The sequence below is a fragment of the Primulina eburnea genome, chromosome 13 (genome assembly GCF_022965805.1).
Source record: "Primulina eburnea isolate SZY01 chromosome 13, ASM2296580v1, whole genome shotgun sequence".
Classification (NCBI taxonomy): domain Eukaryota; kingdom Viridiplantae; phylum Streptophyta; class Magnoliopsida; order Lamiales; family Gesneriaceae; genus Primulina; species Primulina eburnea.
In genome coordinates, this window is record NC_133113.1 from 23,961,671 (window position 1) to 24,033,759 (window position 72,089).

The 72,089-nt window shown below is 34.6% G+C and overlaps 2 protein-coding genes across 4 annotated transcripts; one reads left to right on the forward strand and one right to left on the reverse strand.

Annotated features, from left to right (window-relative positions):
• Positions 1-15,517: 15,517 nt before the first annotated feature.
• Positions 15,518-29,518, forward strand: LOC140809241 (protein CHROMATIN REMODELING 24). Of its 2 annotated transcripts, XM_073166795.1 has the most exons (24): positions 15,518-15,746; positions 15,815-15,925; positions 16,043-16,129; positions 17,721-17,822; positions 18,076-18,953; positions 19,037-19,167; positions 19,254-19,308; positions 19,898-20,026; positions 20,164-20,271; positions 20,394-20,449; positions 20,537-20,627; positions 21,345-21,467; positions 21,558-21,635; positions 22,759-22,965; positions 23,047-23,118; positions 25,164-25,244; positions 25,319-25,437; positions 25,627-25,738; positions 26,091-26,159; positions 26,544-26,638; positions 26,759-26,887; positions 28,818-28,883; positions 28,973-29,102; positions 29,195-29,517. In XM_073166795.1, the coding sequence occupies exons 1-24, from the start codon at positions 15,626-15,628 to the stop codon at positions 29,306-29,308; spliced, it is 3,264 nt and encodes a 1,087-aa protein (XP_073022896.1). In that variant the 5' UTR covers positions 15,518-15,625; the 3' UTR covers positions 29,309-29,517. The 2 variants fall into 2 exon arrangements, with proteins under 2 accessions (XP_073022896.1, XP_073022897.1); XM_073166796.1 differs by lacking the exon at positions 17,721-17,822 and having other exon boundaries at positions 29,195-29,518.
• Positions 29,519-52,338: 22,820 nt separating this feature from the next.
• Positions 52,339-58,485, reverse strand: LOC140810839 (uncharacterized). 2 transcript variants are annotated; one of them, XM_073168738.1, is made up of 9 exons: positions 58,282-58,484; positions 55,325-58,119; positions 55,163-55,234; positions 54,593-54,745; positions 54,272-54,435; positions 53,934-54,081; positions 53,642-53,764; positions 53,368-53,455; positions 52,339-52,803 (listed from the first exon to the last, which is right to left on the reverse strand). In XM_073168738.1, exons 2-9 carry the CDS (start codon positions 58,028-58,030, stop codon positions 52,625-52,627), a joined length of 3,633 nt encoding a protein of 1,210 aa, XP_073024839.1. In that variant the 5' UTR covers positions 58,031-58,119; positions 58,282-58,484; the 3' UTR covers positions 52,339-52,624. The 2 variants fall into 2 exon arrangements, 1 of the variants encoding a protein (XP_073024839.1); XR_012113315.1 differs by lacking the exons at positions 52,339-52,803; positions 53,368-53,455; positions 53,642-53,764 and having other exon boundaries at positions 54,272-54,452; positions 58,282-58,485.
• Between the last annotated feature and the right edge of the window lie 13,604 nt (positions 58,486-72,089).

Below are 72,089 nucleotides of genomic sequence, written 5' to 3' on the forward strand. Positions count from 1 at the left end.
AACGCAAAAAGCGGTTCGTCATTTGGACACTCGAGCTAAGAGATATGCCATTTTTCCCACGGTCGCTGCAAGCTGCGCGAAAATTCAGTTTTGCATATATATGTGTAAAAAATCTGAAATTTCGAATTTGAAACATCAAAATCAGTTTCAATGTTCTTTCAAGAACGACCCGCTCTGATACCACTTGTTGAGATCGATTAGGGGGTAATCGTTGAGCTACAATAGCTCGGTTCTTGAAATATTAAACACCGATGAATTAAATCGAGTTTGATATGAAATCAAGCGGAAAACACTCGAAATAATCCTTCGTAGAAACCGAATAAATATTTTATAAACCATTTAAGATATATGCAAGTTGAATGAGTAAAAAGATTTTCGGTTGAAGCATTTTATCAAACACTTGGTATGCAATATTTTGGTATTTGAAGAACACATAAAATGCTTCAACAATGCATCTTTAAAACTAATGGAAATGATAAGTAAATACAATAAACAAATAGACACGAATTTGTTTATGGATGTTCGGAGATTTCAAACACTCCTACGTCACCCCTTCTTCCCCTTGGGAAGGATTCACTAGAAGACTTTGATTCATACAACTCTCTGTACAAACCCGATCCGGAAGGGCATCACCCAACTAGAACTCCTAGCACTCAAGATTGTAGGCAGCACCTCACAATCAGTATATTGTTTAATGTCTCATATGCAAAGACTACATACACAAGTTTTACGTCTTTGTGCAAGACTCACTCAACTAAACTTGTAAACTCAACTCTCTCATATATGTGTGAGTGATTGTGTGTGTGTGAGGAATTTATCTTTTACAGTGCACATCTCAAATGTATCCTCACACAAGGGCTTGTGCTCTCAACTAGCTGATTTCTTCATGCTAACTGCCCATGCTTTGAATCCCCTTCCAAAGCTCTTGTTTGATCTTCAAGATGTTGTATTTATAGGCTCCAACACTGATATATACGTTATACACAAGAATATGACCGTTGGAAAGTTTATGTACTGTTTCCGAGATTGCAACGGTCAAATTCAGCTTGCTGGGCATTTTCCCGACTGGTCAACTCTAGTCAACTGGTCAACTCTGGTCAACTCAACTGGTCATTCAGTCGGACTGGTTCAGTTGGTCTGGTTCAGTTGGACTGGTTCAACTGGTCTTCAGCTGGTTCAGTTTCAGCTGGTGTGCTGAAATCAGCCTAGCTGATTTCAGCTTGTGCAGAACCAGTAATTTCATCGTCATTTATCAGCATCATAAGCTTCGATTCAGACTTTGACTTATATAGTTATTTGTAGATCTTTGTCTTAGCTTTCCAAAGCATACTGAATCGCTTCGTTTCGATAACCGAGCTGAGAGATATGACCAAAATACGGCAGCTGCTCAAACACAACTGATTGCTGTTTTCGTGTGATCAGTTCGGTAATTGAGCGATCAGTTAGACCATGATAACGTCCGATTTTGCCCAACTAACGTGAAATATGATTTGTTCCAAATTGAGTTTTCTAATCAGTCCAGTTGGCGGATTGTCATTTGGATAATCCAGTTGAGAGATATCATCAAAATACCGAAGCTCGCCAGAAATTCAGTAGCTTCTTGTGTTTGCAACTTCACACTTGAGTAAATATGTTAGAAACACAATAACGAGTTTTGTAAACATCAAAATCAAGATTGCGAACTTGAAAAGTTCCAACATCTATATTGAAGATCTGCAATAGGAGTCGGTCTTCTCCTTAGTCTATCAATATATATCCAAAAGTCCAGTGACTTGGTGGTTCTGCCATGGCGGTTCTGCGAAGACTAGGCGGATCTGCCCAACTCTAACTCATGCTTTGTTATAAATCAATAGAGTAAGCATATCAATATCAAACATTGCAAATATCAAATGCAATAATCATTCAGTATGTGATTTTGGGAAACTCAAGTCAAATCTAACTCGAGTTGTGCAATCCCGAATCAACATTTATTTATACCTTTCGTTCTGTATATCTGACTCTGTTGAAATCTCGGATTCAAAGCCTGTCAATCTCAATCTGGCAATGATAATATCGAAGGTAACATATCAATATACAACTCAGATCAATACTGGATATAATCAGAACTGAATCAAATTCTGTTTCAACAGCATAACTATACAATAACGATATACCCAGCAATACCATATCAATCATATATCAATTCTCACAACTCAAAATCAATAACGATACAAATCTGATATCAAATCAATTCTGAAAATCATAACAATTCTATACGGTATCCGTTCTTCAATCCAATCTCGATTATACGATGTTTAACATACCAGAAACACCATATATGAATCATATCCGATTCTGACAATATCATAATTTCAAAACATGTCAAAACATAACAAAACTTACGTCCAGTTTTAGCCTGCGCCCCATCTCCGCGCATATGCGCGAGGTTCTCTGGAATTGATTCTTGCTTCTCGCACAGCTCGCGCATATGCGCGCACCTCCTTCACGCATATGCGCGAGGTTCTATGCCCACTTCGCGTATATGTGCGCATCAGTTTCGCGCATGTGCACGAGGGGTACTGTTCCTCGCACACATTTCATGTATTTTCTCGTCTTTCCCGGTACGATCCTTTCCGTCCATAATTACCGAAAATTATAAATCAATAATCGCAATTTATCAAATAAAATCCCGGGCATTACAATAGGTATGCATATTTTCATAAAGCTACTCGGCTGGTGGAAATCTATGCGCGAATAGAATGAATTCAATTGAATTTTGAGAGTAAACGACTGAGATTTGGTATTTGGTTTCAACTAAAAAAACTTAGATAATTATGTTAGCTTTCATCAATTGACAAAACTCATTTTTAATAAGAAATGAATGAGATATGATTTTTTTTCTATTAAGTGCCAAACCCAAAATCTGTATCAAAACCTTTTGTTCATGGGTTATGTTGCAGCCAGTATTGCCTAACTAAATCTATAGAATCTCATTTTGATGTCTCCTGATGAAATGTCAAAAATTATTTTAAAATTCCAACCATGTATTATAAGTATATTTTGGATAAGTATGTGATGAATTATGGTCTTAAAACCGAGACTAGGTACAAGCTGAAAATAGTGAAATATTAACTTTTGATGAAAATTTGATCATACGGAATTTCTTCTACTTTAAATATGATTATCGAGTTATAAAAACAATCTTAAGTATAAAGTTAAAGATTTTGATTAATAATGCATCGAGTTTGGATTTTAGGAAAAATTACTCAACTATACGTATTTCTGAAATAATAGTTGAATTATTGGAAATATTATCGATGAATTGGAAATTTACTCAACTTGTTATATCATCTTATTTATTAGGCCGATAAGATCAAAGTTGAGCTTGTTGTGGTTTAAATCAGTTTAATTATGTTATATTTAGTAACAAATGACGATAAATTACAAATTTATTTAAGTTGTAAATGTGATTTACGTGAATTAAATGCCTTGTTTAATTATGTGTTCAATTATTTGACATATTTTATAGCATTTCATATAGGGTATGATATTATGACATTCATGTGGAGCCATATCATTCTTGTTACCCATTTTGTTTGTTGTATTGTATTCCTGGCACACGTGGTTATTTCGGAATCAGCTGACGGATTTTGAGTCGGGTAATCCCTGATACTGAAATTATGGCTGTATATTTCTTGATGCATTTTCTGTGTGATATGTACTTGAAATATTGACATCATATGTTGTTCGTTATTGCATCTTTCTGTATCATTATCAGATGTGTGGAGGCCGAGTCGTGGGTGCTTATTTGACACAAAATGGCATACTTGGTAAGACAGTTTAGCTGCATGGCGATGTAGATCCCCTATGTGTTGTTGCTCGAGCATTGCTCCTGTTGTTATCATACCATTTATTGGCTCTTATTCTCCTATTGTTATTGAGCCTTGTTCATGCATTCCACATTTTATTTTATTATATGTTTATGCAAAATTTATAATAATCGTTATAGTTGTTTAATTGTTTAATACCAAAATCCTAACGTCGGTATTTTATAATGAGAGGGGGCTACTATGGTTGCTGTTGGGCACCATGGTAGGTCACCTAAGTAGTTTTGTAGTACCAGATGGAGATTCTAGCTGTGGAGCTTATGATTGAGATAGAATTACTCGTTGTCAGAGTTGAATTCTCCCAGTTAGTCCACTTTTATTATTTTGGAGTCTGGTCCGTTTTATGTCAGAGTTATTTGACCGAGGAGATGCCTCGTGTATTTGTAAGCTCGGTTGAGATCTCAAAAGTCCATGAACATCTTCCATTTACCTGAAGACTTGGATACTAAAACCACATTAGACAACCAATGAAATTGTATCTTGGTAATGTGACCATCTTTAAGCAATTACTACACTTGTTCCCGTATGACAGAGTCCTTTTTGACCCAAAGCGTCTTTTCTTTTGTATTAAGATCCGAACATCGCTCAGAACATTTAGCCGATGCTCCATAATTTCTGTTCGGATCCCCTTGAGGTCGGATCCCGACCATGCAAAAATGTCACTCTTTTTCTTCAAGCATTCGAGCAATCGTCCCCTCACTAGCTCAGTCAGGGTTTTGGCTATCTAAACTTCACCAGAGGAGGCATATCTAATCAATTACTCACATTCCTCTTCTGTAGTTACCTGAGCGTCATCCTCAATCAAATTCAAGTTATCATGTGCTCGTGGGTTTTGTGAGCTCGGCCACTCAGTCCTGGCCGCTTACTGATCCACTCGAACTTCTTCCACATAACATTTCCGGGTTATTATCTGATCACCTCGGATTTCCTCGACTGTATTTCCAACTAGAAATTTTATCTTCCGATGCAATGTGGATGCCGCCAACAAGAATGTGGCCATAGCCGATCTCCCAAATATAACATTATATGAAACGACCTAGATTTATTTTTTCTAATATTAAACCATAAATTTTAAATTACTAAATAAAATAATTTAACATAATCATGAATCATAATAATGTAACAATTTAAATCTCAAGTGCATAAAATAAAATCCTAAATCATCGACTAACCAAAATTCCTAAATCGACCTTCAAAAAGATCGGCTAACAATAAAATTAAGCATAAAAATATCTTTAATAAATATCATTACCATCATTTTTAAATCCTTAATATATCTAGCTAGTGCGGAAACATAAAGGCCCTCAGGTGTGTACTGCTGCATTCGATCCACTCGAGCGTCGGCACCTCCCATAAATCATCTAAACATGCATCATACAAACCTAGTGAGTTATTGCTAGGTGTCCTTTTATAGCAACTGTTTTTACCATCAAAATTTGTAGGATATAAGTAATCTTTCTCTTTTGGGATAGTGACTTCAATGCAGATCAATATTGAAACTTGTGCATATCATGGTTGACTTGTAGTGGTGCAAACCTTTTTGAGATTTCTGAACTGGTTAGAGAATGTCTTTCATTAAGTGAGCAATAAACTGCTTTTTAATGACTTCGACATAAGATTCTTCGAATAGCCGGTTGAGAAGATTGAACTTCTTCTTCTTTAAATGGTTGAGCTGATATGCGGTCTGAATGCTACAATTGGTTGAACCGTTACCTGTTATGTATAAAACTTTGCAGCTGTTTCCTGAAATAGTCATGTGCTATTTTGATTTTGTCGATCACCAAAACTTTTGGATAATAATAATAATTTCTTAACAGCCCATCATTTTATGTAGAAAATGCAACTGAATTAGAAAGAGAGGCTCCTAGACATTTTTTTTATAAACCACTTAATAAGACATTAAAATGGATTAAACATTCATTACCAAATAAAAAAGATTTATTAAACATATTATATAAAGGAAAAATATTTTTATCCTTCGATTTAAAATCAGGTTTTTATCAAATTCTTCTAAAAGAAAAAGATAAATTTAAAACAATTTTTATAATTCCATTTGGTCATTAATTATGAATAAAATGTTTTGTCATTTGGATTAAAAAATGCTTCAATGGAGTTTCAAAATATTATGAATGATATCTATAATCCATATATAGATTATATCATAATTTATATAGATGATGTTCTTATTTATTCTGATAATATGGATCAACATTTCAAACATCTTAATATATTTATTCAAGCCACTAAAAGAGACGGTTTAGCAGTCAAAAAATAAAAAAGTAAAACTTTTTCAAACTAAGATAAGATTCTTAGGTCATTATATTGAAAATGAAATAATGATTCCTATATAGAGAGAAATTGTGTTTTACTGATAAATTTCCTGATAAAATCACTGACTTAAATCAATTACAAAGATTTCTTGGCAGTATTAATTATGTAGGAGATTTTTATAAAGATCTTGCTCAATACTGTAAATTATTATTTCAAATGTTGAAAAAAATCCTCAATCATGGACTAATAGTCATTACTTTAGCAATTTGTTTCGCTATTGCTAATCCTGAATCATTTAAAATAGTTGAAACAAACGCTTCTGAAATTAAATATGAAGGAATTTTAAAACAAAAAATGAATAATAAATCTAAAGAGATTTTTGTTAGATATACAATATGGAATAATACTCAAAAGAATTATTCCACAATTCAAAAAGAAATTATTTCTATTGTTAAATGTATCACTAAATTTAAAAGTGGTCTTTTAAATAAAAAATTTCTATTACGATTAAAAAATTTCTATTACGAGTTGATTGTGTAGAACCCGTAATTAGACTACGTATAAGCCATGCATAATTCTAGTATTTAAATTAAATTGACTTCATTGCATGAATATTTAAATGCTTTCTTTGATTGTGCTACCGATGCCAGAATTTGATATCATCCTAGGGATGGACTGGCTATTGAGGAACAGAGTGTTGATAGACTTCCAGCGGAGATCTGTTCTTGTCCGACCGCCTGGAATGGAGCAGTTCTTATTTGAGCCGAACAGGTACTTTCCTTTACCGCGCATTATTCCTTATGTTCAGGCCAGGAAGCTCATGCATAGAGGGTGTCGGGCATTTCTAGCAACCTTTATATCTGTCCCCGAGGAACCCGGCCAGTCAGCCTCAGATGTTCCGATTGTCAGAGATTTCTTAGATGTTTTTCTCGAAGACGTCTCTGGTATGCCACCCGAGAGAGAGGTGGAGTTTTCCATCGAGCTTATGCCAGGTACGACTCCGATATCTAAAGCGCCGAACCGGTTAGCGCCGACAGAGATGGCAGAGCTTAAGAAGCAGATTCAGGAAATTCTGGAAAAGGAGTTCATTCGCCCGAGTTTCTCACCATGGGGCGCGCCAGTCTTATTTGTGAAGAAGAAGGATGGCACGATGAGGCTTTGCATTGACTACCGGGAGTTGAATGGGGTTACAGTGAAGAATAAATACCCACTTCCGAGGATAAAGGATCTGTTTGACCAGTTGCAGGGTGCTTCGATTTTCTCCAAGATTGATCTGCATTCCGGTTATCACCAGTTGAGGGTGAGAGATGCTGATGTTTCCAAGACCGCTTTCAGGACTCGTTATGGCCACTACGAGTTCCTTGTGATGCCGTTCGGCCTGACGAATGCGCCAGCGATCTTCATGGATCTCATAAATCGCGTATTTCAGCCGTATCTTGATCAGTTTGTGATAGTGTTCATAGACGACATTCTTGTCTACTCTAAGAATAAGGAGGATCACAGCAGACATCTGACCACAGTTTTGCAGACCTTGCAAAAGAACAAGTTATTCGCAAAGTTCAGTAAGTGCGAATTCTGGTCAGAGAAGGTGCCGTTCTTAGGCCTCATCGTTTCTAGCAGTGGTATTGAGGTTGAACCAGCGAAAGTCGCTGCAGTCAGAGATTGGGTTGTGCCGCAGAATGCATCTGAGATCCGTAGTTTTCTTGGGCTAGCAGGATATTACAGGAAGTTCATTCAGGGATCCTCCTCTATCGCAGTTCCACTCACTTCGTTGACCAAGAAGAATGCTAAATATGTGTGAAGCGATGAGTGCCAGAAGAGCTTTGATACTTTGAAGCAAGCTCTTATCTCAGCACCAGTTTTGGCCATGCCGTCAGGGCCCGGTGAGTTTGTCCTTTATACCGATGCTTCGAAGCTCGGTTTAGGCGCAGTTTTGATGCAACATGGGAAGGTGATAGCATATGCTTCTCGACAGCTGAAAATCCACGAGAAGAATTACCCTACCCATGATCTAGAGTTGGCCGCCGTAGTTTTTGCATTGAAGATTTGGAGGCACTATTTGTATGGATAGAAGTGCCAGATCTTTACCGACCACAAGAGCCTCAAGTATTTCTTTACGCAGAAGGAGCTGAATATGCGTCAGAGGCGTTGGTTGGAGCTTGTGAAAGACTACGACTGTGACATTAGCTACCGCCCGGGTAAAGCTAATGTAGTTGCAGATGCATTGAGCAGAAAAGTCGCAGTGATGGCTCATTTGACGATTCAGAAACCTCTTCATCTTGAGATGCAGAAGTTCGATCTAGAGTCATATCCTCAAGGTAGAGTTCCCCTTCTATCTACCTTGACGATTCAGTCTTCTCTTATTGACCGTATTCGCAGTAGTCAGCCAGCAGATGAGCAGTTGGCACAGTGGAAGAAGAGAGATGAAGCCAAGGGTAGTGTCTTGTATTCAGTCAGCGACGGTATAGTGCGATACCGAGACAGGATGTGGGTGCCTAACAGTGATACTATCCGAGCAGATATTCTATCAGAGACCCACATGTCGCCGTACTCCATTCACCCTGGGAGTACGAAGATGTACAAAGATCTGCAGCTATTGTATTGGTGGCCAGGGATGAAGAAGGACATCAGACGATTTGTATCCGAGTGTCTGACTTGCCAGTTAGTGAAGGCGGAGCATCAGAGACCAGCAGGTTTGCTCAAGCCTCTTCCTATTCCCGAGTGGAAGTGGGAGAACATTACCATGGATTTTGTGACCGGTTTGCCGAAGTCAGTCAGAGGATCAAATGCCATTTGGGTGATTGTAGATCGTCTTACCAAATCAGCGCACTTCTTGCCTATTAAGACGACTTGCACCATGGTTCAGTATACCGAGTTGTATAACCGGGAGATAGTCCGACTTCATGGTGTTCCAGTTTCGATCGTATCTGACAGAGATCCCAGATTCACCTCCTCATTTTGGAAGAGTTTTCATTCGACCATGGGGACGAAGTTGCTGTTTAGCACAGCTTTCCACCCACAGACAGATGGTCAGTCAGAGCGAGTTATTCAGATCTTGGAGGATCTTCTTCGTGCTTGTGTGATTGACTTCTCAGGGAGTTGGGAGTCGAACTTACCGTTGGTTGAGTTCACCTATAACAACAGCTTCCAGTCTTCTATTGGTATGGCTCCGTATGAAGCACTGTATGGTCGCAAGTGCAGATCTCCTGTTCATTGGGATGAAGTAGGAGAGAGAGCAGAGTTGGGTCCAGAAATTGTTCAGCAGGCTGCAGATGTAGTAGTCAAGATCCGTGATAGGATGAGGACTGCTCAGAGTCGACAGAAGAGTTATGCCGATCAGCGGAGGAGAGAGTTAGAGTTTGCAGTGGGCGATCATGTTTTTGTGAAAGTGGCACCTATGAAGGGTGTCATGAGATTTGGGAAGAAAGGGAAGCTCAGTCCGAGATTCATTGGACCTTTTGAGATCCTTGACAGAGTTGGGACGCTAGCGTATCGTGTTGCTCTTCCGCCGAATCTGGCCGGAGTACACAATGTGTTCCACGTCTCCATGCTAAGAAAGTACATGGCGAATCCTTCGCATGTGCTGAACTTTGAGCCGTTGCAGCTTACCCCGAACCTGTTTTATGAGGAGAGACCAGTGCAGATCCTAGACCGGCAGGAGAAGAAACTTCGGAACAAGTTGGTTAAGCGAGTCAAAGTCAAATGGCTCAACCATTCAGAGGAGGAAGCTACATGGGAGTCTGAGCCAGAAATGAGGAGTCGGTACCCCGAGTTATTCGGTGAGTTCTAATTTCGAGGACGAAATTTCTTTTAAGGGGGGGAGAGTTGTAGAATCCGTAATTAGACTACGTATAAGCCATGCATAATTCTAGTATTTAAATTAAATTGACTTCATTGCATGAATATTTAAATGCTTTCTTTGAAGTGAATTATTTTATTCAGTAGTGTAAATTTTATTTTTTTCAGTTCTTTAAGTGAGGCCGGACCGGAGTTGGAGTAAAGAGATAAAATTTAATGTTAAGAAAACATTTCCTGAAATTTATTTAAAATAAATAATAAGTAAATTTATTGTAAAAGAAGGTTTAAGGAATTATTTATATAAGTTGAGATAAGTAGTAAATTGAGTTCAATAATTAATTCCTCAATTCTTTAAAATATTTAATGAGTAGATAACACACTAAAGATTTAAAGTTCAATATTTAAGAAATATTTTTCCCTCCTCTTTTATTATAATTCTCGGCCCCTATGATTTGATTTAAAAGTTTATTTGGCAACCCATTTAATTAATAGTCTTCCCTATCCATTTTTATTGGGAAATAGTTTTATCACAACAAATCTTCCATGATAATTAATTGAGCAAGATCCCACCCCACCTAGCTAGATAAAAATCGGCCATGCTCCTTTTTTTTTAAAGATTTAATTGTGATTTTATTTCAACTCATTCTTTATTTATGCCCTTAACTTTTCTAGATAGATTTATCCTCCCCAACTTTTAAATCACTACCAAGATTTAATTAAACCAATTCTCCCTTGCACCTAGACCTTAAAATCGCCCATATACACCTCTAGTATCCCCAAGAAAAATCTTTGATATCATTCTTTTCCTTATCACTCAAACTAGTAGATAGAAAGAATATTTTCCCTTCCCTTTATCTTGTATGTTCCCATTTAATTTCCTAGACTCCCTCCCACTCCATAATCTCGAAAATTCCAGCCTCCTTCAGCACTGAAAACCGTGAGAGCCTAGGGTAAAAACAAGGAGGAAAAACTAGAAAGAAAACAAGAGAAGCAACTCCGTCTCCTCCGCGCCGAGTCGTCGTTTTCTTTCGTTTTTCATTCAAACGAAATCAAAGGCATGTTTATAATCTTTCTTGCTCTTCATTCAAGTCCTACTATTATTTTTAAACATCACTTGTACATGATTTTATAAAAGAAAACCGAAATATACATCAAGCCTTTTCGAAATGCATGTGCAGATTTTTTTTCGACTTTCATGGCAGCTTCACGGTTTTCTCAGGTTTTGTGGTTTCAGGTGGATGGTTCGATTCCAGGCTCACTAGGCTACATCTAGACACATAATAGGGTGTGTCAAGACTGTGATGGTCCATTCAAACAAGCCCCATGCATGACAGAAATCAAAAATAACAGCAGCTTCTCTTCCTTGCCATTTATGTTTCGAAATTTTGTGTGTGCTGTCAAAGGAGAAAGGATCTGATCTTGGCTGCCCTAAGGGCCTGTAGCCATGGTTAGATCACTTCCATAGCATGTATAAGACGTGACTAAGTCGCCCTTTTGGTGTCTGGGTCCATGGTGCGCCGATTTTTAAATCAAAAGCAAGAACAGCCCCCTCCCCTTCTCGGCCCTTCGGTTTTTGACAGCACTTGTGCTTCGAGTTTTGTGGAATGGTATGGATCTTGGTTGGCCTATGGCCCTTATCCACGGTTCATACCCTACCACTGGATGTCTAATATGTGCCATGGTCAATGAAATGGCCACTGGAACGACACAAGACAACGAACGAAGCGGAACCCCCCAAGCGCGCAGATTTCGTTCTCGGCTAGGGGTGTGGTCGTGTTTCTGGTGTGGTTCGGATTGGGGCTAGCCTAGGGCCCTTAGCCATGGTTCAAATGATTCCTTGGGATGTTGTGGAGAGTCTCTGGTCGGTGGTTCAAGCCCCAATGGCCAAAAGTCTCGCAAACGACGCGATGCAAGCGAAGTTGCTGCTGCTGGAATTTGACAGCAACTTGCTGTGACGGTTCGGAGGCTCGTTCGAGTTCTTGGTTGGCTTTTAGCCTATGGCCTTGGACTGGACAGTGCCTCATTGAGTTAGAAAGGCCACGTTTTTGGCCGTTTGTGATTCGGATCATTTTTGAAGTCGTACAAAAATTTACGGTGCGATGTGCCAAATTGACTCTCGAAAGAGCATTTCATGTTTTGGCCTCCATTTCACCTAAATTTCGACCCTCATCATTTTAGGAGCATAAATTCATAATTTTAAGCGTATTTTAATCATGACGTTACGTTGGTTCAGTGTTGGTTCGCGTTGGTTCGGAGTCATGATTAAATACGAAGTCGTTAGTAGTAATTGTCGCATTTTCAAACTTAATTGCATAGTTTGGTCAAGAAAAATCTATTGCATATTTTTCATGGCATATTTAGGTCGCAGCGAGCCTAGGGACGATCCAATCCAGTTGGTAAAATAATACAGGATATTTCTTTTTGCCATTTAATTTTATTACGTGCATAAAATAGAAAATACTTATTTTGGAGATTTATGCGATATTGCTTGTGGTCAATTCACTATCATGGGAGTATTATTTTACACGGTCGCCAGTGACCGATCAGTTCAGTTTGGTACCCCGGTCGCCAGTGATCGGACAGTTCAGTTCAGTGCAGAGGCCACATGCGTAGACCATAATCTCAACAGAAAATTATTACAAATTATTTCAGTACAGGGCTCCAAGGAGCAAACTCAAGTTATGCACGTATTATAATTGCTCAGTACAAATTATTTTCAGTATGCCTCACGACATGATATTTTTTATCCCATGCAAATTTTAATATAGTATTTACTCGTTACCTACGATATATGCATGCTGAGTCTTTAGACTCACTAGACTTGATTGTTGTAGGTACTGATGAGGCTGGGGCCGAGGGCGGGGACCAGTGAGCCAGCTTGGGTCGGCAGTAGTGGCACCCGAGGACCTCATTTACAGCACTTACTATTTTAAGCAAACAATTTTTATCAGTTGTTGGATATTCTTAAACTGTTATTTCGCAAACAAATATTTTCTTCCGCTGCCATTTTGGATATCAAACTTTGTTTATCAGTTTAATTATGAATGAGGTATTTTAATTCTTTAAAAAGAAAATTTTTAATTTTCCGCAAATTTCAAGCAAGGATTTTACGGGCCTTCATAGATTGTATCAGTAAAAGATATTTTTTTAAAATATATAAAAATTATAGCATCTAAACAAATTTATGCTAGATGGTAAGATATATTAGCATGTTTTGATTTTGATATTATATATATATATATATCTGGAAAATCTAATTCTTTAAAATATTTTCTAACCAGAGAATTTTTACAGGGACCCAGCCTGAAAGAAAGTCTTAAAAAGACAATCAATAGGGAAAAGCCTCTGAATAAACCAATGACTAATAAAAGAGTTAATACAGAAAGGATAATATTACTTTGACAGAGGATAAATTTGATCCTATTACAGAATTTATAAACTCCAATACTATCTATGATATCTAATACTATCATAATGCAATATTTGTATTAAGGGTTTCAAAGAAGAACTTAATTATCCATATATATTTTCAGGATACATAAATTGTTGTCATGTTAATAATGATCTAAAAGGTCAGTCGTCGATTCATATAACTCTAAGCTATTTAAATAAAAATTTACTACCAATTTATGGAAGAAAAACAAGAGATGACTTTGAAACAATTCTAGTTGAAATTGGATCTGTTGAAATTCAATACATGGATCGAGCTAGAGGTTATGCATTTTCTAACATGATTATTAAAAAAGTAATACCGACTGTCAAATGGGGTTTGCCTTTAGGACAAGCTCGACAATTAAACACTTTTCAAGCTATGCCAAATATGTATAATTATCATGATTGTATTAAGGCTTGAGATAATATCCTTATTTATGAAAACTCTCAAAGAAAACATTCATGGTGGATTAAAATCCAAGTAGAAGATAATAATCAATTCATACCAACTTTGTTTAAAACCTTCTTTTGAAATGTTAAATTATCTGGAAAAATTTCCAACAAGCAAATACTTACCTTGAAGCACTTCTTGCTATATTACAATTCTCCATAATTATAATGTTCCCTGGATCATTGAATGAGAATACGATCTATAAAACCAAGTAAGAGAAAAATGTGAATTAAAATTCACTCTTACTATTCTTGCTATAAAAATTCTCATCAAATGGTGGGAAAAAAAGATTTCTTCGTTGAAAGAAAAACATATTATCGCCATGGAATAATTACAATATGACCTGCAAAAGATGTCATGAAGAATTTATGTTCAGATACTCCTACACATGCTATAATCCTAAAAGAACTGTTCCAACATATGGACAAAATAACAATTTCTAACATGTGGACAGAGGTATTGGAGATAAATATCAACCTTCTTCTCAAACCACTTCTTCCAAAAAAAAAAGATAAAATTATTGAAGACACTCATATGAAACAAGATACTCAAAATCCTTACGAAGATGAAGATTTGTTTGCTTTAATAAATTCCTGACAAAGTTTTGCTTATCATCATAGTTTCTCTATTACCATGACATAATATGGAGTGGTAGTAATAATAATAATAATAATAATTTGTTTGCGTGGAATGTATCCACTAAGTTTTTTTTATTGTAATCTGTATAGTAGTCAGGGGCGGATCTAGGATTTTGGCATTGGGGGGGCCACCTTTGCGACGGTTTTCTCTAAAACCGTCGCAATATGGCGACGGTTACAATAAACCGTCGCGGAATTTGCGACGGTTTTTGTAAAACCGTCGTTAAACCGCGACAGTTTCTATATAACCGTCGCTAAAAAATTTTTTTTAAATATTTGGGGCGGCCGTGGCCCCATATAGCGACGGTTGTTGATAAAACCGTCGCGCATTTTGCGACAGTTTCCGTCACAACCGTCGCTAAAAAATTTTTTTAAATTTTTTTGGGGGGGCCGTGGCCCCCGTTTGCCCTACACTAAATCCGCCCCTGATAGTAGTGAAAATATTCTACTAAATATTCAACTAAATTTCATTTGTATTTTGTTCCGTTCTGTATTACTTTATCTTTATGTCAAGCTCAATTAATAGTGTCGATTATGGTTATTTTAGAAGGACCTCTCTATTGTATTGAGTACGAAACATTTTACGCAATAAAAATTTTATATTTTCCCTCAAAACTTGTGTATGTGTGTCTCTCTCGGAGGTTGTTGTCAAGAATTATAATCATTTAAGTATTTTATGAGTTATGAATTTGATTATATGTTCAATCCTCCCATTGATTATACAATACCTCAAGAAGTGAATTATTTGAATTTTTTTTTAAAAAATAAAATCTACAAAAGATCATATATATATATATATTTATATTTTGCTGAAAATCAACTCAAAAACCAGATATTAATCTAATCTTTAAAAGTTGGGTTATATTTCGATAATTTTTTAGCAGCGTACTTCCCAAAATTAAACAATAAAATTGGTCATTTAATTACATTATTTTGTGGATAATGACTAAAATCACAATTTAAAAAATATAATTATAAGACTATAATCAGTTCAACAAAATATAAATGACTAAAAATATCATAAACCACGATACACACAGCAATAAAATTGATAAAAATAAATAATATTCCGACTAAGATGCGATACAAAATGCGCCTTCTTCATTTCCGATTCCCAAACTCCAAATTTCAAATCTTCACTCAGAGCGCCAACACAGTAGCGATCATCAATGGCGGATGGTGAGAAGAAGCCGCCACTAAGCCTCAACCAGCTGCACAATCGCTTTCTCCTGGACCGCTCCTCTTCTCAGTCTATGAGAAAACCCCCGTCTTCCTCTTCTTCATTTCGAGGTTTTTTCTAGTGATGGGTTTTTGTTGATTATATTTTATGTTTTCTGATTTCGTTTTGTCAAAAACAGTGTCTTTGAATGATGATGACTGTAAGACCCAATCGACGGTATCTGTATCTGTCAGAGTTAATGAAGAAGTTTCTCGATTTGATTTCGACACCCCATCTCCTCCTATTCAAGGTATTTCTGTTCAACAGCGATTTCGAAATTTTTTGGGAAATTAAATATTTAATGTCTGGAATTTTTGAAGGCAAACTAATAACATTGTTGAAATAACTTGAGAATGGTTTGTTAAAGGTGGAGACTTGGAGTCAAAGCGCAAGGATCCTTCTCCCAATTTATTTGCTGGCATTACTGATTTTGATTCCCCATCTCCCACTCATGGTATCTACTGTTCTCGTTCCATAGCTTTCACGCCTTGCATCCTTGTATTATGCAATGATAATCTATCCACACTTGTGTATGATTGCAAACACATATTAGACGCAATGTCCAGAATTTGGACGGATGCTTTTTTTTTTAATCCATTTCAAAAAATTTGTTTTTGTTGTATTTGTTGGTCCTAGTTAAGATGAATAATGGTCCAGTGGCGCATGAATAAATCATGACAAATTTTCAAAATTAATTATGAAACTTTATTTTGTCACAAAGCCAGTCAAGACTTTGTGACATCTAGGTAAAGCGAAGTTTGTTTAAGCTATATTCTTATGGTAATATGGATCCGATAGATTGAGCAAATGAGCAACATCAATTAAACAAAAAAAATGCAAAAAGTAAGAAGACTATATCTTATAGATGTTAGAAATTGGTGTAATTCTTCTACACTCTATTTTCTTCCACTCTTGAAAAAATATACCTATCTTAGCCGAAATATCCGATCAAAAAATCTTTTGCTTGATTTAGAAATATGAATGTTGAAGTAAGATTTGACACCCCTTTGATGGAAACACTTTGTCTTTGATACATGTGCTGATATGCGACTAGTATCCTTGACATATTTCCGTTCTTAGTTGGCAGAGATGTAGAATCAGCAAGTTGCTTATGTCTTGACCTGAGAGTGTTGTTACTTTTTTACTTGATTCTTGGTCTTCACCGGAATTCTGCATATCTTGGACTTAGTCGGTGCTTGTTGTGTTATTTTTTGATTGTATCGATATTTATTAAGACATTTTGTCATCGTAGCAAAACTTTTTAAAATGTCCAATGTTATTGAGCACCACATAAAGTTTCGTCCCCAAATACAAAAAAAAAAGCATACATCTTAACATAGGCTATTGATTTCAAATAGATGATTCACTTTGTGTTAAAGTCTGTTACATTTTAAAGACTAATGAGAGCCAATTCAAATCTTTTATGAAAAGCTTTGATGCTAGTACAACCTTATTTCTTGGATTGTTTTTGACACTTTTCAAAGCATTGCAATTTAAGTTTTGAGAAATACCTTTAGTTTATATATATATATATATTTGAAATACCTTTACTTGCTAGTGCATGGGGGGACACTAGTTAAATTTAGTCATATATTCTGAAAGTTAGAATTCTAATCTATAGACATGAAAGCATACTTGACTCAATGCATACATAGAAGTAAGTAAATCTACCGACTTCAACTCTAACCTAATATTTTTCCTGATCTAATGAGGATTGAAAGCATTCAACATGATGTTTGATTAATGCATACAAGTACGTACCTCATTTCTTGTATGGTGTTATGTTCCTTCTTTCTGCCTCATGAATATTGACATAATTGATCATTTTTCTTGGTCCACCTCCAAAACTTCTCCAAAAAATAGATAATATGGTTATTATTCATCCATTTAGATAGATTATTATTATTCATCTATCATTTCTCTCTCCGTATCTCAATATCACTCACTGCCACGCACATCCACAATATTTGATGCATACTTTTTTTGTTTTTGAATTTGCTATATATAGTGAATTTATTCATTTGTGTTTCTTTTGACAACTGTAGAGAAATCCTCCTATCCTCATGAAAGCAATTTGTCTGCTAAAGAAGATGGAAATGCTTATGAGAAAAATCCTACTGCTTTTGAATCCCGTGATCACAACAATGGTACTCTTGATATCTTATTTGCAGCTTTCTAATTGTATTGAACTCCCATTTTCCATCATATCTTTCATCTGTATTGATGCTTACTATGTGATGACTCGTAATTGAATGAATTTTGGGCTAATTGATCTTTCAAATGGGGAACTATCTTAACAATAACATATTGCTCTTTGCCAAACTTGCTGATTTCCAGTCTAAATGTTCAATTCTTTCAGAGATTATTTGTTTAGTAAATGATTGGGTAAATTAATTGCAGGAGGAAAACCAGTTAAGCTAAAAATTGAAGGAAGGCGCCGGCTTTGTAAAATTTCAGTGAATAATGACAGCGACGTTGGTGCTGAAAAGAGTTGTGCAAAAGCTGAAGAGCCAAAATTTGAGGGGATCTCAGATTTTGATTCACCTGTTCAGGTAAATAAAGCATGTGAGAGCTCTGGAAGTGAAATCCGGGATATACTAAATGATTTGAGCTCAAGGCTTGAGGTACTTTCTATTGAGAAGAAAATGGTTCCTCCTAAAAAGGCAGGTTTGGTCAAGGATTGCTCAGAATTCACGAGAAGTAAATTATATGATGTGATCATAGAAGACGACATCCCTGAAAATAAGAGTGCCGTGTCTTCATCTAATTTCCTAAAAGGTTCACTCATAGATGCTACAGTTGGAGGTGCTGTTAGAAATGAGCATCAAAAGAAAAAAGAATTTTGTATTGATGTTGACACTCACAGTTGTGTCGGTATGACCAATAGAACCATATATCATCTTGAAGGGCTTAAGAACACTGAACTTATGAGGGCCAATTCAGAAAAATCTCGTCCTCACCATTTGAAAAGAGAAAAAACATTTAGTAAGTCGGAACATTATGTGGCTTTGGGTGAACGGCAAAATGTCAAACAAGTGAATGGGAAGCAGGGGAGTATTATTGAATTATCTGATGGTGAATCTGAGGAGGATGGATTGGATGATCACTTAGATGATTTCACTCTCAGTGGTCTAAAATATACATATAGGTTACCTGGTAAAATTGCTAAAATGCTATTTCCTCATCAACGTGAAGGACTAAATTGGCTCTGGTCTCTTCATTCTATGGGTAAGGGTGGTATCTTAGGTGATGATATGGGCCTTGGAAAGACAATGCAGGTGAAGAAAATAATTGAATATTTACCTATTTCCAGAATGGCCTTGCGTCTAATTGGTCTCTCTACCACCTTTTTTGTTTTCAGATTTGTGGCTTTATGGCAGGACTTTTTCACTCAAATTTAATTAAGAGAGTGTTGATTGTAGCTCCAAAAACCCTGTTAACCCATTGGGTCAGTGAGCTGTCAGTTGTTGGGCTATCTGAGAAAACGAGAGAGTATGACATCTCTTAATTGAACTCTCTCCTTCCCTGTAAACTTACTTTCTGATGTATATCTTGGTTTGAGTCTTCTTTTTTGGCAGGTATTTTGCAACATGCGCCAAAACTCGACATTATGAACTTCAATATGTGCTTCAGGTCCTTCTCAATCTACAGACACCTTTTACTTTATGCAATATGAGAAACAGTAAATTCCATCTTTAATTTTCACCCAAATAAGCTGATGTATTAACCACTTTGGACGGTTGGACCGTGACCTATTATGCATGGATATTTCTAAAAGTAGTCATAAACTATGCCATTGTTGATGCATGTATGCTGGCTACTTTTACAAGTTCAAATAGAATACTCTGTTAGAAAAGAAAATGCAAATTTGTTTTGATAAGGTCAATGAGCATATCTTGCTGTTCTAAATACAATGGAAGCTAAGTTTTTGACTTATTTTTGTGGAAGACAATGAATAAAAATGTGAAAAAAATGATAATTTTAGTTGATGTATTTCTATATCATGTTGAATTGGTTAATAATGTGAATATATAGTGTAAATTGTAACTACTGTGATTGTTAATACATTTATATAATCATATATTGTGTATATATAAAATATTTTTAATCCCATATTTTAATATTGCAAATTGTCATATCATGTATCAGTATCATATTAATTTCTTGGACCTTCTGCGAGCAACATAGACCTTGACATATTTTTCCATTTAATTTCTCATAGGACAAAGGTATTCTTCTAACTACTTATGACATCGTGAGGAATAATGTAAAAGCCCTGTGTGGAGATTACCATAAAGGTTATGATGGAGAAGAAGATGAGGCGACATGGGACTATATGATTCTTGACGAGGTATGTCTATATTTTGTTGATTTATGACATGCAATGACAAAATCATTATTTTTGTTCAGTGTTATGTGCTTCCTTTCTTTTATTCATAAAATTCTACATTATACCTATTATGGGGTTTTTAATTATCTAATATTTAGGGCCATCTTATAAAAAATCCAAGTACACAAAGGGCAAAAAGTTTACTTCAGATACCTTGTCGCCATCGTATCATTATCAGTGGCACACCACTGCAGAACAATCTTAAGGTACTTTTTTTAGTCACAATAGGACATACTTAAGTTGTTGATTTTCACTAATGATTTTATTGACATATGAGAAGCATTAAGGAAATGATTTGTACATGACGGCACCATCTTTCATATTATAGGAACTATGGGCATTGTTTAATTTTTGCTGTCCTGAGCTGCTTGGCGACAAAAATGAGTAATCTGTGGCTTTTCTCCTGTTTCCAATTGGTAGTGGACTTGCTTTCAGGAGTTAATTATAGTCTCCTGTTACTTTTATATTCAGGTTTAAGGAGAAATATGAGTACTTCATTAGTCGAGGAAATGAGAAAAATGCCTCTGACCGGGAAAAGCGTATTGGTTCATCGGTTGCAAAGGTGATCGCTAGTTTCGTATAAGGATTTTATTTGAACATGCAATCCAATGAATGAAAGGAATCAATTTTTTTATCACTCCCAGTATTTTCCGTGTTCTCGATGCTATTGGGACAGCTTCATCTTTACGTATTCTTGTCAACATTTGTATGGTTGAATTGCTAACACTCGATCTTTTTCTTTTCCTTTGTTAATTATAATCATGCAAATCTATGTTTGATTTTTGGTTCATGTAGTGTCATAAACAGTAAATACACATGACAGTTGAGGTTAAATTAATATGCTTGTAACATTTCGGAATGGAGAAAGACTCATTATCATTGTTAACAGAACACACCTTTGCCCTTTGGTTTTTAACCGCCATTTTAAACTTTTGTGCCTTACTTACATCTTGGTTCACTCCTTTCTGGCTGTTTCATTTATCCTGCAATTTTGTTTGATGGTCTGGTTTTAAATAAACCGATTGTTATAGTGTGTCTCATGTTGATAATATGCCTCTCTTGAACCAAAAATGACCCAAGAGGCATCTCCATTTATTAGATATTGGTTTTGGTTTGGGTTAATTGATATGGCTAGAGTTGGGCTTGGAAAGGTATTGTGCAAGTCTATTATTTCTATTTCTGCAAACTTAAACTGTTTCCCTCACCTTGTGCCTTTTATTGCTCAGAATTCTTTCTATGTGAGATACATATATGTTATCTTTATTTGTTCTTGTGCTAGAACTTGAGAGACTGCATTCAACCATATTTTTTGAGACGTATGAAATCTGAGGTATTTAGTGATAATACCACACTGTCCAAGAAGAATGAGATAGTAATCTGGCTACGGTTAACTCAATGTCAGGTACAATGTTCAGGTTTGTTCTATCACTTAACATATATTTTGTTTGAGAAAATTTTGCTCATGTTAAACATGTAATCTTCATAAATCCAGCGGCAACTTTATGAAGCTTTCTTAAAGAGTGAGATTGTCATCTCAGCCTGTGATGGTTCCCCTCTTGCTGCACTCACGGTAATAAGCTTACTCTATTTTTTACGGTGTTCTAAAAATCCCCGCCTAGGACCGCCTAGGCGCTTGGCGGTCCAAAACCGCCACGATTTTAGGCTAGTCGAAACTTCTAGGCGCCACCATATTAATCTGCCGCCGCCGCCGCCTAGGCGATTTTACAATTTAAAATTCGTCTAGGCGGTTTACACTTTAAAAAAAATAAATTATGATAAAAATTTATTAATATATATATTTATTATTACAATTTTAAATTTTAAAATAATATATATTTTATATAAAACATAATACTCATGAACCACTTAATGAATTTAAGCTTTTAAAAAAATCGTCTAGAAAACCGCCTTGCGCCTAGGCGACTAAAAACCGCCTAGACAACCGCCTAGGCGCTAGGCGGTAGGTAACCGCCCGCCTACCGCCTACCGCTTTTTAGAACACTGATTTTTTACTGCTTTTAATTAAATGGTATTATTCAATCATTACAGTTTTTGAAAGATTCTTGTGTTCGCTTGACAACTTATGGGTTGGTATATTTAATTGTTCTTTTGTTACATGTTTTTCTCACAAGGTTATAAAATATTACTTAATTAACCAACAAAAACAGTTTTTTTGTAGCTTGAAATTAAGTATGTTCTAGTTTAAAGTTCAGTTTGACCTGTATTCATTAACACTAGAGTTTTCATATGGAATGGCGTTCACCATCTTTCTCTAGTCGCTTGCAGTTTGGTAGTTTAAAACTCATTGATGACATGATCTCTGAAAAAGGAACTCCATGTGTGCAAAACAGCTTAAAAATAAATAGAACCAAGGATTATTGCTCATGGTTTGTCCTTTTTTCATCGAACTTTTTAGTCCTAATTTTGTTATGGTCGTTGGGCGGGCAGATATATATCTAATTCAATACACCATAGAGATTCGATGCATCTTGTTTTCTTCACATTCACGCCAGTTTCTTGCTATTGTTTAATTCAGACTAGAAACTGTTTGCTTAAGAAGACATGCATGTATTCATGCGTCGCAGACACGAATATAAAGCTTTGACTTATGCTAATACCCGGGGTGCTTGATGTAATTGACTTTTTCTTTCTAATGCATAAAAGGATATGTTCTTGATTTTTCATGGACTCAGATCTTAAAAAAAATATGTGATCATCCACTTCTACTGACAAAACGAGCTGCTGAAGACGTTTTAGAAGGGATGGACTCAGTTATGAATCAGGAAGACCATCATGTTGCTGAAAAATTGGCAATGCACATTGCAGATGTTACTGAAAGATTTGACTTTGTAGAGAAGCAAGACATCTCTTGCAAAATATCATTTGTATTATCTTTGCTGGTAAGGACTTCCCCATTGTTGATAATGTACTTATATGTGCAAATATATGGCTTCATGTGCTATTGCTTTTCTTGTTATCAGGGTGATTTAATTCCCAAAGGACATAATGTACTTATATTTTCACAAACTCGAAAGATGCTTAATTTACTTCAGGTGAGTTTAAAGTTGGTCGGAATTCTGTTCATTTGCTTTGTTAAAGATCATGCTGTTGTTTGAGTTCTCTATTTACTCACCTACTTCAGTTAATTTACTTCTAGTGCCAGATCGATGACAATTATTGTCATGGACCTCACTAGAGCTTCATTAGGCACCTACATGCTATATTTGCGATCACTTTCCCTTAATTTCTGTTAATTGGCACCCTCTATCCCCTTTAGTTTTTGATATGTGATATTAGTTTTCACTTTCGTCCATATTTTCATGTGATATTAATTATAACACGGCTTTACGTGAGGGTTTCTCAAGATTTTGTCAGAAGTTTTTGGTAATGACAGAGAATCAATTTATTCAATAGGGCTTTTTTGATGGTAAATCTATTAGAATTAAATTTCCACATCTCCCCTATTTTACTTCTTTGCATTCATGTAATCGTGTGCGGATATGTGGAAACTAGAACCTATAAAGGATAAGTATTCTCGTTAACCAAGATAATATGGGAGAGGTTTAAAGTACAGTTTTGCCCCTGAAATTATTTCTTATTGGCGTGGGATAATATTTCTTGGAGGGTAAATTATTAATTCAGTTAATCACACTGCTAGTTCCAAAACTAATCATCTGCACGTAATAAAATCCTTTATTTGTCGCCTTTTGAATTTATTCATCAATTTCAATAATCATATTATATTTTATCATCCCTAATCCATCACTTTAACCAAGCACAATCTTTTTACTTTAATGAAAAAACACCATGGAGGCGGGCTATTTATTGCGATTTAGAAAACAATACATGGAGTGGATTGTGCTAATATCTCTCAACACACGAGTACAACAGGATTTTTAGGAGCTCAACCATATAAAAAACAAAAGCACTTCCTATGTAGCACGGATACCTTAAAATTTTTTTTGAAGTATCGGATACGGATACGACACGGATACGGATACGACACGCGGATACGCGTGTCGGATACCTCAAAATTCGTATTGTTGACTTTGTTTAGGGTTGACCATCCGGATACGTTTTAGACACGGCGAGGACACGCCATGGATACGGCGAGGACACGTTTTCCGGATACGTTTGGGAAAAATTGCAAATATTTAAAAGTTTTAGGGGTTAATTAAAAAAAAGACTAAAAGGAAAATAATTTAAAATAAATTAGGATGTGCTTTTAAATCCCTAAATACATTTGTCCATCTTTTTCGTTCTATTTCTGGTCAAGTGTCTCTCAATTCAACCGATATGGATGTTTGATTTCTTTTTACTCGCTTAAGATGAATTTTCCATTTAATATTTTGTACTTAAGATATTATGATTAATGAAATATTACATCTATCTCTATAATTTTTATTTTTCAATACTAAATTTATATAAATATAAATATATATAATATTTATATATTTTTTAATGATTGTCGTATCCTAGCCGTATAGTGTCTTATATTTTCAAATTTTGACGTGTCGTCATATCCGTATCGTATTCGATACGATACTCGTACCCGTATCCATGCAACATAGAGCACTTCCTATACAGCCCTAGAGGCAGAACTTAAATATAACCTGCCAATCCCATTTAGTCTGCAAAGCCCACGTAAACGAATGTCAAGTTAATCTTTCAAAAATAGATGGGATGCACCACATCAAAGCCCACGTAAATGAGTGTCAAGTTAATCTTTCGAAAATAGCTGGGATGTACTCACATCAAAAGTATTATTAAGTGTGACAAACACTAATCAGAAAATGTTGGGTTTACAACAGTATGCATTTAATTTAAGGACTGAAAAGTTGTGGGATTTACAATCAGGGGAAAGTTATAGTTGCTTTATAGTTTAGAATATATTCATAAGACTAAATCATCTATAATAAAATGCAAAATTTTTCAATGTTTATTCGTTAGTTGGCTTACATCCTTGACCCTCTCCGGAGTCTTCCATTTTTTATTTTCTCCTTTTCCCACATTTACCATCTCGTCCATGCATCTTCATTTCATTTTCTCTCTTCATCAGTGGGCACTCCTAATTCTTTAACCACATTTGGCAACTCAGGAATCTTTAATTTTCCATGACTATCAGTACATGCGGATAGATGGAACTACCAAAGCAAGTGACAGAGCTAAAATTGTTAAGGTTTGCTTTGCTTATGAAATTATATTTATTATTGTGTGGTTTCCATTTTGTGTCTTAATTTGTTTATTTTCCAGGATTTTCAAGAGGGCCGTGGAGCACCAATCTTTCTTTTGACTTCCCAGGTTGGTGGATTGGGCCTTACACTTACAAATGCAGATCGTGTGATCGTGATTGATCCTGCATGGAATCCAAGGTTCGTGTTTAAAGTGTTTGTCAACAATGGTTGTAAGCTTTTGGTACAACCTATAATATCATTTTTTTGGAGAATAGTTCTCTTCATTTATGCCCGAAAAGTTTATGTTTTTCTCCTGTCGAATTCTTATATAAGCTTGTTTTGTTTCCAATCATTCTGGAAGAGCTGTTAATTTTTCAACTTTTGCAGCACTGATAACCAGAGTGTTGATCGTGCATATCGTATTGGGCAGAATAAGGATGTTATTGTGTACAGATTGATGACATGTGGCACTGTAGAAGAGAAAATTTACAGAAAACAGGTAAACATATTTCATCTTATTTGTTTCACTTTTCAGGGTGCGAATTGCCTTTCCATCTTCAGCTTGATTGTCATAGCATTTTTATCTTGGGCCCTTTTCTGCTTTCGTTTTTCCCAACAACCTGATACTATAAGAAATATGGCTATATGACAATGTATGTAATTTTATTAAGTTGCTCTGATCGTTGTGGAGCTATTTGCACATCTTGCACAAATATTCCAATGCATTCTCCTGCTAAATTTTTTGTGGTACTATGGTGCTTTACTTCATTCTTGTTTCTAAGGTTATGTTATCTTTTTATTTTCAGCTCTTTGTTTTTGTTGTTTTAATTATTTTGAAATGAATCATCCAGGTATTCAAAGGAGGATTATTCAGAAGTGCAACTGAACATAAAGAACAAACTCGTTATTTCAGCCAACAGGTATCTGCTTAAACTCAAAATTGTATGCACCCTGTGAAACAAAATGTCTTCATTTGTTTTTTGCTGTCCACTGTTTTTAAATTAAGTGTCCATAAATTTATATGTAGAAGTTTGGGGTATTCTCCGTCAATGGCAACACACTTATAAACAATAACTAGATCCATCTCTTTTTGCCCGAAAAACCTTTATCTTTCAATTTCAATAAATATAAAGTACTTTTGCTTTTGGTCTTCTTTAGTTTGTATCTGGTGGTAAATTGCTTCCTATAGGACACGTGAAACAACGTACTGTATTTCCATTGAAGCAACTGTGGTGATCCAAACATCATATTGATACTCGGATAGACTTTCAGTATTTAGGCCATTCTTGTGTTTAAATTTTCAGGATCTGCGGGATCTGTTCTGTTTGCCCAAACAAGGATTTGACATATCTCCCACTCAACAGCAGTTGCTTGAAGAGCATGATCGCCAACATACCATGTAAGGTCTTCTTTTTAACATATTATGTAAAGTTGTTTGCCTTGTATCCTCTTCTGTTGATTATGCGTAATTCATGAGCTATAGTGCAGAATTCTGATCACTCACTATCATTTTATTTAGGGAGGAAGCTCTCAAAGCTCATGTAGAGTTCCTTGAAACTCTCAACATAGCCGGAGTAAGCCAACATAGTTTGCTCTTCTCCAAAACAGCACCTGTACAAGAAGTTGAGGTAGAAGAGGAAGTGGGAAGGTAAACACTCTTCAAATTCCAAACTGTTTGATATGGTCTAGCCTTTTAAAGTGCAGGCATGGCTTTTTATCAACTGTGTGGATGCACAAGTTCCATGAATACTAAATCTTATGATCAGTGTTCTAAATGGCGGCCGCCTAGGCGGTAGGCGGCCCTCGACCGCACCGCCTTAGCATGAGGCGGCTGTCGAGGCGGGTCGAGGGGTGCCGAGGCGGGTCGAGGCGGCGTCGAGGCGGGCGAGGCGGCGTCGAGGCAGGTGAGGCAGTAGTCAACAATTTTAAAACCCAGTCAATAATTTTAAAACCTAGTCAACAATTTTTAAAACTCAGTCAACAATTTTAAAAACTAAGTCAAAGTCAACAATTTTAAAAACTAAAATCCTAAGACACCTCTTTCTTTATTTTATTTTATGTTTTCACTACAACTCTCCACTCTCAACTCTCCACCACCATAGTCCACACACAATCTGCCACTGCCCGCCCGCCACCCGCCGCCGCCCGCCGCCGGAAGTCAGAATATATAGATTTTAGGTTAGACATTGCATGTTTATTGTTTAACATACTTTTTTTTACAAGATTTCAGATTTTGTGATTTCAAAAATCGATTTTTTTACTATTATTAATTTATTATTTTATTATTGATTTATTGTTGAAGATTAATGGCGGAAAAAGATAAACAACCGGAGTTGGAATTTAAGCCAAAGTCTAATGATATTGTTTGGGAATATGGGGTGTTGTATAATAAAGAGAAAAGAGATTGGATTACATGCAAGTTGTGTAAGAGGCTTATTAAAGGAGGAGTTTATAGGATGAAGCATTATATTGCGGGTATTGTAGGACAAGTTGAAGCATGTCCTAAAGCATCCGATGAGGACAAAAAAAGAGTGAGAGACTATCTTGAAAATAGCAAGAATAAAAAGCGTCAAAGGGTGGAAGAATTAAAAGAAGAAAGGGCGGAGGTAAACATATGTGTGGATGAAGAGGATGGTGATTGTGAAGTGATGGGAGATAATTCAAAAAAAAAGCCAAAGAATCTCGGTCCTATTGATAAGTGGACATCCGCAATCGATCCAACGAAGGCAAGACAACAAAACATAAATGATGTCTTGAAGTTAAAGTTTACAAACGATGTGCATGAGTATGTTGCTAGATGGATATATGAAACGGGGATTCCTTTTCATTCAATTGACAATCAAAGTTTTAGACAACTTGTAGAGGCGATTGGCCAATTCGGTCCGGGCTACAAACCTCCAAGTCAATATCTTTTAAGAGAGCCACTTTTGAAACAAGAAGTTGAGAGGACCAAATTTTCTCTAAAAAACATGAAGAAGAGTGGATGAAAAATAGATGTTCCATAATGACCGAGGAGGAGAATGAAGAAAATGTTGATTTTGAGTCCGATGATGGGAGGATCATGGATGTAGTAGATGGTGCATATGTAGATGATTTAGAAGATTAGTTATATTTAGTCTACTACTTGTTCTAATGATGGATAATTGATTGAAACTTTGAAAATTTGAACTTAGTTTTTTGGTAAGAAAAATTATATTACTTCGTTAGCATAATAACATTAATATGAATCTTTATTAATTGCATATTATCTAGATGATATTATATTTTGTGCTTAAACATTATTTAATTTCACATTTTACATAAAAATAATTATATTGCATGATTATCTATAAAAAATTAATTAAAAAATTTCAACCGCCTAGGCACCGCCTGGGCACCGCCTAGGCGTCTGAGGCGGTAGGCGGTCACCGACCGCCCCGCCACCGCCTTCCGCCATTTACAACCTTGCTTATGATCTGCACCATCATCCACAATCTTGTAAAAATTACAGTTAATTTTGATGTAGCTATTCTGTAGATTTTTGTGTATAGCATCTGCATTTGTCAATAAAATTCTGAAAACTTTTATTTTGTATACAGGTTAAAGGCAAGCACATTCTATGGGAATGCATCCACAAAACCATCTCGTGAACAAAATGTTGATGGGTATTGCTTTGCTACCCTTCTCTTTTTATGTGGTCCGCCGTGATATGATCAATTGCTTGTCCTATGATAAAACTCATTTATCTAAGCAGGACCGAGTATGCATTTAATCCCAAGGATGTAAATAAGTTTCAGAGGAATTCTTCTCCCGCTGTCATTGAGCCATCAGAGAAGGAAATAAGGGATAAAATTAATCGCTTGTCTCAGCTATTAGCTAATAAGGTATCAGCTCTTCTACTTATGCCACGCATATATATGTTTCAAGTTCTTAGAAAACCATTCACCTATTATTGTTATGATTGTATAATGTGCAGGTTGTGGTCTCAAATCTTTCTGATAAAGGAGAGAAGTTACAAAAGCAGGTAACTGCATTGAACCTTCAGCTAGATCAGCTTCGAGTTACAAAAACAAGCGAGGTTCCTGAATGACCAAGGGTTTTTTTTTCAAGTCTAAAAACAATGTCTTGTATTATCATTTAAGTATGATATCAGTATAAGAATCGAATTTCATCATTTGTGTGTGCACATCATGTTTTTGATATGTTTGAAATTTGGAAATAAAACATGGACAATTTAACCAAATGCTGCTACTTTTTCCATATAAATGAGAATGTAAACGAACTAACTCGAGTCGAAGAGTATCAAGCTTGATCTCTATTTGTTTAAGATATATATAAGTTTGAGTTTGGTTTGAGTTTGGTTCGAGTTTTTATCTTGAGGTTCGAGTTCGGCTCGTTTTTAAATCACTAAGTTTAGGAATAGATCTTTTATAATGTTTAACGAGTCTGATTCGAGTTCGTCTCGTTATTGAGCTCGTCAAACATAGAATCGCGTTCGAGTTTGATTAGAGCTCTTTAAAGATAGAATCTGAGTTTGAGTGAATAAGATAATGTATCTTTATAAACTAAATCTAAAATAAGACAAAAAAAAAATATTAAATCCATTCTTCAATTACCAAAACGGCGAATTTAAGAATTAAAAAAATAAGCTCAGAAAATCTTTGAAGAACTCGAAATATTTCTAACTTCCAAATATCAAATAAAAATAACAAAACCATAAAATCAATTACCAAATTTATGTTCAAGAAAAATTAAATAACGAATAAATTGTTTTAGTTTGTTTTTAGTATTTAGTTATTTTTATTGAATAATTTTAATTATCAAAATAATCATTTATAAAATATATGGTTCTAATTTATGTTTTTGTATATTTAATTTGAATTGTTATTTCATACATAAATAAAAATATAAGTTTGATCATAATAGTTAAGTTTTAATATATTAACAAGTTCATTTATATAATTGCATTTAACTAAAAGTCTAAATATCATCCATCTTATATAATTCTATTTTTTTTTTATAAATGTTTCAAATTGAATTTTTATTTCGTTTCGTTGGAAAATTTATTGATTGCATCATCATTCATTAGACATATTACATCGAGAAAACTTATTATGTTATCATACAATTCATTTCTTATCTTTGTTCTATTCTTATTCATTCCAGTCATCACATAATAAATTTTATCTTATTAAACGAAACAGTTGGCTCGTCCATTGAATTGATTTTGTTGCTCTAGTTGAACTGGTCAGCTGAACTCCTCATCAATTGAGCTTTTCATCAGCTGGCCGAGCTTCTGAAGGTCTTCTGCTGAACTGCCTCTCAGCTAGACAGTCAGTTGAACTTGTTTTTTGATATTTCAGTTGAACTGGTTCAGTTTGGGCGATCAGTTGGTGCTTTCAGTTTGCGTCTCGATAGCTTCATTTTTGAATCGATAACTGATCAGTTCGAATCATGATCAGTTTCAGTTTCTGCGCACTTAGGTAAAATTTTAGAAACAAAATAACAAGTTTTTTGAATCATCAAGATCAAGATTGCGAACATGAAGTGTTCCAACAATCTCCCTTTTTTTTAATCACAAAACTTGAGCAATTAAACGATTTATAATTTTAAAATTTATTTGATTCTCTCCCTTTGTGAGAATAAAAAAAAATTTAAAACAATTAAAAGGAATTTTTCAGTTCGAGGAATAAGAAAGCTCTCCCTCAAGAATTGAAATTAAAAACGAGTTTAAAACGAATTCAAAACATTTTTTTTAGTTTGAGGGATAATTTTAAAGAAAACTCCCCCTCAAAAACTGAATTAAAAACTCCCCCTAAAAAATATAATCATTTACGCGATTTTAACAATGAGTTTTAGCATCATTTAACATTCAAGCAGTTTAGGCAACACACATGAATATATCAGTTCAGTTACTTAGAAACTAAATGGATAAAATGATGTTTATTTAATCAAATACGCGTCCCTTTTATACATTTAAGCGCACCAAATTTTGTAAAAGAAGGTACTACTATAATAGCAAATTTTAAAAGACATAAAATATTAGTTAGTTAATACATGCTAGAACTGGATATACCATAACTGGTCGCCTTGATTGCTTTGAAATGCTGCATCAATTTTGAATCTCTTTTTGCCAGAAGAGCTGATAATTTGCCTTGGACTCAATCTATGTGCTGGATAACTGAAATCTTGTCTACCGATCTGATTCAAATTAGACTCAATTGATGCTGAACCGTATTGATCATCTACTCTGATCTGATATGGAAGTTAAGCGGTGATATACTGCTGATGATTAAGCTCCACTTTAATCTTCCAGCATTTCAGCTTAGCTGGGTTTCGTCTGTTGATTAGCTTAAACTGATAGACTGGCAACTGAAATCTTGTCTACCGATCATTTTAGCTGTTATGCTGTCAGCCGAACTCAAAACCCTACAAGCTGCTAAAACAACAAAGTTACGAAGTCGAGAGAAGTGACTACAATGTTAGTTGTAGAGTCAAAAACCTTTTCTCTTCCGAGGACAAATCTCACATAAAAATTTTAAGATGGTTTTGAAAACCATTTTAAACACCATTTTGAAACATATTTTAAAATATTAGCTTCCAAATGTCCTTCTTAGAACAACTAGCTCTGATACCGATTGATGGATCAGTTCGAGAACCTTTGAAGATGCTTCAAACACAATATTCTCAATGAGCTGTAATAGCTCGTGTTCTAAGAATGTAAACACCAATGAATTAGATCGAGTTTGGTTTTAAACCAAGCTAAAAATACTCGAATAATTATTGGTTAAGAAAGCTAATCAATTTAATGCTTTTAACTTGTGTAAAATGATTAACTGATATAAGGGGATCTGTTCTAGCATATATTAGTTCAGTTATGATGAGAACTGAACTGATAACTGCTCGAACTGATCAAATCAGTTTTAAAAACAATAGTCAAACAGTTAATAACACGAGATATGTTTATTGATGTTCTGAGACTTCAACTGTTCCTACCGTCCTACGTCACCCCATCTACCACATCGGGTAGGTTCCACTAAAAGACTTTGATTTATACAAAGATTTGTACAAACTCACTCAGTTTAGGACTTACCCTACTGCTTAACTGAACTCCTAGTCTAGACTGAAGGCAGCACCTTCCAGCCAACACTTGTTTAACATCTATGTGTCAAAGAACATATACACAAGTTTTATGTCTTTGTGCAAGACTCATTCAACTTATCAGTACGCTCAATTTTCTTTATATGTGAGTGATGGGTGAGTGCTTATGTGAGAACTGAACTATGAGTACAACATGAAAGTTATTTCACACACTGAGAATTTTGCTTATATACTAAGCAGTTGACATGCCTTTTTTCTCTTTTGATCTTCACATAGTTGTGTGTTCCACACATTTTGTTAATTAGTCTTCACTAATCTTTATCTTATATTTATAGGCGCGAAGCTTGATCGTATATTGAGACTCAATTATTGTATCCATTGCATTTTGAATCTGTTCCTCGATATTTGTCTTGTACTTTTCGACAGCCATTTTGGAACATTTTGGCTTTTGGTATTGCTGCAATGTCTATTATTGTCCTTTGACCGGACAAAAGCTTTTCCTCAGTGCGCACAGTTGGATTCCAATGAATAAGCTTGTCGTTTTCTGCAAACTAATTGATTCCTAACTGATGTTCTGAACTGGTCAATTGAACTTGTTCGGTGAAATCAGTTGATTTGTCAGCTGAACTGATTTCGCTGCTTCAGTTGAACAGGTCAGCTGGACTCTTCATTAGCTGGCCGAGCTTCTGAAGGTCTTCTGCTGAACCGTCTATTAGCTACACAGTCAGTTGACCTGGTCTTTTTATATTTAAGTTGAACTGGTTCAGCTTGGGCGATTAGTTGGCGCTTTCAATTTGCGTCTCGATAAATTCAGTTTTGGCTCGATAACTGATCAGTTCGAATTTTGATCAGTTCCAGTTTCTGCGCACTTAGGTAAAATTATTAGAAACAAAATAACAAGATTTGTTAATCATCAAAATCAAGATTGTGAACATGAAGTGTTCCAACAGATATGAATTTGAACTTGTAAAAAGAATTGATGGCGAATCATCAACCAAACTAACGCAGGCTCTGGTTGCTACATTGAGCGATCAATATGTCTCAAAAGAGAAGTCAACCGAGCATTTAAGCGATGTTGCAATGTCATTATTTGAGAAGAAATTTGGCAAGTTTCTAGAAGAACCATGTCAATTTTCAGAGTCCAAGCAAACACAATCATTACAAGAGAGATTTCACCGATGAGGACAATATGTGTTTCATATATTTGGTTGTAAATGATACATTCATAATAATAGAAAGATTCACCTCTATTCATTTTATACCAAATTTTATGTTGGTATATTTCTTGTTTACTCAGTAGTCAGCAAGGCTTATCACGTATTTAATAAGAATTTATTAAATGTTGAAAGGACAATTTATGTTGTTTTTGATGAGACCAAACTGATTAAGGACCAAAATAACCTAGTTGATCTAAGCAATCAGATGAAAGTTATTGATTTTCCAGATGACAACAAAGATGAAATCTATGTAAAAAACATGATTCATCACTCATCTGAACCAGAGATCTCAGATCAGTCAGTTAGACAAAGAAATGAAGAACATGAATACCAAACTAATCTGAACCAAGCTGACTTAAACCAGACTGATGATATCCAATCTAATGAGAACCAAATGGATGCGACTCAAACTATTGAAGAGCAAGCTAATGAGAACTAGACTGAAGAAAAACCAACTGATCCCACTCCAAACAATGCTGATGGAAATACACTTGGACCAAATTACAAATAGAGTAAGACTCACCCACCCTCACTGATGATCGGTAACCCTTCATAACCACTTAGAGCTAGACAAAAAATGATAAATGAATTATTACACGCTTTTTATTTCTCAGTTAGAACCTAAAAGGATAGATGAATCTATTTTAGATAGCCATTGGATAAAAGCAGTGCGCGATGAAATAAATCAATTTGATAGAAATTAGGTGTGGTATTTAGTACCTAGACCTCTCATCAGTTAGTCATATGAACCTGATGTGTTTACAGAAATAAACTGAATGAAGAACGAATAAAGTAAGATTAGTTGCTCAAGGTTTCAGACAGAAAGAAAGCATATATTTTGATGAGACCTTTGCACCAGTATCAAGGCTAGAGTAAATTAGATTTTTATTGCTTATGCATCTTATAAAAACTTCAAATGTTTCAGATGGATGACAATAATACATTTTTGAATGGATTATTACAAGAAGAAGTATATGCGGAACAAGTTCCAGGTTTTGTTAATCATGCTTTACCACATTATTTTTATGAATTAAAATAAACAACACGAGCCTGATATGACATTCTATGACATATTTTACTTGATCATGATTTTACAATTAGATTTGTGGATAAGGAACTATTTACATTTGTTAATAATAATAATACAATCTTAGTCCATATTTACGTTGATTATATTAATTTCGGATCGACTAGCACAAAATTATGTGAGAAGTTTGCAGAGCTCATATAGGATAAGTTTGAAATGAACATGATGAACAAAATGAAATTATTTTTGTGCTTACAAGTAAAATTGCCAGACTTGGGATGTAATGCCCCAAATTCGACGACTGTCCTCACTGTATCAAGACGGGTCTTTCCAGCGTGCTTATGTCCTCACTCACACGCACCTTAGGAAACTTCATAGGAGGTCACCCATCCAAAAATTACCCCTATTCAAGCACGTTTAACTTTGGAATTCTTAAGTGATGAGCTACCGAAAAGAAAATACAACTTCTTGATATGAGTAATGCATATCAAATCTTTGAAGCCCTCTTCAACTATACAGCCCCATACCCGAAAAGTTTCGGAATTCCTCTTCTTCCGGTGTAAGATCAGTTCGTCCATATTCCCTCCAGCTAGAAGCTTGCCAGAAGCAGCTCATTGTCCGTGCAACCTCATGGCACCGGCGATCACCCCCCGCCCTCTTCGGTCCCGGGCCTCACATGCCCACCAGCTTCCGCTTGGTTCGTCCATGAACCACACCGTATCAGAGAGGTCAGCTCTGATACCAACTTTAATGCCCCAGATTCGACGAATGTCCTTACTGTATCAAGACGGTCTTTCTAGCGTGCTTATTTCCTCACTCAAATGCACCCTAGGAAACATCCCAGGGGGTCACCCATCCAAAATTACCCCAAGTCAAGCACGCTTAACTTTGGAGTTCTTATGTGATGAGCTACCGAAAAGAAAATGCACCTTCTTGATATGAGTAGTACATATCAATTTTTAAGCCCTCTTCAACTGCACAGTCCCATACCTGAACATTTTCGTAATCCCTCTCCTTCCGGTGTAAGATCAGTTCAACCATGTTCCCTCCACCTAGAAGCCTGCCAGGAGCCGCTCATTGTCCGTGCAACCTCATAGCACCGGCGATCACCCACCGCTCTCTTTGGCCCCGGGCCTCACACTGGAATCTACCCTAAAGAGATGCAGAAAATGTTTGGAATGGAGACATGATCTGCTACAACCTAAGTGATTCAGCATTTAAACTTGACACAGATAGAAGGGGGAATATCAGTCGAGGATGCAAATTGGACATAAATAGTATGAGTGAGACTTGTTATTTCCTTGGAGACCGATTGATATCTTGGTTAAGAAAGAAACATGCATCAATTGCCACCTAAACTGTCAAAGCTGATTACCTAGCTGCAGGGAGCTGTGGTGCTTAATTGTTGTGGATTCAAAAAGTCAAAGACTATGGCATTGATGCAACAGAATCACCTATGTTTTGCTACAACATAAATGGAATCACAATCACTCATAATCCAGTCTTGCACTCTCAAACCAAGTATATTGACATTCATCATCATTTTATCTGAGATCATGTGTTGAAGAAGAATATTCGTGAAGAAGAACATTCGATTGGAATATGTCTCAATTGAACAACATGTAGTTGATATTTTCACCAAACCACTTTCCGAAACCAAATTTCTTATTTTAGAAATATTTTAAGCCTTATTGATTTTTCTTATAATACATTTTTATGGAGAACTGATTCAGTAAGCCTTTCTGATGAAACAGACTGTCAGTTAGACTCTTACTGATCCATCAGTACTCCTAGCCTAACTGATCTCATCGTATAGGAATACAAACCAGATTCATTTGTTCCTTAATTAATCGTTTGAAGACAACCAACCAATTAAATTTTTTTTAAATCTCATTTATTTGAGTTTGAATTTTTTTAAATACTTTTAATGTTTTAATTTATTGCCAATTAATTCAATGATTGGTTCGTACAACATACGGATTTTTGAATTTCAAAAGTTTTTAGGTAACAATGTAACAAGTGTCCCGACTGTCCAACTCAGTTGTGCATATATATAATTTATCCTTTCAAATTCCATTTCATCGATATTTCGAATTCCCTACAAGCTTTGGTATTTTCTGCCCCCGATCCTTCAAACACTTGATTTTCTTCAATTTTCTCATATGAAAAAATGACTACTCATTTCTACCTCGCAAATGCTTATGCTATGGACTTTGAATCCATCTATTCTCTGGAAGAAGGACCTATCGTTGATGCATTCAAATTGGTTGAGTCATCTGGACTCAAAATTTTTCTCAGTGTTTCTCTCGGATATCTATGTGCCAAAGTTGAAGAACTTTTGGAAAAAGAACAATAACACCCGATGGGAAGATCATGATGCCACTAGGAGCAAATTATTGAGTATCAAATGTTAGCTAATGTTATGGCCAAGACAATCTTGGTTAAGGTAGAATATTTTGATGCCTTCACAAATCAAAAGTTTCTAGTTATGGTTGCTATTGCTGGGGGAATCAAGGTGAACTGGTCATCATTTATTTTTCAGATAAAATGAAATGATTTCTTCAAAAAGCCAGTCAGTGGGCTTTGCGATTCCGCTCAGCCATCTATGTGAATATGATGATATTCCTCTCATTGAACCAGTGACCCTCCACAAGTTCAAAACCCTGAACGCCCATAATGTTATTGCTCTAAGGCCTAAGGGACATGATCTGAATGTAACTCCTTCATCCCTGCTGAAAGTCAAGAAAGATTTGGGCGAAGAGTTAGAACCTGCAAAGAAAGTCTCTAAGAGTAGCAAGGCTCGTGCACCAAAGCCTAAGAGGAAAACAAGGCTTCAATCCATTGACTCATAAGCTTCCAATCCTCATGTTGCCAAGAAGGCCATGACTTCAAAAATCGAGCCAGTTTCAAGTCCAATGATGTCTAAACCAATCGCAGCTATCCTGTTTCTCAAGTATAGAGAAATCAAGGTGTTATCTGTAACACCCGTGACTAAAATGCATAATTAGTGTGGAAGCTATAAAATATAATTTGGAGAAAATGTGTACTTTTTAAAAAATATTGTGCATCATTTCCTCGTAAATAGGACATGTCACCAATCTCAAACAACACATAAAACACATACAAAAGATTTTCATATACATCAAATACCATTTAATGCAGTAACTACACATATTTCTGATTCAAATACCCAAACAAGATTTTCAATGTTTCCCAAAATAACCCAAAAGTTCAACACATCAAAATAGCATCCAACCATTATCTCCAAAGTTTGGCATATACCCTTCTCTCGCTTCGACAACTCAGGGATGATCAGTCTTTCTTACCTGTGCCTGCATCATATGAACATAACTGGAATGAGTATAAAATCAGCAAATAGAATCAATACTAACAAGATACGTATATGTCATTTTATTGTAAAACATAAAATGTATAGCATCGATTTCATTTTGTTTAAAAACATTATCCATCTCATTTCATAAACGTCGAATCATCATTAATATCATCCGTCAAAAATCATAATACAAAAGTACATAGGGATGATATTCATTTCATTGATTAATTGAAGAATTGATAGTTCATTAATTGCTAACCTCTTCGTAAAAAAACGAATCTTATAAGAGAGACATGTATCTCTTCATAAAATGCATCTTATAAGAGAACACATGTTTTCATCGTTAATTGGCCAATTACATTGCGGATTTAGAATTTCCAGAGGCAACATCGCTACTATCACTATCAATCCAATCATTCAATCATATAAAACTTCATTCAGACATTTTATCGAACACATTAGAGGCATCATGTAAAATTTAACTCATTTCATTAAAAAATGCATATAATTGCACTACCATATTTATATAAATATATGTGTGTGCATATATATATATATATATATATATATATATATATATATATATATATATATATCATGAATGCTATTTGAAAGGAGTTAGCATCATAAAACCATCAAAACACATACATATATGATCATGTGATGCATTTAAGAAATGATTCCACTTACTACACTTGGAGCAATTGCTTTCCTAAACCTTGACAATGATCCTACAATAATAAACCCAATAACCAACCATCAACACCCAAATAATAACCTTAAATTACAATTATTCCAACACATCAATCACAACTACCATCCCCCAACTTCACCATCTACAACAACTCAAGAACAAGAAGAAAAACCACTTACCTTTGCTCCTTTCACTAAAAAGATGAAGTTCCAACTCCGGATTGAAGATTAATTGTTTGATTGAATGATAGAATAAGAAAAGATGAAGAACCCTAGCTTAGAATCGATGAAGAAGAGAAATGAAGAGAAGGGTAATGAGGAAAGTGAGAGTCTCATTCGATTTTATGCCTTAAATCACCCAAAACACGTTTTTCCACTGCACAGGGTGCTGGGACGGTCAAGTTTTACCGCCCTAGCGCGGAAATTACTATCTGAAACCCAAAAATACAGATCCAAGCGTGCTGGGGTGGTCAAACATTACCACCCTAGCGCGGAACCTTCTGTCCCGACGCACGCTCTGCGCACAACTTCTTCAAAGATTGCTCCAGAAATGCCTCTTACCTTCATAATTTGAAAAGGTGGTAGACATGAAAGTTGTAGCTCTATATCTTGGCTTGCATCTCCAATTGGCCTCATGTCATTTGAAGGTCTGAGTAAAAATTTATGCTCAATCTCCAAACATGTGTCACTAAAGGAACGACGATACACACGACACACTTCGGCGCGCTTTTGGCTTGTCTTCCACAATGATTTGAACAAAACTCAAAACATGAAAGTTATAGCCTTATGTCTTATATTTCTAATGGAATGACCTCACATCATTCGGATCAATATACAAAACATTATGCTAAAAACAACAAACACTGCCATAGTTTCATACCGTTTCAGCACTTCCATACTTATTTAGCTCAAGATCAACTTTCTATTATACCCATACATTCTCTGTTTCATTCTATATCATTCGATGCCATTCATATCATATCTTGAAGCCATAAACCATCACCATTACATCATACATCCCAAATGATCATCATAATAAATCATAAAAAGAATAATGACCATACTTAATCATAATCATTACCTTACATCATATGCATATGAATGTCTGGCGTTACATTATCATTGCCAAGCCAACTGATGTGATGATTTCTGACAAACCATTGGCTTCCAAATCCAAAGTTTCAACTATCCCAACACCATCAAGAGTAATCCCTTGTCCAGTTGCTCTCCTAGCTCCTCATCCTAAAGGATTTGAAATCAAAGATCCCATCCAGTCCACTCGCTCAAGACTTGAATTTAAGTTCTCATCAGCGCCAACTAAATGAAAAGAGCTTATGGTTTATGAATCTGAGCCTATATTTGTCATAGTTCTCGAAAAAAGACTTATAAAATCATAAGTGTTAAAGATGAAGAAGAACTATAAGAAGCATGAAATAATAAGAGGGCAAAAGCTGCAAAGACCTTTGACCATGATATTCTAAATTATATATTGGACCAAGGACAGTTAGTAAAACACTGTAAAGTTCTGAAGCCTTTTTTGGAAGGAGATAATGAATAAAAGACATAATTTATTATGCAAAAATCATAAATGGGAATTCATTGATCTCTTTTCGAGAAATAAACCATTAGGATGTAAGTGGATTCTAAAAAAAAAAATACAAAGCTGATAGATTTATTAAAAATATAAGGATGGATTAGTAGCAAAATGATATAGACAAATGAAAGTTCTTGATTATTTAGATACATACTCTCTAGTGACGATAATTACATACATTTGAATATTGATAGCAATTGCAGCATTTCATGATCTAAAAATAAATCAAATGGATGTGAAAACGACATTCCTTAATGGGAAACTTGAGGAAGAAATATATATGGAACAACCCGAAGGGCGCGTGGTTCCTGGAAAAGAGAAAAAAGTGTTGACTTGTTAACTCATTATATGGGATTTAAAAACGGCAACACAATGACATGAGAAATTTAACAAAACTATGTTGTTAGATGACTTCAAAATTAACGAATTCGATAAATTTATTTACATCAAAGATACACTTGAAGCATATGTAATAGTATGCTTGTATGTTGATGATATGTTAATTGTGGAAGCAATATTGGAATCATCAAAACTACTAAGAAGATGTTGATGAAAAATTTTGATATGAAATATATGGGAGAAGTAGATGCCTTTTTGGGAATCAAAGTTACCAAGATATCGGAAGAACACGTTTTTTCTCATTCTCACTATCACTACAAGAAAAACCGCATACAACAACGGATTTTGACAACGATCCGTTGTCGTAGTCTTTTAAAAACTGTTGTAACTGAGGGTGTTGTTGAAAGTCCGTTCAACGACAACGGTTTTTACCCGTTATGGTAGGTAGCATTTGCGACGGTATTTTAAAACCTTCGCTAAATCCATTAACGATTCAACGGGTCGCTAAAATTAGCGACAATCAGCATATAAAATCTGTCGCTACATTTAGCAACGGTCAGCATATAAAAACCGTCGCTACAATTAGCGACGGTCAGTATACACAACCCGTCGCTACATTTAGCGACGATATTTAATCACAAATTCCGTCGCTAATTTGTTTCGAAAAATAAAAAAAATTCTTTTAATAATTTAATAAATCTAAAAGAAACTAACAATTGAAACTAAAATCGTGTAAAAGAGAAAAATTTTAAGTATAAGAGAGAAAAATTTTAAGTGTTGTGTGAAGGGATGAAATTGTGTAAGAGAGAAAAATTTTAAGTGTTGTGAAGGAAAATGGACCGGAATATGGGTATTTATATTGAGTTGGCGACGGTTTTTGGTTAAACCGTCGCTAATTTTGTGAAGGAAAATGGACCGGAATATGGGTATTTATATTGAGTTGGCGACGGTTTTTGGTTAAACCGTCGCGAATTTTAAATTAGCGACGGTTTTAAGAAGATTGTCGCCGTAATTTGCGACGGATCAGGTTAAACCGCTGCTAAAGTTAGCGACGGGTTTTGAAATATTGTCGCATGTTTTAATTTTTCGACGGTTTTACTTTAAACGGTCGCTAAATATAGCGACGATTTATTCAAAACGGTCGCTAAATATAGCGACGGATGTCAATAAACTGTCGCTAATTTTTAGAAGGCGACGGTTTGACTTAAAACCATCGCTATAATTAGCGACTGTTTATAAAAAACTGTCGTGAATGTGAACTTAGCGACGGTTATATTAAACCTCGCTAAATTTAGCAACGGTTTTACGATAATCCGTCGCTAAATTTGGCAATGTTTTCCAAAACCATTGTTGTTTGTCCAAAAACCACGCTAATCGACAACGGTTTCTTAAAACCGTTGTCGATTCTCCAAAAAAACGCGCTAATAGACAACAATTATATGAACCGTTGTCATTGACCCGAAAACCGTTGTCTTTGACCCTAAAAAGACAACGGTTTCTTAAAACCGTTGTCGATTCTCCAAAAAACGCGCTAATAGACAACAGTTCTATGAACCGTTGTCATTGACCCGAAAACCGTTGTCTTTGGCCCCCCAAAAGACAACGGTTTTTGCTAAAACCGTTGTTAAAAACTCTACGACAACGGTTTTTCACAAAAACCGTTGTCGTCTGTGTGTTGTTGTATGGCGTTTTTCTTGTAGTGTATGTTGAGAAGATATTGGAAAAATATGATGCAAATTATATTTCCTTAATTAAAACATCCATACATCCAAATATCTCCAAAAATAAATGTGAGCCCATATCCCAATTAGAGTATTCGAAGATCGTAGGCAGATTATTGTATCTCATAAACTGCACTTGTCTGTATATTGCTTATGTTATCAACAAACTTAGTCGATTTATAAGTAATCCTAGTAATGAAGATTCTAAAACGATAATAAAGGTACTTGGATATTTAATATACAAAGTAAACTATGGATTGCACTATACAAGAGATCATGTGCTCCTAGAAGGTTATAATGGCACAACTTGGATCTTTGACACAAGTGATTCAAAATCTACAAATGGTTACGTATTTACAATTGGTGTGGTGTTATATCATGGAAGTTTTCTAAGCAAAATCGTATTCTTCTATCCACAATGAAATTAGAATTTATAGCTTTGAATAAAGCTAGGGAAGAAGCCAAGAGACTTCAAAGTTTCTTAGAAGAAATCTCTTGTTGGAATAATCAGGTGTCTTCAGTAATAGTTCATTGTGATAGTCAATTAGCAATTGAAAGGGCACAAAACATTATGTATAATGGTAAGTCTTGACTCATTAATTGTAGACATAATACCATACGACAATTGATCTCTAATGCCATTATCTCCATTAATTATATAAAATCAAAAGAGAATCTCGTGGATCAACTTACAAAAGGTATACCGAGAGATGAAATGAATTTTCTATCAAGGGGAATGAGATTGAAACACCGAAATTAAATCTTGTAGTGGAAACCAAACCTAATTGACTACATATCCTAAGATTTAAGTTCAAAAGGACAACTGAATTACGTGATTTTTAGTGATACCATAGGGAAATCTCTTACCTATACCTATGATAAGATGTTTTGTCCACAAAAAAAGGTATGAGGCTAGGTATTTACCTTTAATGATTCCTAAGACATACTAATATGCATGTTAGAGCATGCGGGATACTCTTCTAAGAGATTAATAATGTAAGTGCGAAGTGTGGCCGCTTCAAAGATGGAAAGCACTCGCAGAATCAAACAGTGTTCATGGCCGAAATGGACACAACAGTGAAAACCTAATGAAATGTTAGAAATTTTATTATAAGAATATAATCGTCTTGTTTTACACAAAATAGTGAATAATTCAAGATATCATGCTCACTAATTGCCAAGTAAATCCGATTATATCGAGCTAAAGAAGGTTCAAAGCCGAAAAACACCTATCCTGATTAAATAATATTTCACTATAACGCTATTTTTCGAGCCAGCATAGTCCCATGCATTAGTTTTCATTCATGTAGGGAATTTTTGGAAAAATGAGTTTCGTACCAATTTAGAATTAATAAAATAATTCAAACGAGCTGTATAACTGATGATTTTTTCCCGATCACCGATTAGAATGAATGTTAAATTAATTGAGTATTCACAAATATTAATTCGAACTTTAACGAATGAAATGATTGAATCATAAGGATTATAATAGAGGTACATGTCTTTTGTTTCGAGACTTTTCAAACATTAAAAATAAGACTATCTTCATTTGCATTGTACAACAATTCTTCTTCTTTTTCTTGATCTCTAATTTAGTTCTACATGTGAATCTTTAAGTCGCGCTTAAAATCTAAATTTGCAAGATTAAACTCTTGAGTTTGTATTTTCAAATTTTATACGATAAAATTAGAAACTTTTAAATTAGATTTGAGGGTTGTATTCTAGTTTTGAATTTTTTTAAGCAGTAACGCATAAATCCATATTTTACAAGATATAAACTCTATAATCTAGATTTTAAGTTTGACGTTTAGAATTCGAAACTGAAAAGTTTGTATATCATCTTGATAACATTTTAAATATTGCAAGGTTCATTTGACTTTAAAATTTGTAAATATACTATTTCAAATTCGACAATCATTGTAACTTGGAAAACGAATTTCCAACAACAGTAAGCACCGGAGCGGAGCAATATCGTTTAAAGGAAAACAAAGTCAAACTCTTGAAACGTGACAATAATTTATTTCAATTGTTAGATTGAAAATTTATTGCAAGAGTTAATCAAGCATTGAAGTTCAAGAGACTTCATTCATAAACCACCATTAATTCGCATCGCATAATTTCAATCCTAAGAACTACATTGAAAAGGAAAACTACCATATAAGAACAAACATCAATATAAAAAAATTGATTGTGAACATACAGAAAGAGAGTGTTAAAAAAAGTCAAAAAATTTATTATGTTATTATTAAGTGTATATATATTATCTTATGTAATAATATTTTTTTTACTACATTTGTTTTTTTTTTAAAAAAAATCATTTGGTAGTTCGGTGCCGACCCAATCCAAACTGATATTTTGGCATTAGTCAGGTAGTTTGGGTAAAACTTGGGTTTTTTTTTTAAATATTATAAATTAATAAAATATTTAATAAAATATAAAAAATGTAAGAGATTTGCAAAAATGTAACAATCCGGGAATCAAATTCCGGGATTCATATTAAAAAATTGTCAAGGATTCTAAGAATCCAGTATCTGCTGCCACGGATTCAATAAAATATAACAAATGTGAGAGATTTGCAAAAATGTAACAATCCGGGAATCAAATTCCCGGATTCATATTTTTTTAAAAAAAATGTCACGAATTCTTAATCTGTGCCCTACCCGTGACCTCCTCCCCTTCTATTTAATTGCATGCACCCTTCCTTCTTGCCGATCATTTCATTCGTCTTTTCAATTCCATTTCAATTTGTTGGCTTTGGTATTTCCATCCGCCTTTTGAATTTGTTGCTTGTCCACGGCATTTCCATTTTTTGCTTGTCTTCAGTATTTTTATTTGCGCAACGTTAGTATTTCCGTTTGTTGGTAATAATTCTCGTCGATTTGTTATGCTCATAATTTTTTTGTTATCAAGACTTGTCAAATATTATTTTATTTTATTATTGTTGAATTAATATTGTTTTATAATGTAATTTTTGTAAGAATGTTTAACATTTATATGTTATTATATTGTTCGTTGATTAGTCATTTATTTCATACGAGGATATCTTCAGAGGTAACATTATTATTATTATTCATTATATTTATTATTGTTCGTTTATTGAGACTCGAACTAAATTTTAATATTTTATATTTTTAATATTATTATATTATAAAATTACTAATACGAATACTAATAATAAAGTAATAATAAATATAAATTGTTGATGTTTGAATTTTTTTTAAAAAAATTCGTATTTTAAATGTAATTATATTATATTAGTTAAATATGAGAATGAGTTAATATTCGCGGCTTATAATTACACATGTTTAAAAATTTAAATTTTTTACATAAGTCATCTTCTTTTTTCTTCGAAAATTTTATGAAGAATAATTTTTTAGAGAAGAAGAGAAAGTTGGAGTGATTGAATGTGTTTGTGAGATCATATTTATATAGCAAAAACTAGTCGTTTTGTTACCGTTTATGACCGTTAGTGTACAAAAAAATAAATATATGTATTTGTATAATTTTATGGTAATAATATGATGTATATAATATCAGTCATTTTTAAATATTTATGTATATCATATCACATTATTATAATGAGGTGTCATAGGTATTTTGTTTAAAAAAACCTTTATAGGCTTTTATACTTGTCGTATCCATTACCGGGAGTATAAGATGTCGTCTTAACATCCTCCCAGGATCATAACAAGTTTTTTGAAAAATTTATTTTTATTATTTCTGATCTTTATGATATAATGCTTATTATATAATAGCATTATATTATATATTAAATATATACACAATAAATAAATAAACAGTAAAATAAATATTATTGCTTTTGCTACCTTTTTCTTCTGTTTTGGAGCTTGAAAAAATATGGAGGACTTTTAGAGCTTCGTGCTGATAACGTGTTATGAAGAAGTTAAATTTATGGTAAAAAAGTAAAAATATCAAACTCTCAAAATTATCAAACTACACAATTTATAATATTTTTCTCTCAATTCAATTGTGATTTTCTTCACAAATGAGAGATCTATTTATAGAATTTCTTTACAAATAATCTAAAAATAAATTCATCATTACAAACATCATCACACACTAATTTTCAATATTTATAACTCTTATTTTCAACATTTAAATATTCGACTATTATTTTTCAACATTCAAAACATATTTTTCAACACTTATAAGATATGTCAAATATTATTCATCATTATTTTGTTAGTATATTTTAATGCTGTCATTATATTTTAACAATATATTGCTTATTAATTAATTATTTTAAAAAATTCAACTTTGCCAACAACAAAAATGTCAAGGTTTGTAGACATGGTTTCGAAATTTGCTGACATGGTATCAAAAATTGTAATAACTCAAGTTTTGTTGTGAATAAAGTATCATTCAAATATGATGAAGGTTTTATTAATTAAGCAATTTGAAGTTTTTATTCAGCATTCAGTTCATAACCTTCAAATACCAATTCTTTAATGACCCAAGTTTCGCTAGGAATAAATTTTGTTTAAACATGATTATGGTATCATTACTTAAGAAATTTGAAGTATTTATTCAACAACCAGTTCGGAACCACGGAAGAGCAGTTCAGACAACTGATGCGTTCAAACCTTCTTCCGAAGGTGAGTTCGGTGCATTCGACTGAGCAGTAACAGGTCCAATGAGCATTGACACTTATGTGTTCGAACCATTCCGACGAGGTGTCAAGATGAGCATGACTTGTACATTCGGAAGTCGATTCAGTGCTTCCGAACTCCGCCTATAAATAGACCATGTGGGATTCATTTCCAAGTGCACGAATTCTAACCTCTATCTCAAATCTTGATAGTATTCTAGCCTTTTTCAATTGTCAGCTACAAAGCTCTCGTTCTCAAAGAGCTCTGGCTACAAATGCATGTATGATTTGAGGGCCTTAATTAATTAAGGGATATAGATAAGATTTATAAAGCATGTTTACAGAATTTTAGAGAGATCATGAGCTCAAGAATCTGAGAAGTTAGTAATTTTATCTTTTTTTTATGTCTACGATCAATGAGTAAACATCTAGTTTTGTTCAGGACAATTTAGAGATATATATGTAAGTAGTGAGTATTATTATGTGTTGTATTTTACTTGTCATACGATGTATGTTTATCTGACATGATATTTACGCGACAATTGCATATCACGTTGAACTTGTTAATTAGCATTTGAGATAGCCTTGTTGTGTAGGGTCGGTCGTTCAACCATATTCCTTGGACGGTAGGGTTTCGTGAGGAACCAACTAGAAACAATGTGTAAGGTAACCTAAAACATTACATTTCCAATATCTTTGTGAGTGTGTGAGGCACCAACTGATTGAAAGAATAGTGTGTGCATATTTAAGACCCAAGACACATCTTCAGCAATCATTGCCTTCTTATCCTTCTTAAAATTTTCTGTAAAATATTTATGTTTTTTTCTGAATCATCATTCCTTGGCTTAGTACACCCAACAATGAAATGTCCTTTATTTCCACAATTGGAAAATGTCATATAATTTTCAGATGATTCATTCTTTTTAACTTTTGTTATGATTATGAAATTGTCTTTGTCTTGATTCTTATTCATCAAAATTTCAAATTTCTTTACAATTAGAGACATTGCATCAATGTTGATTTGTTCAGCTGTCTCCATGAGGACTGGTTCAACATTTGCGGTCAAGGCTTTGGTTGGCTGAATGGATGATGATTCTCCTTCAGTATTTGTTTCTAAATCAAATTTATATGCCTTCAGATATGCAAAGAAATCATGTAATTTAGTATTGTTCAAATCTTTTGATTCTCTTATTGCAATATTTTTGACATCTCATTATCTAAATAATGATCTCATGACTTTCAGAGTCATCTTTCTATTGGTGTATTTTTTGCTGATAAAAGCTCACTCTGTCGCCACACTATTGAATCTCTCATCGAAATCACTTAAAGATTCTTGGGGTTTCATCTTCATATTTCCAAATTTCTGCATAGCCATAGTGAACTTGTTTTCATTGGTTTGATCATTGCTTTCACACAATGTAGTTAAAATTTCACAAATCTCCTTGGAAGTGGAACAAAATTTTATTTTTCTAAATGTAACCTTATCAAAAGTTATATATAGAATGTCCTTGGCCACGTTATAAAGATTTCTCTTCTTCTTATTATCCCCTGAGATCCTGTAACGCCCTAGATTCGACGACTGTCCTCACTGTACCAAAACGAATCTTTCCAGTGTGCTTGTGTCCTCACTCACACGCACCCTAGGAAACTTCCCAGGAGGTCACCCATCCCAAAATTGCCCCAGTCAAGCACGCTTAACTTTGGAGTTCTTATGTGATGAGCTACCGAAAAGAAGATACACCTTCGTGATATGAGTAGTATCAATCAAATCTTTTAAGCCCTCTTCAACTGTACAGTCCATTACATTGAACAGTCTCGGAATCCCTCTCATTCCCGTGTGGGTCGTTTCATTCATGTTCCCTCCACCTAGAAGCCTGCCAGGAGCCGCTTATTGTCCGTGTAACTGATGGCACCAGCGATCACCCCCCGCCCTCTTCAGCCCCGGGCCTCACAGATCCATTCACATCGAGTTTTCTTGATCATATGAGGTTCTCCAGCACTAATTGCAACAACAATGTTTATCTTCATTATTTTCATTGGTTCATCAGTAATCACATATCACATATCATCATCTTAGATTGTAAGATGAGCTTGCATCCTGATATTTCATTCATCAAACTCTTCCTCGGAGGACACTGAAATTTTGTTGGATGAGGCCATTTATTTTGACGGTTCAGAGGTTGGGATAAACCTGGTCTGTTAGCATTGGTGGATATGTTTAAAGAGTTTATGAATAAACAACTCACAAAATTTTCTTCTACTTGACTTCAGGGATTATAACTGTTTTTAGCAATCAATATCAAAATTCGAACTTTTGATTGCAGTAGACAACTTATCAAATAACAATGTTGAAACAGCCCAATCGAATTAAGTGAAATTATTATTAAAATCGGCAGACCAAAATCAATAGACAATTGTACAAATCTCAAATAGATAAGAGATATAAGTAGTTCGTAGAGTAGTATATGAGTTCTGAATCAGTCTTTGATAGAAATATGGCAACGTTCACATTAGAACATCTATTAATTGGTCGTATTCAGGCCATAACAGAAATACTACTCGATGCCATGTATCTTTTGTGTTTCACTCAATATGGAATGCAACAATTACTGTTTGGATTACTGATATAAAACGGTCAAAATAAATTGCTCTTCATGCTCAAAACATACTTTGAATCATATGATTTGCTTATGGTTGTTTGTTTAATCAGATATGAAAATATTTAGAGATTACTCAACGTATGATGATAGTTAAATTTATTATAATTTTACTATCGCCTATTAGTAGGGAAATGTGGAAAAAGTGTTTACAATTACTAATGAAAAGATGTCTTCAACTAAAAATAATAATAAAAAAAATTAATCAATGTTTAGGTTTTACTTGTAGTACTACCTTCGGTTACAACTACTAATAAGAAAAACAAAATGGAGTTATCTTATAATTGAGTTTCTTAAACAATTTATAATTGTATATTTGAAATACAGAAGAAACTCAAAATATGGAATCAAGAAATAATTTTGAGCGACTTAAAAAATTAAACATAATTAATGACAAAATAAATTTAAGTAATTCAATAAATAAATATGATTATGGAAAATTAATTGTATGTAATATTAGTAGTAATAGTTAATTTAATTTAACAAACAAACATGTTATCTTATTATTCGATTTACCACGTTTTGATAATTTTTTGGCTTGAATTACTACTACTATTTTTCGAATTTGTATTAAATTAATTGATTTTAAGTTTTAGCCTTAGTGGGAGATAATTACTACCACTATCTTTTAATAAATTATTATATAATAATATTTTGAGTGGTCCTGTCACAACGTAATTAGCATATTTTAAATACTATCATCATTATTTTTTGACACATATATATTTTTATTACAACTTTACTATTACTATTTTAGTACATCTATCATGAATTAATTTATTAGTAATTAGGCTGGACAAATTAAGATAACAATTTTGGAGTAGAAAAGTGATTTTGCATGGAAAAAAATTGAAGAGGTGTAAATTAATAATGTAATAATTTATGTGATCTAATATTTAAGTTTTTAAAAGTTAATATCCTTTCTTTTATTTGGTATTTATTTTTTGACTCACTCAATCTATAATTTTTTTTTAAGTTATTATATCAAGTGGTGTTCTCGTAACTTAATTAGTTTATTTAATGATTATTAATTTTATCATTTTTATTAGCATATTTTATTAACTATATTATTTTTACTATATTTATCAATTTATTTTATTTACTATATATTAAATAAAAATATATTTACATTGCCTAAAACCATCATCATCATCAATATTGTTGTATATATGTGTGCAACTCTAGCTTTAAGTTTACATAAAAATTCAAGTTCGTGAATAAAAAAAAATTGAATTAGAATTTAAATACTATAAATTCAAAAAAATTAACGAGCATTACATAAAAGCAAAAAATCAGCATGAACATAAAAGCAAAAAATCAGCAAGCTAATTTTCAGCAAATTTGAAATAAACATATAATTGATCATTCAGATAAATTCCAAGTAAATTCAAGAAATGTAGGTACCAATTGAAAAAAAAAAAAAACAGAGAAAATTAGTCGTTGAATTGCAAATATGAAACGCTGAAGATATTGGAGCTAACAGAGAAGATGGAACAACTTATTTATTAGTCGAATCTACACGAGAATAGCACATTTTGTGCTTTCAGCTAGCTCCATTTGAAGTAATATATAAAACCCACTTCTTTTTTATATGTTATAATCATTTTAATTATTAGCCTTTTAAATTTTCTATGCTAAATCATTTTGTTAAGATCTAACGTTTATCGTTAAGCTAAAATCTATAACTTTTAATCAAAGCTCAATTTTATTTTTTTATAGTTGTGGAAACACATAGTGCATCTATCTGAGTGCTATGAGTCAAGCTATTAGGCCAATGAATATGAAGATATAGGTATTTATTTATTGGTGATATCTTATATCTTTTAGAGATCAATCATACACTTTCCTACCGTCGATCTTATCCTCAGCAGAGATAATATTACCTGTCAAGATTTGACATCACTTTTTACGACCCACCTAGCCAACCAGATCAAGCGACGCAATGTAATAAATTTGTCGCGCGAGAATTTCTTAACAGATCATCCATCTCAGCTCTACTCTCACTCATGCACGCTTAGCTAATCACGTTTCTTTATTACCAATCTTTTTCCATAATTTTGCCAATTCATAATTTTTTTTGAAAAAATAAAAACAATACATTGTCTCCCACGGACACTTCTATAGATAACAAAATAATAAACTATAGATTAAAATGTAAAAGGATGTATCATTACATTTTATAAAGTTATGATATAATATAATAGCGATGATTATGATGATTGATGGCAATTGGCCACTCTTTAAAGGCGAACAAAATTTTGGAAACAGCTTTTGGCTTTATAAACTGATCCTATAATTGATATTAAAATCAAGTCAATATCTGACTCTCTTTAGTTGCAAATTAATGCAATTATTGAGAAATATAATATTAGATTATTCAATACATATACGGGTTCTTAAAAAAAGAAAAGAAAGAAAACTGGTCCATTCGTTCAACGAATTTAATATTTACCAAACTTTTCAAAATATCAGTTATTTCAATAATGGATCAAACTATCTTGTTAAAAATCAATCTGATTTAGTTAATGTTAAGCATGGATAAATTTGATTTGAACAAAAAAATCAATTTAACCAACTTTATGTAAGTAACACGTGCTACGCTTGCATAATCTAAGCTCACAAGCATATTACAAGATTATTATATATCATCCTTTAACAGATATATATACATTCATAAAAAAGTTGCTAGTCAAGAAATAAAACAGATCACCTATCACATTTCCATAGGGGAAATATATATACATAAATATATATATATATATATATATATATACATCCTCATCTTTTTTCGTAAGAAAAATTGCAAGAAAAAAGGTAATTTTCATTCGATTACATCATATACTAACTTCCATAATTTTGATAGTTTATCAGAATTTGAAAAAAAAAAATGGCACTTCTGATGGTACATGTCAAACCAAATAATCTAGTAGTGAAGCCAAAGCAAAAAGTATCACCAAAAACTTCATATATGTAGATATATATAGTGTAGGAATTTGGAAATAGAACTTACTGGGGTCATTTTTACAGCTATTTGACCCCAGTGTATTAAATTTAGTGAAACAATTTATTACTTTTAGAGTGTATATATGACATCAGACCATTATAGGCTAATGCCTATGAACTCACCTTCCGACTCTGAGCCGAGGCAGACATGACACGCAACCGACTAGCGATTTCTGTAAATGAAGGTCTCATAGAAGGATTTGGGGCCCAACATTGCTCCATTAATCTTCTCCATTCTAGGTCACAGTAGCTCGGAATGGGTGGCCTCAGAGTATTGCTCACAATGCCACCTACATGTAGGAAGGATGGGAGGATCGACTTTGGAATTTCAAATCAAAATGAAAAAAAAAATGCTAAAATTTAAACGGTTCCAGATTTTAAATTAGAGATGTTAGAAAATGAATGAAAAAGAAGAATAGAAAAGTAAAGCTGCCTGGGAATTCTACAATATCAGTGAAGTGTTAGAAACCCACCAATTCAAGAAGCTAGGAAAACTAGTTTTAAATTGAGATGATGTACATCAAAACTCACTACTGAGACAAGGTCAAACAATAAAAGGCTAATTAATATTTAGAAAACTTCATCAAGTGTATCTAAAATCGAGGTGATTTTAGGCTAATAAAAGACTAAATAATATTCAGAAAACTTCATCAAGTGTGCTCTACCCTGAGTCATCTGTCTACGTTTATATCTTTCATTAGGGGATCCTTAATTTAGGATAAACATGAAAAACATTCATATGCACGTTATATGCAGTTGATTTAATTAATGTACTATCAATGCCACAAGCCATAACGGCAAAAACATACCATATGTGGAATCAACATTTACAACTGATAAGTGAAATTACGAACCTATGATAGCACCATAATGCATGTTGGCATAAGGCTCCTCTCCTGTGAGTATCTCCCACAAGACAATGCCAAATGAAAAGACATCCACCTGTTATAAGAACCATGAAAAATTGGTACTTGTATACAATCTAGTTGAAAAGTGTGATTTAACTTCGTGATATAATATCTAAAGTAATAGTCATACTACAACCATAATTTTTAAAATTTACAAACCAAACAAGAGAGATTTTGCATCCATGTGAAATATTTTAAAAGGCAGAGGAGGGTGTTTAACCTTCTCAGAAACTTTATTGCTACCACCATTTAACAGCTCTGGAGCCATCCATGGAAGAGTTCCCCTGACTCCACCAGAAACTAAGGTGTTCCTCTTTATTTTTGATAGACCAAAATCTCCAACCTGACATGCATGGCAGCATGAGAACTTAACTCGATACCATGAATATCAATAACAGATCTAAGAATTTAAATTCCTTGAATATGTACCAAAAGAGCAAGAAAGGATATCATTAGTCAACTAGTTTCTAGTTAATTAATAAAACGTAAAAGGGTGAGTTCCACTGGACAACCTTGCATATAGGTCTTGAAGGATCTTTCAGGTTAACCAACAAATTGTCACATTTGAGATCGAAGTGCACTATATTCTTTGAATGCAGATATTCCATACCAAAAGCTGCATCCATTGCAATGATGAGCCGCTTACGGCGATCAAGATGTCTGTATAATTGTATCACACAAGATAAATACGCACATCATGATGAAAAAAAGTTGGGGAAAACAGGAGGAACAATTAAGGTAAATATTTCCATGCAAAATTTTTCCATATTGTCATACTAGTCTAATCCAAAGCAACAGCATCCCTGCATTCAGATGTAATCACACAGTTGTCAGAGGCATATAAGAGTACCTATCCTTTCGGAGTAAAACATGTCTTAAAGATCCATCAACCATGTATTCTGTAACAGTAGCCAATGTCGCCCCTGGTCCATCTTGTACAACACCATAAAATGCTACAACATTGGGGTGGTGAAGCTTTGAAAGAATTTCAGCTTCCCTCCAAAATTCAAAGGTCTGAAAGTGAATAACGTCTATAGCCATTTTATCAAGGCCAAAACAGATGAACGATAATAATAACATAAGATAACAGAAGTAAGAATAAAATTTAATTCCTTCAATAATCATATAATGACGAAATAACAAAACTATTAGAGATATTAAGGACTATTACCAGTCTTTCTTGTTCTGATTGTCGACCAATAAAGCAACTCTTCTTTATTCGTTTAATTGCTACATCTGAGCCTCTCCATTTTCCATGATATACAGTCCCAAATGTGCCAGAACCAAGTTCCCTCAATTCTTCAAGATCTGCATTTTTTATGATCTGCAAATAAGCCGCTAAAAAAGTTACGTCATCATAAATGGCAGTCATGATTGAGTTGGTCTTTAAAGTTTAAAGTTCAAATTTTACCCAAGTTCACGATCCCAAAATCATTTAAACAGTCAAAAACAGGAAACAGTTAACTGACTCGCTAAGATGGACAAACCTTGTGAAATTGAAAATGAGCTAGTCATTTTGTTGATTAGTATTATTTAACATTCAGAAAAGCGGGTGCCAAAATTATTTGAAAAAGTAAACAAGCCCCATAAACCACTTCAATTACAGATTGCCACACGAAAAGACAAATTGAAGATAATAGTCCAAATAAGACCAAGAAAATGATAAAAGACTTTGTGGCGCCTTATAAAAAGCAACTCTTTTAAGTAATATAAAAATAACAAAGACAACATAGGCAATAACCTGCAAGGAGTGTATGTCAAAATCCACCAAAGAGGGATCAAAATGAGGTAAGCCAATATTCCCTATCCCTTCCTGAAATATAGATAAGCTTCAGAGACATTCCGTACAAAACCAGGTACAACGGAGCAAGGACTATTTTTTTCCCTGAAACATAAATAGTACCTCGTAATCAGAGTCTTGAATTCTCATATTGTCCATTAAATCATCATCCTGCATGCCTTCACTGACATTGACTTGTGATGCATTATAGTTGGAATGAAGAATCATTGAGACAGCTTCATCTCCATGAGGGAAGCCTTGTGGATCTTCCACACCAGAGTTATCCTGCAATTCCCTGTGACTTGGAGCAATCCCATCTCTAGCCAGCTGAACGAAGTCATATGCTAAAGGAGCCTCCTCTTCAACTTTTGTAAGGTTGGCAGAAAATACATGGTCCTGATCAATAAGAGAAACATCCCTTCTAGCAAATTGATCTCCCGCCAATCTTTGGAAGAAAGACCAGTGTTTAGGTTCATGATTTTCCATATTAATGCTCAAACCTGCTCGATCTTTCGGAAGAGGAGCAATATGAGATGAATTACCAGAAAGGATAGCTTTCGAAAATATATCAGAGAGAAAATCTCGAGGGAAACGGTCATTTATATCAATAATTATGTCACCCTGTTCGGTTCTAGGAACATCAACAGTGGATTCTTCCGTAGCTCCTGTAAGTGTAGAAAGTTGAGGATGCCCGTGGTCATCATTAGCAATGGATTGACTGCCAACCTCATCAACCCAATCAGTCGTACGACCTTCAGAATTTTTAATTGAATCCTCATGGCTCACAGCAGGGAGATTCAATCCAGCTTCTGCCTCTGACTTGAGATCTTGATCACACACGGAACCTTGATCTTCAATTTGGTCATCCAGCCTCACACCATGAGGTTTAGTGCACCAATCATCAAGGGCTTCAGGCGCGATAAGTTTAGGCTTGTCAATAGCGATCGGCGGCCTTGTAGGATCACCTACATTCCCATTTTGAGAATTTTCAAATCCTGTCACTAAATCCTTATTAACAATAAACTGAGAACTATGTGAATCATCAGACTTGGATATTCTGCTGAGCAACTCTGCCTGCTCCCGAGGAATACACTCAGAATAAAATGTCCTCTGGGGAGGAATAGAGGACTCGAAGTAGCTCAAATCAGTAGGATCAGACTCAGTGTTTACGGATTCAGAAGCAGGTAGAGAATCAGAAATGTGATACTCATTTCCAGATGATTTAGGAAGCTCAGGTGGATTAACAGTATCAAGAGTTATAGAAACTGGCAAAGGTTCCTGGGCCATTGTCTCAACCTTCGAATTCTTTGAAGAAAGCTCTCTACCCAGCTTAGGGATGACGCCTGATGACTCTTCAACAGGATAACCAGACTTTGAATTACCACCGCGTGCCTGTGAAGTGATAAATTGCTCCTTTGCCGAGATCCGATTACTTCCATTTTCCATTTGAACTGAGCTATCAACTCTCAGTTTTGATTCATTTTCCTGCACATCTGTGACTTGTGTTCCTGGGATGCTTAAAGGCTTCCCTTCAAGACCTTTTTGCTTAGACAATGTCTCATAAGAAGATGGTCGTGCTGAACTTTCATAATTTCCATGATTAGCTGGATGCAAATTATAGCCAAATTGCGGCAGATGTTGCTCGTCTTCAAAACGATGTCTAGTCTGCTCATGATTATGGTGCAAATCAGTTTCATAACCTTTACAAGAACTTGATAGAAGAGGTTTAGAAGATTCAGCAGTCGATGGAATGAGAAAGCCAGTTGAATTTATGGTATTTGCATCAATAAATTCAGTGGCAGTCCCACTTGTATCCTTTTCAACATTCAGTGCTTCCAACTCATTTAGATTATTTCCAGAAAAGCTTGATAAGCCATGCATAACAGAGCCTTTTTTAGACCCGCTGTCCATGCCATTGACAGCCACTACATACTTTATCTCAGTGTCACAATCTGAGCTGGATAGAGAGAAATGAGCATCATCCAAATCCCTAAGAGAGAATAGAAACATTCGAAGCTTTTTGGATCCCTCTCCATCTTCTAGCACATGGCACTCTTCCATCATGTTCAGTAAATCCTCATCGGTTGATACAGAAACTAAAGCATCAAGATCCTCACCAGGAAGCTGATATTTTATAGTCTGCGTTTCATAATAAATGGCAGTAGCTTTCTGCCATAATTCTTGCCAAGTAATGTCCTTTCTTATTCTGATAATGCGTGTTTCACCACCAACATATCTGAGCTTTCCATCACTAGGCCGAGGAAGGATACCACCACCAAAACTGCAGAGAATCTTCACTTTGGATGATGAGCTATCAGATGCTCCAGATGAGGTATACACAAGTCTGTGGCCACTGTGATAATTTGATGATACATGTCGCACTGATTGCGAAGATGGTGAATACCCAAGATTACCCTTGTTCCCAAGTAAAGACAAATCACTTGGCCCAAATTCTCTTGAACCTTTTTCTTCTCTAGCAATCATGGAAATATCTGAACCACTTTCAGTACCAGTATATAAGTTTCCTACAATGCCTAATTGCTCCAAGTAGCCAGCTGCATAGCTAGTATCCCCAGAGCTATTCGGAATAAAGGGCTTCCGAGGATTGACCCGGTCACGCATAAATTCAAGAGCAAATACCTCTCCAGTCTGAATAGAGAAGTTATGTACAGGTTTAGGATCTGAAAAGATAGTTTCTGGAAACTTTAAACTGGAACTTGCATGACCTGTAGTATCCACCTTGTAAACTTGTGATTCATGACCAAGATATTCATTCCCGCGTACAGAGGGATTGGATTGTACAAAATTGAGATTTTTGGACTGTTCCATGTTAATATAAAACAAATTCAATGAAAACAACTTTTCATTCCACGCTGCTCTGAAGAACTTGCAAAAGCCACAAAGGAGAACCGCAATTACTGCCAAGCAAAGAATTCATCTCAAAAAAAAGGATAACACATAAATGTACAAATTTGGGAACATTTCAGGCTCAAGTTCATACGCAGGAAACACAATCATTTGCTCAAAGCCCGAAAGGGGAATATTTCACAATCATCAAATCAAACTTAACAAGATCCTACCTAAACCCTAGCAGCGGCTTTTCTGGTTCGCGCAGCAGAACCCTAGCCTCGTCCTTGTTCAATCGTTCAGCATAACCCTGTTCCCTTGTTATCGCTCTGCTGCCTCGGTCCTTGCAATGGATACTTTCTTCGTTCTTTGTTTGTCTCCGTAGCAAAGCTACCTGAACAGTAAAGGCAAGTTTGGGGAATTGACTGACTGACGGGAACAAGCGTTGTCTGCGTCACATTCTAGTTATATTTGTGTGATATAAATATCATCTATAACTTGTAATTTACGACAAGAAAATATTTCCATAATGTTTTTTTATTTCAAAATTTATATATTTTTATCATCTATAACTTGTAATTCACTACAAGAAAATATTTCCATAATGTTCTTTTTTATTTCTAAATTTATATTTTCTATGCAATGATTATAATAAAATAATTATTTGAATTATTGATAATAAAAAAACGGTAAATTTTCAAAAAAATGCATCTGCTAATGTTTCAATTAGAATTCAGTACCTAGCTAATTTTTTTTTTAAAAATCAGTACCTGACACATCTATACATTTAATTTTAACTATCCATAAAGCAAACTTTACATTTTTACTTTTTATTATTTAAATAAATATATTATTTTATCCACAAAAATTATATCATTTTTCTCCATTTAAAATATAATTTTAACAAAATATTGTTTCTCAATTATCATGGAATAAAAATAAATACTTATTTTGACATAAAAAGTACCTATTATGGGGTTTCAGATACTTGATTTCGCTATTTGAATACTCCGAATATATAAGAAAATACTATATTTTCGAGCATTCACCATAAATTCAGTCATTGTTGGTCTTTTCAGGAGAAATGCATTATGATGATTTATTCATGTCATTTTATTTTTTTAAAAAAAACATAGGTCCTCATTCATCATGAAATAAGATTAAGTATTTATTTTGACCAACAAAATACCTATTTTAGAGTTCCAAATGCTTGATTTTACTCTTTGAATACTCCAAATGTGTAAGAAAATACTGGATCTTCAAGCTATCACAATAAATTCAATAATTGTTGGTATTTTCATTGAAATTACATTAAGATGACTTATTCATGTCATCTAATTTTTGAAAAAACACAGTTTCTCACTCATTGTTGAATTAGAAAAATTACTTATTTTGATCAATAAAATACTTATTTTCGTGTTCCAAATATTTGATTTGGCTATTTGAATACTTCAAATGTGTATACTTATGAGTATTAATTTATAATATCATTAATATTCATTAATAATACTTGTTGGTATTCATTAAATGACAATACAATACTTCATTTGATATCATCCTCATTAGTATTCTTTCATAATATTTATTGGTAATCATTCATTATATGCATCAATATTATTTCATTATACTTATTATCAAATTTGAGTTTTTAAAGGGTAAAATCAATTATCAGTTGAATCTAATTATATAGTACTTGTAACAATTTATGTATCATATTTTTATTTCACGGATCTCATCATCAAATGCAACTCAATATTGATTTCAAATTATATATTTTGACACCATCAAATAATCGAATTTGAGTTTAAATGGTAAAATCAAGTATCTGTGGACTCGTATTAGGTATTATTTGTATTAATTCAGGTATCACATTGGATACTTCTTAATTAAAAATAAGTATTTTAAAATTTCAATACTTAGTTGAGAAATTGTTTTTTTTTTACAAAAAAAATATTAAATGAGATGAATATGTCATCCAAATTCATCTTCCAAGGAAAGATAAACACTTGGTGAGCTTACGTTGCATATTCGAATATCCAGTATTCTATTACATATTATGAGTATCTCATGTACTAAATTAAATATTTGCAATCTCAAATTACGTACTTATCAAATAAAAACAAATACTTTAAAAATTTTATGTTTAGTTGGGAATCCGTTTTTACTTTTACAGAAAAAATATTAAATGATATGAATATGTCATCCAAATGCTTATTCCATGGAAATATCAATACTTGGTGAACTTACGTTGCCTATTCGAATACCTAGTATTTTAATACATATTGTGAGCATCTCATTTACGAAATCAAGTATTTGCAAACTCAAATTAGGTAATTCTCAAGTAAAACTAAGTACTTTAAAATTTTCATACTTAGTTGAGAATTTATTTTTTTTCAAAAATTATTAAATGAGATGAATATGTCATCCAAATGTATCTTCCATAAAAATACCAACATTTGGTGAACTTACGTTGCTTAATCGAATATCCAGTGTTTTAATACATATTTTGAGTATCTCATTTACGAAATCAAGTATTTGCAAACTCAAATTAAAATACTTCTCATTTAGGGAGTAAAATAAAGTATTGGTAGACTCGAATTAGATATTTTTTGCACTAATTAAGGTATCACATTTTAACTTCACAAATGACACATCAAAAGTCACTCAATATTACTTGAAACTATATTTTTTATATCCCAAAATAATCAAAATTGAGTCTTAAAAGGGTAAATCAAGTATATTTAAAATCAAATTAGGTACTAATTGTACCAATTTAGGTAGCACGTTTTTTATTCACATATCTCATCATCAAAAAATATTCAATATTATCTTCAAATTATATATTTTGACATACTCAATCGAATTTGAGTATTTAAAAGGTAAAATCAAGTGTTTATGAACTCGAATTATGTATTATTTGTATTAATTTAGGTATCACATTTTTGCTTCACGAATATCATAATTGGTGTCACTTAATATTAACTTCAAATTATATTTTGGCATCCTCAAATAATTGGATATGAGTATTTACGGGTTAAAATCGTGTATTTATATATTCTAATTAGATACTATGTGTACCAATTTAAGTATCACACTTTAACTTCACAAATGACACAATCAAAATTCACGTAATATTACTTGAAACTTATGTACTTTCTTACAGAAAAAATACTAATAATTATAATGAATAATTACCAATAAGTATTATGTCAAATAAGTATAATTGTCAAATAAGTCATTCAATGAATATCAAAAAGTATTGTCAATTAATATTTATGAGTATTTTATAAATCATTGATCCAAGAATCGATAGATATGCTTATAGTTATAGTGCAAACTTCAAGCTCATTTACGAACTATGTTTATAATTCATCTCTCAATTAGTCCATGATGAATAATGAACTATGTTTATTTATTTAAATGATATTAATAAGTATCATAATGAATTTTCCATGGAAATATTGTATATTCGAATATCCAATATTTTAATGCATATTGTGAGTAATCAAGTATTTGCAAAACTCAAATTAGGTACTTCTCAAGTAAAACTAAGTACTTTAAAATTTTCATGCTTATTAAAGAATCTTTTTAGCAAAAAATATATTAAATAAGATGAATATGCAATACATGCTTAGTGATCGAGCAAAACTTTCATTGTAAAATTATCCGTAAAAATTAATAATATTCAAGCTCGAAATAATCGCAAGTGCACGATGTCAAGTAATAATATAGTCATGGACTTTCAATAATCACAAGGGCACGATGTCAAAATATTCCATGCTTAGTGATTGAGCAAAACTTTCATTGTCTAAGGACTGTATTTATCAATTATTATTCTCAATTATTCAATTTTTAGCAGCGATACTTCAGATGATTGTTTACTACTACGATTATTAAATAAAAACTCAATGTAATGGTTCAAAGATTAATGATGAAATAAATAAGTTAGAATGATTGATTAATGTTCAATGAGAAATGAATTTGTTCGGAATCTCGGTTCACCTACCATTCGCTAATCTACTTAATTCGTTAGACAATTATCTATGCTTTCGACAAGGTTTCGTATCCAATTGAACACGGTCTCTCAAACTATGCCAAAATAATTCAACTCAGTGAAGTAATTAAATATCTTTAATTATTTATCAATGCTGAATTGCATGTCGTTTGTTAAATCCCATAGCTTTTGACCTACTGGACTATGACTATCGACGTGTATCCCACTTCATATGTCTTTGTAAATTGTAAATCCACGGATTATGATATTTGTTCCTATCACGGGCTATTATCTCGAAGAACATTGTCCGGAAATCTTCAAATCTTCGCTCTAAGCTATTTTCCTCTTTCAAAGCTTTGTGGCTGCTGAAAAGTCTTTGAACATGTCATCTAATTACATCTTGGATGGAAACGTGAGCACTTTGTGAACTTAAGTTACATATTCGAATATCCAGTATTTTAATACTCATTATGAGTATCTCAGTTACCAAATCAAGTATTTTAAAACTGAAATTAGGAACAAGTAAAATTAAGTACTTGAAAAAGTTCAATATTTGGTTACGAATTTGTTTTTTTAACAATTAAAAAAACTATTTTATGAAATGAACATGTCATCCAAATGTATATTGGATGGAAATGTGAGCACTTGGTGAACTTACGTTGCATATTCGAATATACAGTATTTTAATACTCATTCTAAGTATCTCATTTACCAAATCAAGTATTTAAAATTGAAATTAGGTATTTCGCAAGTAAAACTAAGTACTTTAAAAAGTTCAATACTTAGTTGCGAATTTGTTTTTTTTAACAATTAAAAATAATTTAAATAAAATGAACATGTCATCCAAATGTATCTTGGATGGAAATGCGAGCACTTGGTGAACTTGCGTTGCATATTCGAATATATAGTATTGTAGGGATCGGGAAAGAGTTAAGAGGGGGGGGGGGGGGGGGGTGAATGAACTCTTTCAAATTTTCTTATTTAAAAATATATTTTCAACCGTTTTCAGGCGGTTCGAAAAATTCTTTCTCAAACGGTCGAAAGAGATGAACTGCTGAAGTGTGCGGAAAACAGTTCAAATTTTTCGACAGATATTTCTAGAGGTATGATGAACTAAACAACAAGAATATGAATAACACATGACAGTTTGCACGAAGTAAGAGACACAGAATTTTTATGGATGTACGGAGATTGAATACTCCTATGTCACCCCTTCTTCCTTTGTTAGGAAGGATTCCACTAAAAAACTTTGACTTTACAAATTGTTTGTAACAGCCCTTTCCAACCAGGACTTATTTCACTGCCTGTTTTGGAACTCCTAGTGATCACTTTACTTCTGGAATTTGAGAACCCTTAGTTCACCAGACTTCCAAACTTTAATCAAATAACCACAGGTTATTGATAGAACAGTAGATTGTTTTGGTAGCACGAAAAGATCCTTGAATGATCAAATTTGTGTCTGTGGAGCTGCGTGCAAATGAGCGATGATAGAAATGTAGACTGTGAAAGCGCTCTAAGATCTTTGTGAAGGAAAGCTGAGAAACTTTTTCAATAGATGTGTGAGTTGTGTGGCTTGCTTGTGTTTAACTTTCATTCCTCCCAGATGATATAGCCGAATGATTTAACGGTCAGAAAGTACAGTTAACGTAAACATGAGCTTCTGAATCAGATAAGTCACTTTCTCATTTATGAGCAATAAATGTTCGCATTTAATCTTCCTTTTGCTTATCATAAATTTGAAGCTCTTTTCTTGAGGTTTACTCCTTTAGGCGACTGTGCATATAGCATCAAGTCATGAAAACTGTCTCTGAACGTCTTTTCTGGGAAGGAGAGATAAATGCACATCTTCCTTGGAATTGATGTGAGATCGTTGACTTCGAGAATTTGAATGCACTCAACCGGTCAGAGAATGTCGTTTAGCCATAAGTGAGTCTCTTAAATGAACAGGTTCACTCTCGCTCTAATCTAAAGAATAAGCGGTTAAATATCAGCGGTTGAGAATTTCCAGCCGCGGTTGATTACAACTTTGTCATACACCAAAATTTCATTTCTTAACAATTTCTCCCTTTTTGGTGATGATAAAACTGTGCTGAAATTCTGTTAATCAGAACAAAGATAAGATTATTTTTTCTTAAGTTATGATCTTTTGGCTTTCTTTTTCTTTAGAGCGGCCAATTCCTTTTGAATATGCTTTTCTTGCTCTCTTTCCCCCTTTTTGACATCACCATGAACCAGGAAGTCCATAATTTCTGTTAATTGGGCACTTTGGGCATCCATTCGTTGTTCAATGCGAGTGATTTGTGACGAAAGACCAAGGCACAGATTGACATTAATCGACTGATTGTTGGAAACCTTTGTAGTGATGGCAGCAAAGTCCTTAGTACTCTTGATAGTCTGTAGATCCTCTTTTAGATCAAATTGTTTGCGGTTAAGAGCGAGGATAGACTGATCCATATTGGCAGGTCGGCTCAGAAGATCCTGATGGAAGTTTGCTTCGACAATTTCTTCTGCTTCAGGTGCTTCGGGATCAGCAAGTAGTTTGGCCTTGAAAGCAGTTAATGCAGAGGAGGTTGCTTTGGCAGATGATGGCGAAGGATTAATGTCAAGAGGTTCTTCCGTGATGCTCTCAATAAATTTATCAATGTCATCAGTTGAGACGAAGGTTGCTGAGCCAATGAGCTTGGATTCCTCTGGTTTGTCGATTAGATCATTGGGAGAGGAGGGCTTTGAGGAGATGGGTATCTCTGCTTGTTGTAACTCTGTCGGAGAAGATGAGGGCTGCGTTTGAGATTCCATCAGAGTAGCATCCTGAAGAGGATCTTGTGAAGATATAAGCGACTCCTGATATGGTTGAGCAGCATCAAAGTCAGAAAGAAACTGTTCTGCTTTATTGACTGAAAGAACTGAAGCTTTGTTTGACTCAACAGGAGGCTGTGAAACAAGGATGCCAGTATCAGAATGCGGTCAAGAAACACGTGGGACAACCGAAATATCTAGACCGCATTGTTGTTCGGCATAGGAAGAGTCTTCTTTCAGAAGTTTTTCAGAGGGTGTGGAGCCGTTTCTTCATGAGTTGGTTGATGGGTTTCAATAAGAGCTTTGGGTGATGCAGATTTACCATGTGTACCAGATAAAGTATCTTGACCAGTGGGAGAGGCTAGCTGTTGTTCTGACCGCTAAGTGTCCTGAAGAAGATTTAGCTCTAGCTGAGCTGTTGTCGTAACATTTGGTGAGGTGGGTTTAGCGCTAGTGCAGGGATTAGACGAAGACGCCTTCTGAGAGGCAATGGGTGGCACTGGTTCTTTGCCAAAGTCATCATGAACATCCATCAAAGAGTCAAACTTACTCGGTTCTACAATAGCTGGAAGATGGAGCGTATTTCGCATGTGAGCGACTGACGTAGCAAGAGACAGAGCGTCCATTTCAAGTTGAGATATGACAGCAGAGTCATCTTGAGCTGTAGGACAAGAGAGATCAAAATTTTGCCTTTTTAACTGAATGATGATTCGAAGAGTGCTTTCTTTCATTTGAATTTCTATAAAATCGCGATATTTGACCCATTTATCAAACATCTTGATTTTTGACTCAACCGCTTCATTAACACGCTGACTTGTGAGGATGATTGCCGTATGAACGACATGGTTTTTAGGTGGATTGGTACTCATAACCTGTTTGCCTTTGTCTGAGGAAAGAATAATCGGAACTCCTGAATAAGATGATTGGATATCTGTATCTGTAATTTGAATACCTATTAACTTGGTAACCGATACTGATGGGATAGGTGCAGGAATAAGTGGTGCAGAAATATGCTTGATTAGCTTAATCTTCGTTGCTTTAGAAGGAACGGTTCGTTTCTTTTTGAACAGTTGTGAAACCGGAATGTCATCCTTAGATTCTTCGTCAGAACTGGATTTCAGAACCAGCTTCCTTTTTGTTTCTTGGGAGTGGAGACAATCGCTTTCCTCTGTTTCACAAATTCAACCCCAGGTTCTGTTTTGACCGGGACAAATTCTTCATCCGTAGGTTTGTTTTTCTTAATGAATTTGTCAACCGATACCCATGAGAACAGCTTGGTCTTACCAACTTCAATCATATCAACTGGTTGAGCACCGGCAGAAATTAGCATGTGGCAAATTGGAACTGCAAAGCCTTGAGATTGGTTGTCTTTCTTCACCATGGCTACCAGAATGTGGAAAAGGATATGAGACCAGTTGATTCCTAGTTTAGATGAGATGGTTGCCATAACAAGGAATTTTTCCAGATTGATTTTATCATAAGCACCAGCTTTAGCAAGAATTCCTTTAGCCACAATATCAGCCAACAATCGATATTCGATCTTTAGATCTCGCTTCTGGCATGTTGGGTGAGAGATAGGAGAGGCAGTGAGTGAGAAGGTTTGACGCCAGATATCAGTATTACCATCTGGTAGTGTAGAGAAGTCAGTTACGCCAGCCGTAGGTAACTTGAACAATTCATCAAACACCTTCTGGGTGAAAGTAAAGTGTTGATTCTGAACATAACAAAGAATTTCTCCATTTTGCATGTGAGCAGTTTCAAAGAACTCTTTCAGTAATATGTCGGAGTATGAGTATCGACAGCCTAGAAAAGTTCGAAGCCCAGATTCTTCAATTGTACGGAACATGGCCTTCATTGGTTTGTTGGGCATAGAGAAGACAGATGGAAAGTTGATAGCCACTGTATTCTATGTAATGGAGGCAGCCATTTGATGATTCAAAAAGAAATTCTGTGAGCTGGTTCCTGTGTAGTGAGCTGCGATAAAGTAGCAAGGAGAACAATGAGGTGAGTGAGAGTATGTATGTCCGGTCCAAGAACGTACTAACAAGTCCACGTGGAGGACTGTTAGTGGAGATTTTTTTTTTTTTTTTTTAAATATTTGAAAATTTTGGACGGCGGCAAAATGAGTGTTTTTTTTTTATTTCAAGGAGATAACCGTCACTTCATATAGGGGCAGTCGAAAAAGTTTTGGGTGTGTTTTACGAAAATGACGTGGATGAATTACGTCCACAAAATATGAACCGGATCATTGATGTTATTAGGTGGAACCGGTTAAAGAAAATGATAATCATTCTGAACCATGTTCCCCCTAAACACGTGCATGAATGACATTGAACCGTCGGTAGCGTATGATAAAACTCTTCACATTTCCCACCGCAGTCATGATGACATAAGCCCTTGACGCTTGACTTTCATCTATAAATACCAGCCAAGAGTTATCAATACACTCTAGTTTAGAAATATGGATAAAGATGGTAGTCCAGACTTGGCTAAGGAGTTCCTGAAAGATGCGGTGGCTTCGAGGAAGAAGGCTATCATGGATAGAGTGATGAAGAGGCCGCGGGCCATTTGGGCAAAAGTTCAAAAACTCCAGTCCGTTCTTGAGAGCGGAGAGGCTCCTTCTTCCAGAGATATGGCGGCATTAGAAAGATATAGGCGACGTCTTCGCGTGGCTGATAATGCTGGAATCTTTTCTAATAACGGCGTTTATCTTCTTATGCTGCTTAAGGAGAGGAGAGCTCTGAGAAGGGTAGTCATCTCAGAGGAGTTTGCACGTATTTCCGTCGGAGGGATGACCAGCTGGTTAGCCCTTTGGAGGTTGTACGTAGATAGGGAGATTAGGAGTGTCCGCCTCCGCCTTTGTTAATGTATTACTCTCCCCTTGCTTATGATGTACTATTCTCCCCTGCTTATAAAGATATTTAATTTATTTTACTTACTGGTGCTTATCTTCTTCTTTTGTTTTCTGCAAAATTAACCTGAACAAGCACAAGAAATAAACACATCATGATAAGTCAATCAAACCAAGCATATTGCGAAAATGGGAGAACTTAGCCTCGAGTAGTGGTTTTGTAAAAATATCGGCTGTTTGTTGATCAGTGTGAACATATTCAAGCCGTATTTCTTTCTTCATCACATGCTCTCGAATGAAATGGTGTCGGATATCGATATGCTTTGTCCGAGAGTGCATGACAGGGTTGTATGTTATAGCTATTGCACTTGTGTTGTCGCAAAATATGGGAGATTCAGCCGCTTGGATTCCATAGTCTTTTAACTGTTGCTGAATCCATAACATTTGAGCACAACAGCTTCCAGTTGCTAAATATTCTGCTTCAGCGGTTGATGTGGCGATAGACATTTGCTTCTTGCTGGCCCATGAAATAAGTCTTTCCCCTAAGAATTGGCATGAACCGCTTGTGCTTTTTCGATCGATTTTGCATCCTGCATAATCTGCATCTGAGTAACCTACAAGGTTAAAACTTGAATCTTTGGGATACCAAAGACCCACATTTGCGGTTCCTTTCAAATATTTGAGTATGCGTTTAGAGGCAATAAAGTGAGATTGCATGGGTTTAGCTTGAAACCGTGCACATAGTCATACAGTAAACATAATGTCCGGTCGACTTGCGGTTAGATATAGTAAGGACCCAATTAGTCCTCTGTACATTTTTGTATCCACCGAAATTCCCCCTTCGTCTTTATCCAATTTGATTGATGAACTCATTGGAGTGCTGGCCGGAGAGCAATTTTCCATGCCAAATTTCTTTAACATATCTCGAGTATATTTGGCTTGATTAATGAAGATACCATTTTCAGACTGCTTGACTTGCAGTCCTAAAAAATAGTTTAATTCGCCCATCATGCTCATTTCAAATTGTTCCTGCATCATTTTAGAAAATCTTTCACACAGCTTAGTATTAGTTGATCCAAAAATAATATCATCTACATATATCTGAACAAAAAGTAAATGATCATTCTTGGAGAATGTAAATAAGGTTTTACCGATTGTACCAATAGAAAATCCATGGTCGAGCAGAAATTTGGTCAGTGTATCATACCATGCTCTTGGGGCTTGTTTTAGTCCGTATAAAGCTTTATCCAATTTGTAAACATAATCAGGAAAGATATGGTTAACAAAACCGGGTGGTTGTTCTACAAAAACTTCCTCATTTAATAGACCATTCAGAAAGGCAGATTTAACATCCATTTGATATACTTTGAAGTCCTTAAATGCTGCAAACGCTAGAAATATTCTAATGGCTTCTAATCTAGCAACAGGGGCAAAAGATTCATCAAAGTCTATTCCTTCCTCCTGTCTATATCCTTGAGCCACTAGACGAGCCTTATTTCTTATGATTAAACCACTTTCATTCATTTTGTTTCTATAAACCCATCTAGTTCCAATTATATTAGCATCATTAGGTCGAGATACTAAGTGCCATACACTGTTTCTTTCAAACTGATTAAGTTCTTCTTGCATGGCCTCTATTCAATTTGTATCTAGAAGAGCATCATCAATTTTCTTGGGTTCAATTTGAGAAACGAAAGCAGCCTGCATAAATTCACTTATCATTTGATTTCTAGTTCTAAGAGGAGCAGTAGGGTTACCAATGACCAGCTCGAGTGGGTGATCCTTTTTCCACCGGAGACATGGTCCATATTGATCTTCCTCGGTTGATTGAATGATGTCATTCTCTTGTTCTGTTGCCTCTTCTGCCAGTGGTGTGTTCTGCGGTTGATAGTTGTTTTCTGGATCATTCGGTTGTTGACAATTTTCTTGACCAGTTGGATTTTCTTTAGAAATAGTTTCACCTGTTCTTCGTATGTCTATCTCATCATCATCATTGCTAGCTTCAAGGTTAGCAGCTTCAAAATTATTTATCAGATCATGCATGTTGCTATTGCTATTGTCATGACATATAGATGATTCATCAAATACAACATGTATGGATTCTTCGACAGTGAGAGTTTTTTGATTAAAGACTCTATATGCTTTACTTACTGCTGAGTATCCCAGAAAGATGCCGTTTTCAGCCTTTACATCAAATGCAGTGAGATGTATTTTGCCATTTATGTGAATAAAACACTTACAGCCAAAGATGCGAAAATACCCCACTTCTGGCACTTTGCCGGTCCATATTTCATATGGAGTCTTTTCATGACTTTTATTAATCATAGATCGATTCTGAGTGTAACAAGCTGTGTTGATGGCTTCAGCCCAAAATCTTTGCGAGATACCGGATTCAGCCAGCATGGTTCTAGCTGCTTCTTTCAGTGTGCGGTTTCTTCTTTCTGCTACTGATAGCTCGTGTTTAATCCCATGATCTTCAAGGTAGAATGCCAGATATTTGTTCAGAAATTCAGTTCCTCTATCACTTCTGATTCTGTTGATGTTTTCCCTTTTTTCATTGTGAAGTCTCTTGAGCAGCTTGATTAGATGGTCGGCAGTTTGATCTTTGGAACCAAGGAATAGTACACATGTAAATCTAGAAAAGTCATCAATAACGACCAGAGTGTATTTCTTTCCCCCTAAGCTCATCACCGGGATTGGTCCAAATAGATCCATGTGAAGAAGTTCTAGACATCTTGCTGAAGAGTTTCTTCCCTTGCTTTTGAAAGTTGATCGAACCTGTTTTCCAAGCTGACAAGCATTGCATACTTTATCTTTGGCAAAGTTAACGTTAGGCAGTCCAGATACTAGTTTAAGCTTACTAATAGTAGCAAAAGATTTGAAATTTAGATGATTTAGCCTTTTATGCCATAGCCAATTTTTATTTCCATTTAGAGCAACGAAACAAGTAGATGCATTTAAATATTGATCATTCCATTCTACTCTATAGGTGTTTTGACTTCGATAACCAGTCAACACAGTAGAACCTGTATTAGTTTTAACCATGCATTTTTCTTTATGAAATTCAACCGTATACCCATTGTCACACAGTTGACTTATACTGATCAGATTGTAACATAAATTTTCTACTAGAAGAACATCCTTGATGATGATTTTGACATGGGTAATCTTACCCTTACCCATAGCTTTACCTTTAGAGTTGTCACCGAAAGTGATTGTTGGTCCTTTGAGATTTACAACTTCTGACAAGAGATCTTTATTTCCTGTCATATGTCTTGAGCATCCGCTGTCTAAGACCCATGATGATTTTTCTAAGTTTTTCTTCTTTAGTTCCTGAAAATGAAAAATTGGTACCTCTTTTTATTTGGGTCCAGGGTTAATTAGACCCTTAGGAATCCACACTTGAATTATCCTTGCGGATTTACACACATATGATGTGTTCCAGGCTGATCATGATCGAAAACATACTCTGTTGATGAATGAAGTATATGTTGTTTGGGCCTTTGATTATCATCATTCAATCTATACCTCTTTTGAACGGGTCGGCAATTGTATTAATTGCTGGGTCTGATCTTTGAGTGATATCTAGTTGATCCTCTGTATCCGGTTGGATTTGGCCTGGGTTTGCGCCAATATTGTTTGGATTTATCATTATGAACATAACCCAAACCACATCGCCTTCCATTATTCTCAAGATTCATATTTTGAATGCCTCGATCTTTAGGCTCATCATGTTCATATACCGAGCTAGATCTGACAAATTTAATTGATCTTAAACTGTCTTTTTCTAGCAACGGTTGAGTTGAAGCTTCTGAGGTATTGCAATCATTTATGCCGTAACCCAGCCCAGTTCTGTCTCCGGTTGGTTTCTGCATTTCATGCATCCTATCAAGAGAAGCAGAGGACTTGTTCCACTTGTTGATGATACTCAATAACCGTTTGTTTTCTTTTAATGTAGCATGGAACACTCTTCGTAAATCATCATTCTCAGCTGCTATCAGACTTAGCTTAACTTTGAAACTTTCAACCTCTTTGTGCTGCAAACAGCTAGAGAGAGTTAATTTGTTTTTTAAGTCTTTCTTTTCTGCATCAGCTTCATTGAATTTCATAGATAGTCCTTTGAACTCATTTACCATATCGTAAAGTGCTGTAACAAGATCTTCTCGTGTAAATTCTTCAGAGTTAAAATCAAATACCATTTCATCAGTGGTTTCTTGATCTTCCTTGGCCATAAGACACTCGACTTTTTCGTCTTCACTTTCACTCGAAGATCCTTCAGAAGAAGACTTTTCTGACTCTGTTTAAGCCCATTTACCTTTGTCTTCTTCTGCAACTAGAACTCTCTGATTCTTTTTCTTGATGAATCTCTTGTCGTTTTTGAACCGTCTTCTATTCTCCTG

Bases quoted from the DNA above. Each gene is read 5' to 3' on its own strand.
- LOC140809241 (XM_073166795.1), top strand. From the start codon at position 15,626: ATGGCGGATGGTGAGAAGAAGCCGCCACTAAGCCTCAACCAGCTGCAC. The intron at 20,450-20,536 runs GTAATCTGTGGC...TTTTATATTCAG, and splicing joins CTGCTTGGCGACAAAAATGA to GTTTAAGGAGAAATATGAGT. The intron at 21,636-22,758 runs GTAATAAGCTTA...TCATGGACTCAG, and splicing joins CCCCTCTTGCTGCACTCACG to ATCTTAAAAAAAATATGTGA.
- LOC140810839 (XM_073168738.1), bottom strand. From the start codon at position 58,030: ATGGAACAGTCCAAAAATCTCAATTTTGTACAATCCAATCCCTCTGTA. The intron at 54,746-55,162 runs GTTATTGCCTAT...GCTTATTTGCAG, and splicing joins TTGACATACACTCCTTGCAG to ATCATAAAAAATGCAGATCT. The intron at 54,082-54,271 runs GTACTCTTATAT...ACAATTATACAG, and splicing joins GTTTTACTCCGAAAGGATAG to ACATCTTGATCGCCGTAAGC.